Below are 72,089 nucleotides of genomic sequence, written 5' to 3'. Positions count from 1 at the left end.
TTTAAAATTAATCTTCAAGAAAAACGACGATGAAGATTTAGTCTTGGAATCGAGTGTTTGATTAATTCTCAGATTTATGTTTGGAAGTTGAAAATACCGAATTTAGTTTTTAGGATATGTTCTTCGACGAAGAAAGAGAGAGCTGCTAAGAAAAGGAAGTGAACAAATAGAAAATGAATTTTAAAAAAGTGATATCACGATTAGCTGGTGGGGTATTCTTATCATAAAAATAACGATTTTGGACTGAATCGTTTATAAAAGGACTAACCCGTTTTAAATTGGGTAGATTTGGATTAACCAGTACTAGACCTGAGAGGGGTGGATTAGAGTGTCCAAAGCCCGACAAAAAGGGGATTAAACGTCAATTTCTACTTTTTAAATATGCACAACTAATTATGGCTTAGTTGTACTTGTTGTTTCATGACTAACCAACTGCATCACGGGTTTGTGATTTACTGGATCAATTCGATTTCAAGTAATCTTAGTACATTTCTTTAATAACTTGTTTTTTTTTCTTGTGTAGAAAGAATGCACTCACGGATCAAGCTCGAATGTGTTGGCGAAGTCAAGCTAGCCCACGCATTTTCTCGAGTGCACGTAATTGGTCTTTCTATGTTACGTGCTTTATATGTTTTTTTTTACTGCCATGGTCTGTAAGAAGCATCAAAATATGCACCAATTCGTTGTGTGGAGAAAATATAAATACATCCAATTATTTTTGTTTTTTGACCTTTTGTGTAGAAAGTATTCACACATTCGATAATCAATTATTTGAATTAGACTTAATTTGTTGATGTTTTTTATGCACAAAATAAACTTGTGGATATTTTCTGCACATACCAAATCTTATGGATATTTTCTGCACAAAGTAAATTCTAGATATATCATGTGTCTAAACTTAAGGTTGTTTTTGTTTCCACTCCCTCTTGGTATTGTGTGATTTGTTTCATGTTTTAAATTTATGCATCAAATTGAATTCGTTGAGATTTTCGGCACAAAATTAATTTGTGGATTTTTTCTGCACATACCAAATCTTGTAGATATTTTCTACGCATAAGGAATTGGTGCATACTTTTTGCACAAATTAACAGTCTCGTTCTCCTTTGAAATGCTTTACTTAATTGTAGGTGGATGAATTTTTTTAAATTAGTTGATAGTGATAACTTTGAGAAAGTCAGCAAAGATGACTTTATCCTGCTTATAAAGGAATCCATTGTTTGTGGGGCTTTTCTCATTCTGGATTGCAGTTAGTACTGAAGTAGGTTGTAGAAGGCTTGTTAAGGTAGTCTAATACATGATGGAGTTGTATATTTTGGTGTTCGTTAAAACGAGATACAGTAGAGTTGTCTATAATCATTGCAGAAACATATAACCTTTGTAGAAAAAGATGTGAGTAATAAAAAGTTGTGAAATACTCTTTAGATTTTTGAGAAATTTTTTAATAATATGTATTTTCTTTCTATCTTGAATTGAAATTGCGTCTCAATACATCAAGTAGAATGTAAAAAATGAAAGTTATGGTATAACTTGAACGATAAAAAATAAAACAGATTAACAAAATTTGCATCAACTTAATGAAAAGCCAACAAAGTGGCATACTAAACTATATTCAGCCTGAGCATACTAAAATCCATTAATATCGACACCGACATGGTTCAACATACTTGACATTATTTTCATAATATCCAACTGTATTGCAAATCCATCCTTGTGTTCTCAAGATTTTTCTCGTCCTTAAATAACTGTACAAAATTAGTTCTCAAGATTTTTTTCACATCTTAAACTCGGTGTACAAAACTAAAGAACATAAGGTAGACAAATAAATTAGATCATCTTCCCATGCTTTGTACCAAAAATATCTGCAGAGAACATTAAAAAGATGGGGCTTTTAGTTGTAGAGAAAAATCATTAAAGGCAATGAAGAAAATTCCATGATCCATGAATTGCATATTGTTAATATGACCTGCATGCACATACAAAGATCATACTTTTATGTTTCAATTAAGTAATTGTACATCAGAAATTGGTCATAACTGCGCTTTTAGAAATTGGTCATAACTGATTTTACAGGCACAAACTCAACCACTGCAACTTCAATCATTCACTACGACCATTAAACCCATCTTTTCAGCTCCAACATTCATTACCATACGCACATTGATGTTGCTGCAAATCTATCAAATCCACCTGCAAAACCATCTCTTCTTTATAATTTCCAGCAAAACCGTTAAACCCTTCAATTCACCAATTGAAGCTGACGGAAGCATTCTTATACTTTTGGTAAGCATTGAAGCCTCATCGGACAAAAAATCGCCGAAGATGTTGTTTTTCACAATAGTGTCAAACTGTGTCATACAAATCAATAAAGCATAAAGTTAAAGAGCAACAAAATAGAGAGATATGAAGATCATGGGAGCATATAATTAACAAATTAACTTTCTCCAAAATATTTTCATATCTTCCGCCTTTAATTCTTTCTCATGCATCGCTGGTTCCCTTTTTTATAGTTGCTCCAAGCAATAACATAATTCCATAGTAGAACATAAGAAACAAAAATGATGTATCGTCGGATTTGTATCACCATCTCGCATATACAGTTCCTACTGACATTAGTAAAGCAACTTATCAAGAAATTATATGTCACATTTAACCAAAAAATAATATGATTTCAATAAATTTTTAATCCCAATTTCTATAAACTGACAACGGCTGAGATTAACAACTATATTATAATGCAAAATCACAAATTGTCAAGCAAATCGAGAAAGCATGTGAGAATAATTTATGATGACTAATAGATTTTTATAGAGGATTTTTTTCGAATCCAAACTAATGAACTTGAACTCACTTTGTGTATCCAACATAAGCAATCGCTTCCTGAACGGTGACATAGATCTAAAAATTCGAACAAATTGAATTAATAAGTTTTTTCCGGAATCGATTTAGAGATCGATAAATTAAAATGATAAGAATTGATTGAACTTACTTTTCAGATCGATGATAATGATGAAATCCACAAATTAATTTGATGATATTGAATCTCGTCAAAGTTTTCCCTCAATTTGAAATTAATCTTCAAGAAAAACGACGATGACGATTTAGTCTTGGAATCGAGTGTTTGATTAATTCTCAGATTTATGTTTGGAAGTTGAAAATACCGAATTTAGTTTTTAGGATATGTTCTTCGACGAAGAAAGAGAGAGCTGCTAAGAAAAGGAAGTGAACAAATAGAAAATGAATTTTAAAAAAGTGATATCACGATTAGCTGGTGGGGTATTCTTATCATAAAAATAACGATTTTGGACTGAATCGTTTATAAAAGGACTAACCCGTTTTAAATTGGGTAGATTTGGATTAACCAGTACTAGACCTGAGAGGGGTGGATTAGAGTGTCCAAAGCCCGACAAAAAGGGGATTAAACGTCAATTTCTACTTTTTAAATATGCACAACTAATTATGGCTTAGTTGTACTTGTTGTTTCATGACTAACCAACTGCATCACGGGTTTGTGATTTACTGGATCAATTCGATTTCAAGTAATCTTAGTACATTTCTTTAATAACTTGTTTTTTTTTCTTGTGTAGAAAGAATGCACTCACGGATCAAGCTCGAATGTGTTGGCGAAATCAAGCTAGCCCACGCATTTTCTCGAGTGCACGTAATTGGTCTTTCTATGTTACGTGCTTTATGTGTTTTTTTTTGCTGCCATGGTCTGTAAGAAGCATCAAAATATGCACCAATTCGTTGTGTGGAGAAAATATAAATACATCCAATTATTTTTGTTTTTTGACCTTTTGTGTAGAAAGTATTCACACATTCGATAATCAATTATTTGAATTAGACTTAATTTGTTGATGTTTTTTATGCACAAAATAAACTTGTGGATATTTTCTGCACATACCAAATCTTATGGATATTTTCTGCACAAAGTAAATTCTAGATATATCATGTGTCTAAACTTAAGGTTGTTTTTGTTTCCACTCCCTCTTGGTATTGTGTGATTTGTTTCATGTTTTAAATTTATGCATCAAATTGAATTCGTTGAGATTTTCGGCACAAAATTAATTTGTGGATTTTTTCTGCACATACCAAATCTTGTAGATATTTTCTACGCATAAGGAATTGGTGCATACTTTTTGCACAAATTAACAGTCTCGTTCTCCTTTGAAATGCTTTACTTAATTGTAGGTGGATGAATTTTTTTAAATTAGTTGATAGTGATAACTTTGAGAAAGTCAGCAAAGATGACTTTATCCTGCTTATAAAGGAATCCATTGTTTGTGGGGCTTTTCTCATTCTGGATTGCAGTTAGTACTGAAGTAGGTTGTAGAAGGCTTGTTAAGGTAGTCTAATACATGATGGAGTTGTATATTTTGGTGTTCGTTAAAACGAGATACAGTAGAGTTGTCTATAATCATTGCAGAAACATATAACCTTTGTAGAAAAAGATGTGAGTAATAAAAAGTTGTGAAATACTCTTTAGATTTTTGAGAAATTTTTTAATAATATGTATTTTCTTTCTATCTTGAATTGAAATTGCGTCTCAATACATCAAGTAGAATGTAAAAAATGAAAGTTATGGTATAACTTGAACGATAAAAAAGAAAACAGATTAACAAAATTTGCATCAACTTAATGAAAAGCCAACAAAGTGGCATACTAAACTATATGCAGCCTGAGCATACTAAAATCCATTAATATCGACACCGACATGGTTCAATATACTTGACATTATTTTCATAATATCCAACTGTATTGCAAATCCATCCTTGTGTTCTCAAGATTTTTCTCGTCCTTAAATAACTGTACAAAATTAGTTCTCAAGATTTTTTTCACATCTTAAACTCGGTGTACAAAACTAAAGAACATAAGGTAGACAAAGAAATTAGATCATCTTCACATGCTTTGTACCAAAAATATCTGCAGAGAACATTAAAAAGATGGGGCTTTTAGTTGTAGAGAAAAATCATTAAAGGCAATGAAGAAAATTCCATGACCCATGAATTGCATATTGTTAATATGACCTGCATACACATACAAAGATCATACTTTTATGTTTCAATTAAGTAATTGTACATCAGAAATTGGTCATAACTGCGCTTTTAGAAATTGGTCATAACTGATTTTACAGGCACAAACTCAACCACTGCAACTTCAATCACTCACTACGACCATGAAACCCATCTTTTCAGCTCCAACATTCATTACCATACGCACATTGATGTTGCTGCAAATCTATCAAATCCACCAGCAAAACCATCTCTTCTTTATAATTTCCAGCAAAACCGTTAAACCCTTCATTCTTCTTTATAATTTCCAGCATCAAACATCACCGCTCTTCTTTCTGTCGGAATCATGAATTTCAACAACAAAAATTAACCAAATTCATCAAAATCTTAGCTACATCGATATCTGTATACTTCAACAATTAATTCCACCACTAGTTTCATAAATAACCCATTTAATCTCCCTCATCGATAAATCGCCAGTCTCAATCTCAGATCCAATCTGAGCTCTCAGCTGCAACTAACTAATTATGGGAAAATCGAATGAAAACAGATGATTTCTCATTTTAGGTCTTAGGTGATGTTGCTGGTGGTGAAGGGGGAGGAGGAGGCGATGAAGGAGGTGGTGTTGATGTTAGATCTGAACATCGTAACCAGTTTGGTGGAAGCAGAGGGTGTTGTCGGTGGCGATGCACAATGGTAATAGGAGAAAAAAGAAGAAGGAGTTGGTGGATATAAAGGAGGAAGAATAGGATGGGTGTTGGTTTCGGATCTGGAAGTGGTAGTGGTTTGGTGGTGGTGCGGCGGTAGGAGGTGGTGGTAGTCTTAAGGGAATGAGGCAAAAAAAAAAAATCACGAGAGAAGAAGAAAGATTTATAAACATATATACGGTAAAGGGCAGGTTTGGAAATACATAAAGTAATAAAAACTAAATTTAGCAATTTTAAATGGAAATGGAGTTTTTGTTTCATTTTCTTGGATATGGTTTTCATTTAACCCAAGTAATATGAATGGTGTTTGTGTAACTCAAAGAGTATCACCTTGGTTTTTTATAGCTTAATATGATTGTTTTTTCATCCTAATATTATCCCATCTATGTTGAAACTAATGTGCATGCCTATATGTTTCATGAATTGCATTTCATGAAGAGATGGAAAGGGATTCCACTCCCATGTTACAACTTACAAAGAGTGCATATACTTCTTTGACTTCTGGGATTACTGCTGCAATTTCATACTATTTGGGATAAACATGAGATGCTTCCAAAATAAACCTTTTCACATTTGAAGTAACTTCCACAACTGCAGATTTTTTTCACAGATGATTTCATCACTATTAGAGTTCATCTCGGCATACTTTGGCTGACTGGACAAGCAGTCAACAGATAGTCCCATTACTATGATTTTAAAGGCACGGATAATGTATTTCTAGTACAATGTTAATTTGATAATAACAATTCTACTCGCTAATTCCTTATCATTTTTCACTTTAAGGAGTCAATCTGTTGTACAACAAATTCACCAGAGGATGTTTCTTACAGGAATGCCCGAGAAACAAACTAGATTTCAACAATGAAATGATGAGTATTGCATAAAACATACATTAATCAGATGATGAAATGTTACTATGCTACGAGTTACTACATTTGAAATCACAAGCAAAATTCATGACACTCACAAATTTGTACTGGAGGATATAGTTTTGCCATCCAAGTTACCAATACCAGCATAAGAATGTCATTCAATTCGTACAGACTGGTGGTCATTCAGAATGTCAGCTCAAAAAACCACGAATATCACTTCAGGATCTCTGTAAAGACAATGAGATATGTTAGTAGACCAGTGAGTCATCAGACCTTCAGCAATTTCTGCAGTCAGTAAACCTAGAAATAGCTAATTGAAAATTGTCAAACTATGCAACTTTTGATTCATACATTTTCATGCCAAAAATTGCTTATTGTCTTACTGAGTTATTTCCAATCTGTTCACATGTATGTGTACCGAATTAACAAGTCGTTATATTATTTGGGGATTGTTCGGATAAATGTACAAGATCCCTATTATGTGCAAGGAAATTCCTTAGGCGCATCTTTGCACCAATTCGCGGTTCGTTTGTTACTTTGCCTCCTCGCCCACAAAATAACATAAATAATATTTTCAGTCAATAACAAAGACATCTTAACTGCCAATACATACAGGTCCCTCCAATAGAGATTCATAATTATGACTTTATAAAGTGTTGCAATGATGGCGGGTAATGGTGTTAGTTATTGGCTCGATTTATGAAACACCTTACTTTAGGAAAAACCAAACTGATTTCCTAAATCATTTTGCAAGTTACTTTAGGAATCATATTTCTATTAGGAATTAGTTCTCTATTTAGGACTTCTATTTCTTGGTGGATTCTAGATTATTCCTAGCCTATAAATAGAGGTGATAACCCTTTGGTCATTGTATCCTAGCATGAATTGTTAGAGGTGTGTGAAGAAACAATTTGTCTATTCTCTAAGTTCTCAATAAGAAGTATATTTGTTGCAGTGGAGTAGGCACATTTTTGAACCACTATAATTCTTTGTGTTCTTGTTTGAATTCCGCAATAGTTTTTCTGTTTTCTGTGTGAAGATATTGGGTTGTTTAGGAAGTAGCTAATCTTAAGCACAAAAAACTGGTATCAGAGCCAGTTCTAGGGTTTTGTCTAGAATTAGCTTGTTTGAAATCAGAAACAGAGTTTGAAGGTGGAGATGTCGAAGTCGAAGTTGAAAGCAAAGTTTGAAGTAGAGAAGTTTGATGGTAAGAACAATTTTACCATGTGGCAATGTGAAGTTCGTGATGCTTAGAGTCAGCAAGACCTACATAATGCTCTATTAGAAGCAAAACCTGCTGCATCAGTGATTACGGACGTTGAATGTACAAAGATGAATCGTCATGCTTGCAACACAATCTGTTTGTGCCTTACGAAGGATATAAGGTATGATATGATGAATGAGAACGTAGCTTTCAAGCTGTGGAAGAATCTGGAAGACAAGTATGTAGTAAAAAGTGTTTCAAACCGAATCATGATGCAGAGAAGACTTTTCAGATTCAACAAAAAACCAGGTACCTCTATGGTTGAACACCTCACCGAGTACAATAGATTAATTGCTTATGCACTTAATATTGATGTGAAACTCGAAGATGAAACCAAAACTTGTTATTTTTAGGCATCTCTACCTGATTCGTATGAGACTTTCTTTATCGAATAAGATAGAGGATAAAATACTCAAGTTTGATGATGTGGCTGCTACTCTTATAAGTTATGATAGTAGGCAAAGGGATAGATATTTGAACAGGAAAACGACTAGTGAAGCCTTGACAGTCAGATGGAAGTCTGACAAGAAGAATTCAGGTAAATCAAGGTTCAAAGGAAAGGCCAAATCAAATATCCCAGCTTATGATGAATGTTCCTTTTGTCATCAGACTGGACATTGGAAGAAGGATTGTCCTAAAGCAAAGTACAAGGACAAGAAGAAGAGTTTAGATGCAAACATTGCTGAAATCAAGTCTGGTGCTATTGAAGATGATGAATATGACAAGCTCTCGATGACTGTCCATGATTCCATATTAGTTGCAGATACAACTGAGTGGATTATGGATTGTGTATCTTTCTATCATATATGTCCTAGGAAGGACTGGTTCGTTAAGTTTGAAAAGTTTGATGGACCAAGGGTGTTTATGGGTAACAATAATACCTATAAAGTTGAAGGGATTGGGAAGATCTGTTTGAAGATGAATGATGACGTCGTTTAAGAGATTGAAGATGTTCGTTATGTATCGGAATTGAAGAAAAATTTGATCTCAGTAGGTGAACTTGACTCCCGAGGGTTTGAGATGACATTGAAAGGTGGAGTTTTGAAAGTATATTCCAATTGGCTAGTCGTTATGAAAGTTTTGAAGCATGGAAACTTGTATTTTCTGCAAGGAAACACAAGTGTGAGTGAAGGAATTGCAGCAATATCGGATAGTGTTGAGTCAGACACTACCAAACTATGGCATATGCGTTTAAGCTATACCGAAGAAAGGTCTTTGCAAAAGCTGAATTCGCAAGGCTTGTTGAAAAGCACAAAATCATGCAGCAAGTTTGGATTTTGTGAACATTGTGTGAAGAGAAAGAGAACTAGAATGAATTTTATGACCGGTAAAAGCACCACCAAGGGAATTCTAGACTATGTTCACACAGATGTATGGGGACCTTCAAGGACTGCATCCTTGAGAGGTAGAAGATATTTTGTCTCCTTTATAGATGACTTCACCATAAGAGTGTGGGTGTACACCATAAATAGAAAGGATAAAGTTTTGGGAATATTTTTGAAGTGGAAGAAGAAGGTCCAAATGAAGACCGGCGGGAAAGTGAAGGCCTTAAGATCAGACAATGGTGGTGAGTACAAGTCTGATCCATTCTTGTGAATCTGTGAAGATGAAGGAATTGAATTTCATTTCACAGTAAGGGAGACTCCACAACATAATGGGGTGGCGGAGCGCATGAATTGTACATTACTGGAGAAAGTACGATGTATGTTGTCTAATGCTGGATTAGGCAAGCAGTTTTGGGTTGCAGTTGTAGAATATGCGTGTCACCTAGTGAATCGTTTTCCAACAGCGGCACTAGAAGGTAAAACTCCGATGGAAGTATGGTACGGTAAACCAGTTTCAGATTATGAAATGTTGCATGTATTTGGTTGTCCCGCTTATTACTATGTAAGGGAAGGAAAACTTGATCCTAGAGCCAAGAAAGCCATTTTCGTGGGTTTCCAATCAGGGGTGAAAGGATACAAGTTGTGGTGTCCCGAGTCGAACAAGGTAGTGATAAGTAGAGATGTTATCTTTAATGAGACTGCAATGTGGAAGAATGAATCATCTGAAATAGAAGTAGAAAGTCGGAAAATGGCGGAGTTTGAACCTAATGAGAAACCAGCAAATTATGTCCACATAAACGAGAATTTAGAAGGTGAAGGTTCTGACGAATACTTAGAATTGTGAACAATTGATGGTTCAACCCAAGAACCAGGTCCACAATTACAAGTAGAAGAAACACAACCTGAATTACTAGAAGAAGCTACATATTATGATAGTATTGCTCATAGGAAAGAACCAAGAAATACTCGCAAACCAGAATGGTTTGGAGATATAGTTTTATATGTATTACCGATTGTAGAAGAAGAAAGTCCTACAAGTTATAAACAAGTCGTCAAGACAGTTGAAAAGGTGGAGTGGGAGAAAGCCATGAGCGAAGAGATGGATTCTCTTGACAAGAATTGAACTTGGGAGATGGTGGAGCTACCTAAAGTAGAAAAGCAATTGGATGCAAGTAAGTATATACAAAGAAGGAAGGATCTCCAATAACAAGCAACGTAAGATACAAAGCAAGGTTGGTAGCTAATGGATACGCGCAAAGGGAAATGATCGACTATAATGAAGTATTTTCTCCAGTGGTAAAGCATACTTCCATTAGAATTTTACTTGCTTTGGTAGCGCAGTTTGATCTCGAGCTTGTACAACTCGATGTGAAAAATGTTTTCTTACACGGTGACTTGGAGGAGACGATTTATATGAAGAAACCTGAGGGGTTTGAAGTAGCGGGTAAAGAAGATTGGGTATGTAACTTGAAAAGATCGTTGTATGGATTGAAGCAGTCTCCAAGGCAGTGGTACAAGCGATTCAACAAGTTAATGAAGACACAAAAGTACACAAGCATCAACTATGACTCTTATGTGTACTTCAAACAGCTCCAAGACGGATCCTTTATCTACTTACTCTTATACGTAGATGACATGCTTATTGCGTCTAAGAGTGAGGTGGAGATTCAACGATTGAAAAATCAGTTGAGTGGTGAATTTGAGATGAAGATCTCGGTGAAGCAAGAAAAATTTTGGGGATGGAGATTGAGAGAGATATGAAATCTAGCACTATTTGTCTTTCTCAAAAGTCTTATTTGAAAAAGGTATTGAAGCGTTTTTGTTTAGATGACAAGACTAAACCGGTAACACAACCTCTAGCTCGACACTTTAAGTTGAATGTTGAACAGTCACCAAGAACAGTGGAGGAGCAGAGGTTAATGGCTGAAATACCATATGCAAGTGTTGTCGGAAGCCTTATGTATGCCATGGCATGCATTCGGCCTGATATTTCACAAGTTATTAGTGTGGTTAGTAAATATATGCATAATCCAGGGAAGGAACACTGGCAGGCTGTGAAGTTTTGAGGTATATTCAAGGTACCATAGATGTTGGATTGAAGTTCTCACGGAATGAGAGAACTGGTTACAAAGTAGTCAGATATTGTGATTCTGATTACGTTGGTGATTTCGACAAGTTTCGATCCACTACTGGGTATGTTTTTACAGTTGTGGACTGATAAATTGGAGGTCAACCTTACAACCTACAGTAGCGTTATCGACAACTGAAGCTGAATATATGGATGCTTTAGAAGGTATAAGGGAAGCTGTTTGGATGAAAGGTTTGTTTGAGGAGTTGGGGATTCAGCAATAGCAAGTAAGAGTGTATTATGACAGTCAAAGTGCGATACACCTAGATAAGAACTAAGTTTATCACGCTCGAACAAAACACATCAATGTACGATATCACAAAGTACGGAAAATTGTTGAAGAAGGTGAAATTCTGCTGGAAAAGATTGGAACCGCCAATAATCCAACAAATATGCTCACCAAAGTGGTGACAGGTGAAAAGTTTAGACATTGTCTAAACTTGATCAGCATTGTGCATATTTGAAGACACCTTAAGGGTATAGTAGTGTTGTCAAGCACATGTGAAGCCCAAAAAAGGGAGTGAAGTATCTTTATGGTGATTGAAGAAGTGAAGCATCTTCGGATGAGTGAAAGCAACAAAAGTTTGAAGGAAATGGAATGTCAGATTTCATGCCAAGGTGGAGAAATAAGAGAATAGTGAAGTTGTCCTAGAAATCTTGCCAAGGTGGAGAATTGTTAGTTGTTGGCTCGATTTAGGAAACACCTTACTTTAGGAAAGACCAAACTGATTTCCTAAATCAGTTTGCAAGTTACTTTAGGAATCTGATTTCTATTGGGAATTAGTTCTCTATTTAGGACTTCTATTTCTAGGTGGATTCTAGATTATTCCTAGCCCTATAAATAGAGATGATAACCCTTTGGTTATTGCATCCTAGCCTGAATTGTTAGAGGTGTGTGAAGAAACAGTTTGTCTATTCTCTAAGTTCTCAATAAGAAGTATATTTGCTACAGTGGAGTAGGAACATTGCTGAACCACTATAATTCTTTGTGTTCTTGTTTGAATTCCGTAATAGTTTTTCTGTTTTCTGTCTGAAGATCTTGGGGGTGTTTAGGAAGTATCTAATCTTAAGCACTACTAATGCAACAAAACATATTCTCAAAGAAACACACGAGAGAGGGATATTAAGGTGGTCGACAACAAAAACTGAAATGCACTGATAACATATCACGGTTAGGTAAGTCTTAAGGCTAAATAAGAAGCTAACCATTATGTTATAGTGGAACATGCATAATGCGAAACATAAGTTATACCTGCAATTGGGTACACGAGGTAGAAAGATTGTAATCATGATTTCAAATAAAGACGGAAAAATGAAATGGGATCTGAAAATTACCGGATAACGCTGGACAAGTATTACATGGGGAGCCTAAGTAGCAACAATGTTAATTTACAAACAAGGCAAAAAAAATATAAACCTGAAGGCTTGCAGGAGTCTTAATATAGGGAATCTTTCTTATACAGGTATGACAAAGGGAAATAAAACTTTGGCCCTTAAATTATCCTTCTTCTATCCTACCAATATTTTGAGAATATAGGACACGAGATGGCAACACTCAGCAAAATGATGCCACTGCAGACTAGTGAGCATTATCAACTGGCAATGATTCACATTGCCAAAGTCCAAAGATGCCAAAGAAACATCCAAACTGAAAAAAAAAGGTCAACTTAGCGTGGCTGTACTTAATGTATCGGTTCCCCAATGACTACATAAAAGTTGATACACAATGCATTGATTGAGTTGATGTTAGGACTACGAAACCCTGGCAATTCCATGCTAAAAGTTGCGTGGTGTTAATGAATGCAAACAAGAAACAACGGAAAGTAAACTAACACAAAAGTAAGACGAATAGATTAAACAGAAGTGACAATAAGACATCAAAACACAAAAAAGCAGTGAATGCAGAATCGAAGGATTACCTTATCAAGCCAATCTGAAGGTGCAGTGGTATTTACAATATAGCAGTCCAATTAAGGTCCAGTTGCTTGCATTTGTTTCCAATCATAATAATGATTCAACATTCGGTTATGGTAACTGCTGTGAGGCTGGTAAGAGCAGTTAGGATCAGCATCTTGGTCGGTCTCCACCATAAGCTCTTTAGAACCAACACCTTCTCTTCAACATTAGTGAGCTGTAAAGTTGATCTATTGTCATGAGTGTGTTTGAATCTTCTGCCCCTTGTAGAAGCTCCCGTAGCAGAAGATTGAGTTAGGAGTAATCATTCTAATAGAATTCTACAATGTAGCAGACAAGGATTCACATTGAGTAACTCATCCAAAGAGATACTAACTTGACCAAATTAAAAATAGCCTGGTGAGCAAGTTCTTGAACAAATTAGCCGGAGCTGGGCATTCTTCAGGCTCATGATCAATGATGAAGCATTCAGAGAAAAGTTTTCTTGGTTGTTTTAGCCAGCTACATTTTCAGCAAGAATACAATAGTACTAACTGCAATCTAATAAATAGAAATGGCTTCAGGCTCCAATTTATGAACTTCACCCAAAATTTTATCCATACCATACATTGTGTCTGAGTCAAAAGATTCAAGAGGCTAATGCTTATATGCCAAAATTTTGTTCTTGGTGGATGTCTAATATGCTTATATCCCAAGCTGACTGCGTTCTCGGTCTGGGATGGTGGATGCCTAATATGCTTATATCCCAAGTTGATGGCGTTCTCGGTCTGTTCGAACTCATAAATGCCTTCTCAAGGTAAATGCCTTCAAACTGAAAGGACCGACACATAATTAGACGACCCTATTGACTTTACATCTCAGAGATGTAGGTACATGAAGTGATGCAAAGAAAAAAAAAACATTTACAGAAGTTTTAGATGCACTAATCATCAAGATCGTTGCTAACTTCTCCTTGAGTAAATTGATGGCTTCCTGACAGTCGCAACGTATAAACTCCAGGACCCCTGATATCTTGGGTACTGTCTACCCTGAACTAGAAGATTTCTACCGGAATGATTTCTAGCACCATAAAACCAAACCAAGGAACCGAGGAAAATCCGAAGTTTATACCAAATTATTGCAACTCCATGAAAACCTAATCTCCTCCGCTCAAACCAAATAATATCTAGATCAACCATTTTCCCTCAATGGTAAAATAAGACACAAAACCCATATTTGTTATGGTGATGGCGGTGTGATGTTGATAGAGAAGAGAACGGTGGTTAATGGAGGATTCTATCTATGCGCCGCCTTAACTGGTCCGGCTGTTTGATGTAGTTTTAAAGTTGAGAGATATAATCTTACTGAACCTTAGAGGACTAAATGGCACATGAGACCCGAGGCACAGGATCGGCCCGCAGTTGGTCTGTGCCATTTTTTTCATCCTAGTTTCAAAAATATGACTAGTCCTTAACCCGTGCCGTAACGGCACGGACAATAATGATGGTTCATTTTTAATATATCGTATAATTTGTGTCTCGAATACTTATCAACGCCTTATGATTTAAGATGGGTTTGTCATAAAAATAGTCGAGATTTTCCTCTCTTTTTTCTTGTTTTTTTCCTTTAATATTTTACCGATGGAGATTTGCTCAAACGAAATAAATATAATCTTAACTTCGAGACACTTTCTTATTTAGGTTCATTGCTTATAATGAGATAATGCTCTACATGAACATGGAAGTTTAAATATTTTTTGGAAATATGTCGTCAGCAGCGCTCATCTTAGTGAAATCAACTAATCAATATCGTCCATAAAAGTCTCCCCATGCTCATATTTCGCTCCAGCTGACTCATCTATCATGGTCATGTTGTCAATCCTCCAAATAGGCAGAGAATAATATTTTTTTGCATCGAACGGATGATACAAACTCTCCAATGTGACATGATTTTCCTGTAATTTTTCAACACCCATCAGATGACAATGTTTAAAATGTGTACCAATTACCTTTTCGAAGGGATTGTATATATGCAAACCTCTTCCATTAAATCTTCAACAAAGTATTATGCCCAGCAGTTCGTCTTAACGAAGGCTTTGGTAACTTCAAAAGTCTTGGACATTTTGTCACTTTCATATGTTCCTACCTTCACTTGGAATACAATCTGGCGACACATTACCTCATAAAGAACCTTGAATACATATTGTACTCCCTGATCCTATTTCAAATTTATAGGTTGTCAATAGATCCTTTACCAAAAGTTGACATCTTCTACGTTGAATATTTATAAAAAGAATTATGTTATTGTGGATCGTTGCTTTCTAAGATTGTAGTTTTTTAAATTGGCCTCTTCAAGTCCCACGGCTTTCTAAGTTTATATATGTTGTTTATTTTTAAAATTTTAGTTAGTCATATTATGTTTGTTACTAACTTTAAACTTGATGTCGTCTTCTACTGTGAACTTTATGTGATTTCAGAATCGAAATAGTTATACCTCTTTCCTTCGTATCAAGTAATCCGTCGTATATCCCAACAATTTTTCTACAGCAATTCCTTTCTTTTGCCGTTTCCGGACCATCAATAGCTATTATTATTAAACGCAATCTATCTAATTTTTGTTGATGTTATGTATTTGCAATGTTCATTTTTCTTAAATAAATAGATTGTGGAAAATAAAAAAAAAAACATAAGTATTACATCGGGTCTAAGTTACTATATCCAAAATACTCCGGACACTGCTTCTGATGCATTGTTTCCTCAAATTCATCGTTGCTTTCTAGACAGTACATGCAACACCAATCATTTACGAAGTGAGCTATTTGCGCAAGTGTGGTCAATGTATCCCTTACCTGTAATAATAATAACAACACGTCAATTTTTTTCAAGGCGTCCAGTTGTAAATTGTATGAATCTAATATATTTGAATTGTACGTCAATCTTAGATATCACCTTCTTCTCACATAACATAGCAATTGAGATAGGACAAATCTTGACCACTCTTTACATAGGCAGAGTTAGCCAAACTATGTTTTGAAATTGTCTTACGTGGAAATTATTATTAATCTATATTTTGGTCTGCTCCTATCGAAGCCGATCTAATTAGTCCTATAGAAAGTTAATCTTAAATTTTTGACCTTATTTCTTGACCAAATTATTGAAGTATTCTCAGTCATGTTCTGCTTTGTGTGATCTACCCATTTGTATCTACTCTACCTTCTAACTCAGTGAATGAAACCTATACATATTGATCCGCAATTTGATATTGTTGATTTGTAATCAAGAGGTCGCATGATTTGAGAATGTAAAATATAAAAAATATTCTATAAACATCGGAGGCGAAATTTAGATTTATGATTTAGAGTTTTTTATGATGATTTTGATGAACAAACATAATTTTCAAACAAATATTTTAGAATGCAAATACATTTTCTCGGTCAATAATGTTTTATATCGGGAATTGAGTGAAAGTTGTTGTCTTTGTAGGTAGTTGTCGCGAAACAACTCGATATTGATGGTCTTTCAGGAAAAAAAATGTAATAGTACTTGAGAGAGCGATAATGTTCTCTTACGCGGGTACACCAATTGCCTTTATATAATACGGATACCGTTTCGGTGATCCAACAGTCATGATCATATTGCCTTATATGTTCCGGTATCATCCTCGAAATATTTGATTTTTGTCCTTATCAATGGTGCTAAAAACAACCAATTACATCTTTCACAATACAATGGTGCATGTTTTGTGAAGATTTTTTTTTTACTCGGTCAATAAAACTCACTAAAAAACAAAAACTATTATTATCCACTACTATTACCAACACCCACCACCATAAAAACCATCCACCGCCAGTATTTCTTCCACCAATAGTAATGTTACCGCCTCCACCATTCACAAACACCCGCCACCGTTTATATTAACCATATTTCCACTATCCCCATTAGAATTAATATAGCTTTTAGTACAATTATTTATTAATAAAATTATGTATTTATGTTAGATTATTAAAGGGATATTTATAATAGAAATTTAATTAATCATTATGAACAATCAATGAGACACTAATCTATATTTATATTATAAGGGACAGTGGTGTTTTCTTATATCGACGGCTCTCTACAGTTCGGACATATAAAGGACGGTTATGATCGATTTGCCGATGGTGATCAGTTTATAAATCTCATTTATCAAAGGCGTTACTCTTGAGCGATTAAAGATGGAAAAATGTTTTCACAGGTATCACTCATTCTTATTTTGGTTGATTCAGAGTAGGGTTAAAATTGATTCGTCTTCCTATGGATAAATTGTTCGATTCTTCTACCTTAAATTCTTCATTCAACTATAAACCGAGAACTAAGAAAAACCCTTAGAATCAACTGTTCAATATAAACTACAGGCTCTATTCGTTTTTGATTTGCTGATTGAAACATCAGCGATTGAAGAAATGAATTATAATTCTACCTCTTTTTTGTGAAGAACAAGGTAAGTCGATATGGATGTGTGATTTCTGAATATATTTTTTTTAAAATGTTTTAATCGACTTCTAATGATGGGTTTTGACTATCTGAACAAATTACAGAATTTGTTTGTTTTTTTTTTTTTCTTTCTAAATTAGCTGGGATTTTAAGGTTTAATTGTGATGGTGGACATTAAGAATTTAAAGAGTGAAGGAAGGAGGTTACATGAATCCTAATACAGTTGTTGTACTTCATTTAGCTCTTAACCTTGCCAGAACAGAAGAACCCAGATGAAGGTAACCAAGCTCACTTTGTCTATTACAAGATCTTCTACATTTTTGAGTTAAGATTGAATCTTATGTTTCGATCCAGTGAAATTCGCTACATGAATAAACTGCTCTTGCAAATGAAAATGGTAAGGTCACTACATGAATAAGCGGATACCAGTGATCTTAGACGTGAAAATGGTAAAGGTCGAATAAATTTTTTTGTCAATTAGAGAGGAATTCCTAAAGATTCGTATCTTGACAATGAAAAACTGAGATTGAGAGAATGACCATTTTCTTGTGTTTAATGAGTTTACATGGTGTTGAATCAATAAAGTGACTCTTTTTCCTTATAGTAATTTCCTTTTTACGATTCCTCCCTCATTTTAGCCAATTTGTTGCGTAACACAACCTCATGTCCTAATGATTAATGCTGGTACTTTAAGCATGTCTTAACCAACTTTTCCATGATTGTTAAGCAGCTTCACCTGAGGATATCTCACCCCATATTTGTTTTATATTCTTCTTGAATTTGGGTGAACATGGACTATGCTCCTTGATGTTTTAGACATCACCCACAAATCATAGTTTATGTTTCCTGTTTTGTTTTAACGAAGATGTATGCATATTTTTTTCTTGGTGTAATGAAATGAAAGCATGTTTAACCGGCATGATGACGTAGGTGACATGGTTGTCTTATTTGCCATTTAAACGGACTCGGCCAGTTCTCTGATATAGTTTGCTGTGATGTTGAAGGGCTATTGATATCTTTGTGGTTATCCTGGGGATTTGTGGATTTGCTGGAAAGGGCTACGGTGTCGTTGCATATGATCAGGTATTTGTCTCCAAATGAGGCTGACAAAATGTTAGATATAGGATTTGAGCCACAAATCAGAAAGATTGTTGAGAAAATGTACATGTCTCCACGAGATGCAAGGAAGACCATGTTATTTCGTGCCACCTTTCCAAGAGAGATACAGGTCAGCATATGTGGTTATTAAGTTCCCTTATTATTCTGCTTTTGGCGTCACTTTGAGCTAGAAACATTTTGAACCTTGAGGTTAGCCACCTATCAGATTGTATAAATGTTTCTAATATATATAGTGGAATTAAACAGTGGAAATAGTTGTATAGAATTTGACGTGTGATGCCTAACTACAGGTGAACAGCGCAGACGACCATGGAAAGTGGCAGGAAGTTCAGTTCGTAGTCTATCATATTATTAACAATGCTATAGGAGAACCCCCTCCATTGTGCACTGTATGCACTTCATTTCTTATTGCAAGTACATCTAACCCTAATTTGCGAATTTGGTATAAATAATGATGCAACTTCGATTTCTATTATATTGTAAATTTAGGCATTATGAGACATAGGATAACAAGTGTTTTTTTTTCCCCTGCATGTGTCCCTGCCACTTTGTTCATATTCTCCTCCTATCCGTTCTAGCAACCCTCTAAACCAAGCTGCTAACTCATTGATTTTTTTTATACAATGTTCGGAAGTTGATTGGCCATGAAGTATCGCAACGACGGCCTGAGACAATTTTCCAATATACCCACCACCATGCCTACATTATTACCTGTGTCGAGTGAGCTAATTTGATATTTGCAACTGCAAAACTTTATAATTTGATTATCATGAGTAGAAGCCTCACTTCTTTTGACATGGTTTGTGCTTGAAAACTTTAGGATTTGATTATCACAAGTAGAAGCCTCATTTCTTTGACATGATTTGTGCTTGAATTATTTTAGACATTGAGATTCTTCGCCTTTCAGATTATATAAATGCCTTTAATATATACTCCCTCCGTTCTTTTTTAATAGGCCAGTTTTGTTTTTAGCGAAATTTAAGGAAATTAAGAGAACTAATCATTGAAAGTGGTCCTCATGACACTTGTCAATAAAAGAAGTAAAGTGAAATGGTCCCCATGACACTTGTTAGCAAAAGAAGTAAAGTGAAGTGGTCCACATGACACTTGTCATCAAAAGAAGTTAAGAGAAAAGTGGTCCCAAAAAATTAAAATAACATTTGACTTTCCCAATTAGGAAACTTGCCTATTAAAAAAGAACGGAGGGAGTAAATGTTAGAGTGAAATTGAACCGTGGAAATTGTTACATAATACTTATGATAAATTTGGCGTGAGATACCTTTCACAGTTCAAAGTTCAAAAAAAAAAATTACTAGGAAGCCCATTGGCCCAATGTGGCATAAGCCCTTCTAGATTGCTGCAGTTGTAGTTGTTATCGTTTACAGTTTCATTTTAACATTGTAGTTAGGTTTCAGTTTCATTTTAACTGAGTGGTTAGTGCGTCATTTATTAGCCGACGCGGTCAAGATCAATAAAACATATTTTTCCTTCTCCTTTCTTTTGGTTTTGGCTCATTTGTTATACTTATTTATTGGGATGTGGTATTGAATCAGGATATGTGTGTTTGACGAAATATGTCAGTCTGTCTAATTGGTTGCAGTAGAAGGTGGAAATCATATACAATTAGCCAAGTGTAAGAAGAATATTTTGTAAAACAATAAACTCCACGTATAATTTAAAAATTCCGGTTCCCATTTGGCTTATAAATCTCCATAAGAATCGCTTAAGTATAAACTCTATATAAGAATCATTTTATATGGTCTCAATGCTTTCTAAAATAGAGGTTATACTCTAATACAGTTAAATAATTATGCCCATCATCATATGGTCATAAGTCTGCTTGCTCAAATTTATGTGATGCGAAAGAAAATGACATCACATTGTATATCACCTTGAGCAAATACCCGATACACACTGAATGAACTGTAACTAAAATGGCATATGGTGATCCTCATTATCATCACAAAGCCTCGCATATTATATTTGGATTCAACTGCAATTGCCAAACAGGACAAATGTATCATTTAGATAGTAAATATCCTTTTAGTTCCAGTGTAGAAGAAAAAAAATACAATTTCTATGACAAGTTCTTGGACAACGGGATACCGATTCATTTTCTTTGAAACATTGCATAAGTGGACGCTCTTTACTTAAACGTGTGGTAAAGTGATGCAGGAGAAAAAAAAAAAAAGAACCAAGGAAGCGTATTTTGTGCATCAAGTAGAGAAACAAAAAAATCGCACTAAGAAGTAGCAATATCCAAGCCCGTGCCTTTACGGCACGGGTTATATCCTAGTTAATAAAGTATTTAAAAATGGTTAAGTTAAACAAACTCCAGCGATAAATTTATCTTTGCCAAGGACAAATCCTGACCACTCTTTACATAGACAAATCGGTAATAAATAATTTCATATGTTCTGATCTTGATTCGTGTCGTTCATTTAGTTATTACATAACATGACAATTGATTGCACCAATTTTTTTAAAATGGACATGTGTTTTATCGAGTTTATTTTAACATTAAAATGATCAACCACGTTTTATACTTTATAATATAACGTTACATATTTTGTGGCGTTACGAAATTAGCATAATATGTTTTTGTTCACCAATACCCGCCACCACCATAAAACCATACGAATCCATTTTTTTTATCCACCACCACCTAGTGGCAGAGCCAAGGGTTGACTAACCTGACTCTAACCCCTTAAATTTTTAATTACATAAATTTTTTAGTTTATTTTATAAATAATAATTTGTCCATATATATTTATGGTTTAGTCCACCAAAGTTTACATGTTTCTTTTAAAAAAGAAAAAAAGTAAGTCTCCTCAATGTCAATTTTTGACTCCACCACTGCCATCATCACTACCGCCCACCCCATGTAAGTTATTTGACGCAATTCTAATTTTCAATCACAAATGCCATGTATGAGGTTTAGATTGAACAAAATATCGTCGATTAATTAGTTTCATTATTTTTATTTCGGTGTACAAGAATGTCGGCATGAAAAACCACATGAATATCACTTCACCATCTGTAAAGACAATTGAGATATGTTAGTAGACCAGTGAGTCATAAGACCTTTAGCAATTTCTGCAGTCGGTAAACCTCGAAATAGCTAATTAGAAATTGTCAAACTATTTAACTTTTGATTCATACTTTTTCATGACAAAAATTGTTTATTTCCAATCTGCTCACATGTATGTGCAGGGAATTAGCAAGTCATTATATTGTTTGGGGATTTTTCAGATAAATATGCAAGATCCCTATTTTGTGCAAGGCAACGCCTTAGGCACATGTGTCCACCAATTCACGGTGTGTTTGTCCTGTTTGCTTTGCCTCCTCGCCCACAAAATAACATAGATAATATTTTCAGGTAGTAACAGAGACAAAGCTTAACTGCCAATTCAACAGATCCCCCTCCAATAGAGATTCATAATTATGACTCTGAAGTGTTGCAATGATGGCGACGAATGCAACAAATCATATTCTCAAAGAAACACACGAGAGAGATTAAATTGGTTGACAACAAAAACTGAAAAGCACTGATAACATATCACGATTAAGTCTCAAGGCTAAATGAGAAGCTGACCATTATGTTATAGTGAAAGATGTATAATGCGAAACATAAGTTACACCTACAATTGGGTACACTAGGTATAAAGACTGTAATTATGATCTCAAATAAAGACCAAAAAAAGAAATGGGATCTGAAAATTACCGGATAACGCTGGGCAAGTATTACATGGGGAGCCTGAGCAGCCACAATGATAATTTACAAACAAGGCAAAAATATAAACCTGAAGGCTTGCAGGAGTCCTAATATAGGGAATCTGGATCACCTAGAACTGATTTACATAAATAATAAGAGAACAGCAAGCATGTTATACCCATAAATGAAAAACCAACTCAACAACACTCGAACCTATAAACCTTACCAACCTTCATGTGATATTCCTCAGGAGTGCAGAATCCAGCTCACTGGAATGCGTCAAGACCTAAAAATCTTTGCAAATTTCATTAATAGATGTCGTAATATAATTACTAATCAAAGTGAAATTCACAGGAAAATATACTAGGAAACATGAAAACAATGTTGCAAGCACCTGATCCTGAAAGTAATCTGCAGAAGATAAATATCATCAGAAGACCAAGTCCCTTTGATAGCTTTGAAATATCAATGTTAAACCAACTTCATTAACATAAAGGATAAGTAAGAATCCTTATAATCAACACTAACTTTGTTAAGAAATTAGTAAAAAAAGAAATGGCCCAAGCTATGTAAAGAAACTACCATTGGTAGGGTGTAGCATTCCCTATGAACATTGAAAAACTAATGATACAAATATGAACTTGATTGATACATAAGCCTACAACTAGAGCACAGCTCTCTCCACGAGAACTGTTTCTTCTGATTCTGCATTAATGCAGAATGATGGTGATAAATACATATGTACAATGGGGTAGATAGAAGCAATGGACTTCAGTGATGCATCCTCCTCCCCGTATCACACTCTCTTACAGAAAGCAAATGGTTTCCTCAGAAGAAGCCGCATATCCAGATCAAAAATAGTCCAAACCTAATGATAGTAGGAAAGTACGTCAGAAATTTATAGCAGACTCTACTTTTGACATTCAAACAATATAACAGATACATACCACTAATTCTATCTCTTGACAAAGCATTATCTTGGTCTCCAGAAGTTTGAAGCTGCAGAACAGAAACATACACTATGTTACTACTCGTCATCCAAAAGTAAGAGGGCATCATTTAAGAACCAACCCAACTACACCATTCTCTACAACGAGAAGTATTGTTACAAGATAAGTTAAAGATAGTAGTTCTGAAAAACAATAGCTTCTAGTTTGAAGAGCTGAAGTGCTAGGCTCCCACCAATGATTATGTAGTAAATGTGGTGACTGTCATGGCACCACAGTGCTCATAGTTATCTTGGTGTTTTGCGGGAGGGTGGTGATAACTAAATAAAATAAGTTCTGAGTACACCAAGGAAACAAGTTGCTTATTTTTGTAGCAAGTGATTTCCATACTTAACAAAGAAAAACCATATGGTACCCTAATGATCAGTTACCAAAAGTAATAAACCTACGGCTACTCCAATGGTTCACAACAAGACAGTAAAAACTTCTCCTTGGCACCTCATAACAACTCCACCAAAATACCAACATGCAAAATTGTCAAATAGAAATAGGATACCTCCATTTTCTCCTGAAATTTCAGGTCGTCTATGAGGTGTAGAGTGCCGATAATTTAACGATCTAGGAGGATAAGACCATTCGCGACCATAGTATGAAGGAGCATATGAAGAGTCAGTATTGTCAGAATGTACAGGTCCTGTAAAGAGAGAGAAAAGCAGATTAACCAGTGAACGCTGAGAAAACACATGAGAAAGTAAACATCATGTCATGTGGCACCGCAATATATGTCATACCTGGATGAATAGGTGGAGGAGGTAATCTACATCTCTCGTCAATCTCATGTTGCATTCTTTCTTGGCTGCTGTCATACATATTATCCCTATGCATATCATGCCCAAACTGGAATCTCTTGGTGAAGGAAGAAGATGAAGCTTCCATCCATGAATGCGCTCTCTGGTCTGCCTGAACATAAGAGAACTGATTTGAGAGCATCGGAGGTGGTGGCTGTAGGTGGTAATTCTTATTATGCAATGCTGCTGCCCCATCTATATGTTGAGCGTTATTCCCAGTTTGTAACGGAGTATGGGGAGGTCCAGGAAAACTGCAGCTGGGATCTGAGGAGCTAGACAAACCAGGTCTTTGCATCGGCGGCACAAACTCTTTGTACCCATAATAATGTGTATGCACTGTATCCGAAGGCAAGGAGTTGGCATTCCCTGTGCCTGGTTGGTGGGGGGTAGGTAGCTGCAAGCCGCTTTGCAAACTCTGCAAGTATGAAATCCAATTAATAACAAGTAAAATAGCTAAATGCTGCAGTCCAAAACAAATATGACCACAAAAAATATTTTTTGGTAAGACACAAAATTCTTTTGGTAACTAGCATGTAGTAATTTTAATAATACCCCTTTACAGATAGATGCCCACAATCAGTTGGTTAAAAGATTGGCAAACACAAACAAGCACAAAATACTCACGCATGTATTTGCATAGTAGTTTGGATCCGCATTGTCCGCGAAGGAATGAACTGAAGGTAATGGTGGTGGTAGTGGGAACAACTGCGAGGATGAAGGCAATGGTGGCGGAGAACTGGGCAGTGGAGGAGGAGATGGTGGCCTATCTTCTGGGAGCGGTGGGGCAAAAGGCAACTGAAGACGCTGCTCATATTGACCCTGAGAAATATGCACAGAATCTATATCACCTATGCATGAAGGAGCAACATCCTCCATTTCCAGCTCACCATCAACATCTTCTAAAATATGATGGTGCTTTATAGTGGGAATAGATGTAGGGGTTGCTTCCCTCTCTCCATGGATTTCAGGCTGCTCATGCTCAGGGGTAACAGCCTCAAAGCTCTTCTCATCGGTATCACTTCCTTCCTCTTCAACTTCAAGCATACGAGGCATAAGAATTCCTGCTAGCTGAAAATTTGCATTGCTGATGACAGAAAAAAAAAATCAGTAAGCAGCTTCTTATTGGCTCGAGAAAATTCTTCTGTTGGGCAAAACTAGATTGCCAAGAGTCATTTACCTTCCATATTCATCGACAAGCATGCCCTCCATTTTCCTAACAGGATCATCCAACGACCTTTCTGTCCTTGAGGGGCGCCGCGAAGATGAACCTATAAAGGGTGCATCAGCAGAATCAATCTCCTGCATGTGGTGGCGGATGACGGATTCTGGGAGGGTTTTCCTTTCAAGCCAGAGTTTTAAAACCTTATCAACCAAATGGGGAACCAATAAACCATCATCAGACTAAGCAATAAGCCCAAATGGACAATTAAGATCATAAATTATACAGCTTACTTACCTTTAGGCATTGCTTTCGATTTTCTCTTGCAACACTTCCAGGACCAGGAGGAGCTGCAAAAGCTAACAAACGCGGAAGCGCTGCTTGGACTGCCGAAAGGAATGCGTCCCCGGTGTCACCTGGCAATATTTTGGCGAACTAATTAGTCTACAACCCTCTCCAGCCACCAAGTTTAAATCAGACTAGAAGTTGAAGTAGGATCCTTGTGACGAACTCCATATAATTGGAAAAAAAAACGCTGATTATAACAATTAAAACCTTCAGTCTAGCACAGGTTACAATACCTTCCAAGCAGATGCCTTTTTGACCACGGGAACACTGAGTAATAGAATCCACCAGAAAGAAAAGATCAACTCTTCTGGGCAAATTTGATTCGTTTTCTAAACTTCGAGCAAGAATTTCCACAACCTAAATTGTATATAGGAGATGAAGGGAAAGAGTAAGTACAGATGTAGTAGGCATGTGGTCACACCTGGAAAAGTATTGCATAAAACATAATTAAAAATGTGGTTGTTATAGCTAATGACACCGTACTTGGCAAAAATACAGATTAACAAGCCCTGAAAGATTAAACATCATGGAACTTGTTGAGTAGTCTGCTTTTTTCATTGTTCGCATTACTTAACCTAATTCATGTTCCCCACTACTACTTCAGATAAATTAAGACCACAAAAAAATATGGCAGAATGACGATGAATACATCAGAGTCACCAGATGGTTGCAAAGAAGCTACCCCCAAATGCCTCATACAAACCAACTTGAGAGCATCTGGTTCCATCTAGCAACACGAATACATCAGTCAATGAGGAGGTTTAAAACCTAGAAAAAAAAGACCATCTCCTTGATTGCAAAGTATTTCCACAGACAATGACTAGTACACCTTAGTCCATCAAATGCTTCAAATTTTTGGTATAATTCCTATCCACTGCACAAAAGGGAAAAAGAAAAAAAAACTACCCCCGTATACTAGCAGCACTGTGCGTAATTGATTAGATTGGCAAACCTTTTTCTTCCTTGGTAAGCACAAACTATTTAACTAGAAAGATGTCCACTTAAACCTGCAAGGTGGTTCATGTACTACTACAGGCAGACATCATAGAAAACAAAAGAAATGGAAATACGCAGAGCGCAATAAAATTCCAAACTAGCATAATGTACAAGCAGAGAGCAATGGGAAGAAAGCCTACCTCACCAGCAATGCCACATTTTATGCAGTCAATTGCCAGACGTGTTGCTTTACCAATACTATCCTTCGTCCTTGATAATGTTCCAAGAAATCCCTCAAACAATTTCCGAGCTGAACTTGTTTCACATGCATTACCTTTACTCAAAAGCTGCCCATTAGATACCACAGGCTCCATCTTCCCTTCTTTGTCCATCTCCAATACATGGCAAGGTTTCTTACAGTGTGGAGGCACTTCTGGACTTCCGCTACCATTGTGTAGAAGATGATTATTATGATTATCCAAGGTAGGCAGATGGCAAATCGAGGAATTATGTGGAGTCACTTTCTCCAGAAAACTCAACCTATTGTTTGTGAACGGGCTAAAAGTAGTATCAGAGACAACTTTATCATCTACAGGATCGTCTGAAAGAGAAGTGGTACGAGGTAATTGCCTTTTAGCCTGTGCAGCGGCAATTAAACCCTTCATCGTTGTCTCAGATGAAGGAGCATCAACAGCTTCCACTACTAGTTCCTCCTGAACGTCTCTCACAACTTCACACCTAAAAATGCAGAAAATGTAATCAGCAGTAAATAAAAAAGTGGAGGTTTACTAATTCTGATATTTCCCAAAAGAAAAAGACAACAATGATGATCATTTTAATAACTATTAAGAATATTTAGTACTTTTTCGATGTAATTAAACTAGCAATACAGATAAAAGAAAGAACATACTACTACACCAGAAAACTTACATGTCCGCAACTTCAGTGTTTTCATCTGATGGAGATTCTGAAAACTTAGTATCTAGACAAGATCTGCCACCAGATAGAAGCAGATTACTATGGCTTGCAGGTGAAACCCTGGGATAATCTTTAGCTTCTGGAGCAGGTTTCGAACTCCAGACCTCCGTTCTTGAGGTACCATTTTCCCTGTCTGGATCCGTGAGAGGAGGTAGGTCGCGCACTTTTGGTCTGTCAACAGAGCACTGGTTGCTAGGTATGCTCAAATCATCCAGGTCCATCGGTGATAGTTTACAAGGATCTATCACACCAAGAGTCAATTCCAATTTGTTATGCTTCTCACTGAAGACATGGGAAGGTTGGGAAGGTTCTATGGGGAACTCAGTTTCCCTAGATCGAGTATCAAAAGATGCGTCATCAAGATCGATGACAATCTTAGAACTATGGGCCTCTGACGACATTTCCTTGCGCTCACAAGATTTCTCTTCTGAAGAAGCTCTGGTGGGCATCTCACAAGATGGTGAAGTCAAACTACCAATCATTTCAGACCTGCCGCTCATATTTCTACCTTCATCACAAGAATGTTCGGCATCCCCGGCCTCGAAGACACTCCCTATTTTGCTATTTTCTGCTTCTTTGTTCATGGCCGCCTGAGAAGAACCCTTCTCCTGATAACTAGAGCCTCCATTAGAAGATACTGTTACTGACACTCCCTGGTTTTCAGTATTTCCCTCTTGGACATTCTCAGCTACATTGGCAGACATAGCTTCAAGAGCTCGATGAAGTCGCTTTGATGGTGGTAAAGCAGCTTCACCATCCACTGAGCAGCCACGAAACTGAAATTTCTTGGGCTTCCAAGCCGGAGGCTCATTTGCAGTACATCGATTCGAACTAGTTGTTGATGATGAACCATTTCCAGCTCCTTTCATCTCCAAGGATGTTGTTCCATTAAGAGAACTACTTAAGCAACCAGAGAACACTGAAACAGAGTTATTCACCGAGGCCTCCTTTGAGGATTTATCATCAGTGCATATTGAACCATGAGTTTCTTTCTCCTCTGTGGGCATTTTACTCATACGGACCCTGGCTCGTTTTACCAGTGGCAAGTGCTCATCACCATCTGCCTTCCAATAACTTTCAGTTACTTTTTCAGTAGCATTATGCGAAATAGAAATGGTGTTTTCACCCTTAACATTCACAACGGACACTTTGCCAGGGCTGGCTGGAATTCTGGGTGCAGAATGAGGGATTCTTTTCCTATTAAGTTTCCTTCTCTTCTTAATGACAAGCGCCTTAGCCTGGACATGAAGTGTTGCACACACCTGAACATCTCCATTGATGTAATCTTCAGCAGGATCAGGGTTTTCAGATTTGCAAGTAGATTCTAATGTACTGCCCTCATTCAAACTGACTGTATCAGAGTTGGTAGCAACTATCTCAGAAGTATTATCTCCACTGCTATCATTAGATATACAAGTTGCCAAACAGACAGGTGACACTGTATCATGCCAAACAGCGTCATCAAGAAGAGTTTTCCTGATCCGTCTATTCCTTTTTACATTAGGAACTTCATAATCATCATCATCGTCATTCTTACTGACATCATCTACAGCCATGATCAGTGTTTCGAAATTGCTTGAATCAACCTTTACTGAACTTCTAGACTTTCTAACTGCTCTTTTCTGTACGACCTGATGATTCTGAAAAGGTTTTTCTCTAGATCTCTTTCTCGAAAAGTTTGAAGCAGACAGTTTTTTTTCTTTAGGATGATCAGGAACCATGGTATCCGCAGCAGGCTCTTCAGACTGAAGATCAGTTAATTCAATTGCAGAAACAGGGACTTCAACAGGATTATGGGACCCATTTCTATCAGCAGATGTACATAAGCTTCCATTGTATTTGTGCATCATTATACTCGGACTTTTTCTCTGATTCCTCTCTGATGATTTGTCAATTGAACCTCCACCAACCCCAGTATTTGACACGGTACCTTCATCACCAGAGTTCACTTCGTCACCTCCTTCCTGCTTTTTTGACTTTTCAAAGCAATCAATAATCTCTTCTACTGCACGGACAAAATCGGAACCTTTTCCCTGGCGCTTACCTAAAAGAGTTTTCTTTTTTTCTTCTGTAAACGCTTCAACATCTGCAGGGTTACAAAAGGCACTGCGCAACACAAAAGCAGCATAAGCATAAAAAAATGGATAAAATTAGACAATTAACACCAATTACTCTTTCCATAGGAGAGCTAAGATCATAAATAAAAGGAAGATTGAATGACCTACACAAAGTTAGACTCTGTTTAATCATATCATCGCCAAGGGAAATTACAGCGACTCATGTATATGAGGAGTCGCCTAGTATTCCACTTTCCAATCAGTTTAACAATTCTAATAATCAGGGCCCTTCAAAGTTACACTTCAATCATTTTGGCTAATCTCAGACAATTTGCCAAAATTCTATAAGATTGTAATATCTTGTGATTTTTCAAATGCGCTTGAAAGTCAAAATTAGCTATATCACAATTGTTTGGGTTGGTAACTGTTAACCTCCACACAGTATGTTCTTCAAGCATGAGCTAGTGACTGCATCGGATAATCGTTTTGGCACCTTTACATGCCGGCTCGATCTCTTGTACCATGTCTCTGAAAGGAAGTGTTTTATTTATTGTGATTCATTTCATTTTTCTGTCTCCAATACTGATTATGAGGTGACTGAGAATACAGGGTTTTTGTTGAAAGTCTTACAGACAATACTGCTTGGAAGCTTAGAACTCTCAGGTGGGGTCGGTTGGAAGTTTAGAACTCTCAGGTGGGGTCGGTTATCTAAACTCAGGTTTTGAAATGGTGATTTGAAAGCATGTAACGTGGCCTAGTTTTATATTGTCCTTTAAGAATTGTAATACATCAACAACAACAAAACAAATGTGTCTAAAACAGGTGCAGAAGTATGTGTGGTTGCTAAGTTGTTGAATATGCAGATCAAGAGGAAGAAATTCATCTAACAACCAAGAATGTTAAGTGGAAGAGCATGGACAAATATGAAATAAGAAAAAATCATGATATGATTAAATATGATGAACAGCAATGATGTAAAGCTGGTGACATATGCAAGAAACAAGTTGCAACACACATTTACACTAAAAGAACCATGATTGAAGTACCTAAGGTGTACGTTGTTTTTGGCAAGAAGACCGAATGACAAGGGTAAAGAGAAAAGGAACACGGTGATGCCAAATATAATGATAATCCAAAGATTTAACAAACTCAAGAATCACAATAGGAGATCCTAGTGAACTCGTAAAGAAAGATGGTCTAGTCAAAGCATGGTGTATAATGCAGACAAAACTTCAGTCAGATGGTTCCTGCCCACGTCTTTCACCAGGGCAAGTCAAAGGCAAGGGGGTTTCAAACTAACCTCAATAACCTCATCCTAGTGAACCAGACATAATTCATCTAAGCCTTGTTCCCAAAAAATGAAGTAGCTGAAGATGTCAACAAGTTAAGTTTGAAAATTAAGATATAATAAGTGTACTTAGCTGAAAGAAGGAAGAACTCAGATGAGATTACAATCTCATTCCAGCTCAACTTTAAGAACCTGGAAATTATCTACCGCGGTGCTTGCATAATTTTTCTGACAACCAGGCAACAGAAATTTTTAATGTGTATAGGGTTGCCGTTCTACAGTTGGTCCGTAAGTCATGAATTGAATATTGATAAGACATTATGGATCCTCCTTAAATGGTCAACTTTGAGTTAAGTTGCTTTTCAATGTACACGACTATGATTCATATATATCTATATCCAACTACGCTCATTGTAAAGCTCGTGTTCTTACTCGAGAACTGCTCTCTTGAGAAGAATACCCCGCGAAATACTTACCAGCTCTCAGCTAGAATTTACCAACCATTTGTAACACAATAAAGTAAACACATGTGTCATACTCTCACCAAATCAAGAGACCAGTTGCAGAACCACCTAATCACGTTGATATTCCATCTATATCGTTGTTAATTAGTAACTTGTTTCAACTTGGAGACCAAGAATTTATATTTACGATTACGACTGTAGATTACTAAGTGTGCCACTCATACTAGTTGTCATTTTGGATATAATAACGTACATAATATAAAGAAGAAAGAACATGTGCCTCTATTGCAGTGTCCCGCTACAGTAACACTGGATTCCACCTCTATTAAGGAAAATCAAGCCGTATAATGTGCTCTTAACCGAAGAACGAAAAGAAAAAACTACAACAACATCTTTTTGCAGGCCTACATAGAAATCAATCTTATACGTGTTTCAAAGAAAAGGCTTTTCAAAGAGCAAATTTCAGCACTTGTGATTGCATGGGAACTTGGACTGGTGTAGAGGTTAAGATAAAGATAGAAACAGACTCTTCTGGGTTACTGAAGAAAATTAAAGGAATCTGGGTTCTCTTATGATTTTTTTCCCTATAAGGCTATAACTATTCTTGCAATTCGCCATCACATCATCCACAAGAAATTTTCTTGTTATGAAAGTTAATAAAAGTAGGGATCGTTCAAATTGTAAATATAATTTGTACCTCTTTTACTTAGGTGGAGTGACTTCTCCTCCCTACATCTTTGTGAGGATTGTGCCCTTGCCTAAATGCTCGTGGGGTACGTACATATGATCATATGATAAAACTAAGATCAAGTCAAAACAAGTATTTATTACATGACCCTGAGAGGATTTATTTTCCTTCATCCATAGAAAATCTACTGGATAAATATATGCTGTACTAGATTTTTTTTTCCTTTCTAGGTAAACCACATATCTCCATTGATTGAAAGGCGTGTAGGCAGATCAAGAGTTAAGGTTAACAAATTAACCAAATCTAACAATTTTGCATATCACATCCAAATTACTCCTTACCACTCGACAACATTAAGCTTAAATCAAATCATAAGAGTTAAGAGTAGACTCACATTTGTTTCGTTCCAAAAAAGTATACCAGCACCTTCTTCCAATCGGTAGAGTATCCCCACTTTTCTGGTTCACTAACCTGTCATCACATAATTCAAACATGATCACACCATGTTAAACCAAATGCCATAATTACCACTACTTTTGTACACATCGTGGAAACTATTTATTTTACATAGAATAAAAGGAGAATAATTTTATGTGTTATCTATTTATTTTACGCATGCAGGTGAACCACCGACAAACAAGAATATGGTATCTAATCGATAGGAAATTGAAAATTAAGGCCCAGGTAGACAAAGTGTAATACTATAACTCGATCCCAATACCTCGATTAGAGAGGAGGGATTGCATACCTAGAGACCAGCCAATATTCATGAAGTTACATGTCATGCAAGGAATCAAAACATATTTTTTCATGGATTTACATCGGATCAAGGGGTGAGGGACCATCAAGTGATCCTAATGTAGGAAAAGCCACAAATTTGGAAACCTAAAATCAAGTTTCAGCATCCAGAACATATTGAAGCATACAAAAGTTGGGATCGAACTAGAAACTATCATAGATTTATGTTGGCCCAGTGCAAGAGTATAAAAAGTGAGAGAACCCCAAATATTGGAAACCAGAATAAGTTTTGAGCAACAAGAGCAAAAAAAAAGATTAAAAAAAAAATCAACCTTTTCAATCAGGGAATTACAAAGGATCAAGTAACATCAAGAAACCCTAATACATGAGTTCAAAGTAAAAAAACAGAAAATTGGGAACCTAAAGCAAATAAAAATCTAGGTTTTGAGCAAACAACCAAAAAGGCACAACCTTTTCAAAGTAGAATCAATCATGGAATTTTAATAGATCAAGCAACATCAAACAAACCAAATACACGACTCAAAATGTGAGAAAAACACAAAATTGGGATCCAAAATCTAGGGTTTGAGCTAGCAAAAACCAAAAAAGATAGAGAAAAACCAAACACTTACGGTTGCAGGCCAAGCAGGAAACCCCTTGACCTTAGCCAGAACGAGATCTCCAATTTTCCATTGTTTCTTAGCAGCAGCGGCGGCAGCAGCAGTAGAAGAAGCTTTACCGCCACCTCTTCTCCTACTTGGTGCCATTAAACCCAAACCAACAAACCAACACAAAACCAACAAAAATACATAAAAGAAAAAAAAGGTTAAGATTGTTTATCTGATTCTAGGTCATTCAAAATACCAATTTTGAGAATAAAAATTTGGGGGTTTTGATTGGGAAAAACAGTGAGACAGAAATTGGTCGATTCTCTGTTGAGAAATGGAGCTTTCTGCTGTGATTAGGGTTTCTAGAGATGGGAATTTCAGGCATTGGAGGAAGAACAAGGAGAGAGTTTTAGAGAGAGAGAGAAAGTAGTTTTTAGGGGGAGGGAGCGTTTGTGGAACAAGGGTAATCACATAACACAACTTACTTCCTTTTTTGATATGTAGTTGCTAACGTGCGCTTTGGGTGTACGGTACTGGCCTCTGAGGAGGAAATAACATGGTTTTATTGGGGAAGATTTTAATTTTGTTCAGAAACAACTATTAAATGACCTAGTGATTTAATGATCTAACAGATTTTTTGATTTCTCAGTCCATTCAATAGAGAAGGATAAGGGGTGTCTTAAAATGGACAAAAATACTGAGGCATCCTCGACATTAATACCTGATTCTAAACATAATTTTTATAACAGTGGTCAGTCGTATTCGACTAACGCCTTACTGAATTATTACTCTCTCGGTAAACAAACCTAAAATTTTTTATATCTATCAAGTGCATTCATTCTCTTATTTGATTTAAATTTTGTTTCTTAAATTAAAAATTGTTGATTGCAGTAAAATGGCGATGCGATTTCATTAACTAACATGTTCCTTTTAATTAGGCTTTTGATTGATTTAACCATTCAAAATATAGAAATCCAGATTCCTTGTATTTAACCAGAGACGGATGATGCTCATGTCTACATTGGCCGATTCCAGTTGTTTGAGGGTGAAAACGGTTTCTGCTGATTTCGGTAATTTCGCGTGAATGGGTGAGAAACGAGTCTAAACCCTAAACAATGTACTGCACGAGAGTACTTTAGATTCGAGAGATCAATCTGTACAAATTCGTCCTAAACCAAGAAATGGTTGTTCTAGACTTGCTTCGGTCACAAAGTGAAGGAGAAGGGTTGGTTTTGGGGAGGGAAGCGAAGAGAGTGTTAATACCAGAATAGTTGATTCTGGAAGAGTAGTTGTTCGACGACTTGTATCAGAAAGTGGAAAGCTAACAGATGTGAAAGCTAACAAATGATTTCTGAGTGTTGTATGCTCCTGACCAAAACTTGTTGTTTGGTGGAAATAGGCGAGACCTATTTATACAAGTCGCAACAAAACGTATCCTGGTCTCGTAAGAAGTGGAAATGGTTGAGTAAACGTAAGAAAGCGGTAACGGGTAACGCCTGGAATTGATGTTTCCATAATGAAGAAAACGTTTCACCATTACTTCTTGTATTTACTAACCGCCTCACTCTTATGACACTTTCTTGTAACGGGCGTAGTGTACGCCGCACGCTGTAAACCGCCAGACCAATACCTTGATGAGCATCTCCCAGTTTGTGACATGTTTTGATGTCTCGAGTGTTTTCGTGGAAAACGTGTAGCATGTTGCTACGTGTGGCGTGGCCAAAGGATTTGGCGTTTGTAGTCAAGTTGGTGTCGTGACCAAAGAATAGGCATCGTAGCCAGGTTGGTGCCATGACCATAGAGTTAGCATCGCAACCAAGTTGGTGCCATGACCAAAAGTTAGCATCGCAGCCAAGACACTGCCACAAGTCGTTTGGTGGCAGGTTTGTACGGATGAGATCTGCATCTCAGGAGGAAGGTTAGCCGTAGATTTGATTGGCAACCACCGGCATGGTTGCAGCGCTTGCATGCTCTTGGCACGGCTAAATTAAGGTTTTGGCTTCGTGGCCAAAAGATTGCCATAAATCGTTTGGTGGCAAGTTTGTATGGCTGAGATTCGTATCTCAGGAGGAAGGATGGCCGTTGATTGTTGCAACCCTTCGTTTGCATCCAGTGGCATGGTTTAGGCGCGGTCGAGCTAGGATTTTGGCGTTGTTTAGGCGCGGTCAAAACTAGGGTTTTGGCATAGTTTAGGTGCGGCCAAAATTAGTGCTTGGCATTAGGACAAAAGTGGCCATGCTTTTGATGGCAAGCTTGTACGACTGAGATCTGCATCTCAGATGGAAGGGTAGTCGTTGATTGTTGCAACCTTTCGTTTGGCAGCCAACGGCATGGTGGTAGGGCCGCATGGCTTTGGCATGTTTTAGGCGCGACCAAAATTAGGGTTTTGGCATAAACCGTGATGTTTGGTCGGAAGTTGCCATGCGTTAGGTCGCGAACTTGGACGGCTGAGATCGACATCTCAGATGGAAGGGTAGTCGTTGATTGTTGCAACCCTTCGTTTGGCAGCCAGCGGCATGGTGGTAGGGCCGCATGGCTTTGGCATGTTTTAAGCGCGGCAAAAATTAGGGTTTTGGCATAAACCGTGACGTTTGGCCTTGGGTCGGAAGTTTCCATGCGTTAGGTGGCGAAATTGGACGGTTGAGATCGGCATCTCAAATGGAAGGGTAACCGTTAATTGTTGCAACCCTTCGTTTGGCAGCCAGTGGCATGGTGGTAGGGCCGCATGGCTTTCGCATGTTTTAGGCGCGGCCAAAATTAGGGTTTTGGCATAAATCGTGATGTTTGGACTTGGGTCGTAAGTTGCCATGCGTTAGGTGGCGAACTTGGACGGCTGAGATCGGCATCTCAGATGGAAGGGTAACCGTTGATTGTTGCAACCCTTCGTTTGGCAGCCAGCGGCATGGTGGTAGGGCCGCATGGATTTGGCACATGTGGTGCGGCTGGCATGGTTGGCATTCCTTGACGCGGAGATGTGGCTGGCACGGCATGCCATTGGCACATGTGGTGCGGTTGGCATGGTTGGCATGCCTTGGCGAGGAGATGTGGCTGGCACGGCATGCCATTGGCACATGTAGCGCGGCTGGCATGGTTGGCATGCCTTGGCGCGGAGATGTTGCTGGCACGGCATGCCATTGGCACATGTGGTGCGGCTGGCATGGTTGGCATGCCTTGGCGCGGAGATGTGGCTGGCACGGCATGCCATTGGCACATGTGGTGCGGCTGGCATGGTTGGCATGCCTTGGCGCGGAGATGTGGCTGGCACGGCACGCCATTGGCACATGTGGTGCGGATGGCATGGTTTGCATGCCTTGGCGCGGAGATGTGGCTGGCACGGCATGCCATTTGCACATGTGGTGCGGCTGGCATGGTTGTCATGCCTTGGCGCGGAGATGTGAATGGCACGGCATGCCATTGGCACATGTGGTGCGGATGGCATGGTTGGCATGCCTTGGCGCGGAGATGTGGTTGGCACGGCATGCCATTGGCACATGTGGTGCGGATGGCATGGTTGGCATGCCTTGGCGCGGAGATGTGGTTGGCACGACATGCCATTGGCACATGTGGTGTGCTGGCATGGTTGGTATGCCTTAGCGCGGAGATGTGGCTGACACGGCACGCCATTGGCACATGTGGTGCGGCTGACATGGTTGGCATGCCTTGGCGCGGAGATGTGGCTGGCACGGCATGCCATTGGCACATGTGGTGCGGCTGGCATGGTTGGCATGCCTTGGCGCGGATATGTGGCTGGCACGGCATGTCATTGGCACATGTAGTGTGGAAATTAGGGTTTGGCCTATCGAAACCCTAATTAGCATTAAAAAAAGGTACCCTGGTAATTTTCTCGCAGACATATTAAAGTTTTCAATAAATGCACTTGGTGGAGACATTATTACTCAAGTTATGTGACGTCACTGTCTTACTAGGGTTTTACGATTTTAACCCTAAGACAAAAACCACCATCAACACCAGTATAATCTGTCGACGATCGTATACGCATCAACCGATTTGTATGTGTTTTTCGTGGTTGAAGAACACAATCCAGGATCGCCGATGTGGACACTCAATAAACCGATTCTAGGTTTGGGAAATCCCCAAACACTACACTTAAAAAGTCGATTTGGTAAGGATACAGGCGTTGCAATGAATTTAAGCAACACCAATATCTTTGTTAATATGGCGTAGCAAATTTTTGTGTAACATCAAAACACGTTGCACAAATTAATTTGAGCAACGGTGATTAACGTTGCTAGCTGCGTTTGTTGGAGCAACGGATTACATTAATTTAAGCAAGATGTATTACACTAATTTGAGCAACGTTTTTTTGGATTAGAAAAACGGTTGAGTGGGTCGCACTGAAAATATGCCAAAATTTATTTTATTTAGAAACCTTTATATCCGTTATTTATGGAAGCAAATAGCAGCAATGAATTTATCTCCTACGTTTATATCAGTTGCAAAATTGTTTACGGGTAAAGAAAATACCGTCGATAATTTCGGCAGATTTCTGCACCTGATTATATGTTCTACATACGTGTATACTTGAATATATATTGATACTTGTTGATGGGTAAAAACGACTTGCTGGTTTTAAGTAAAAGTAGAGAGTTGTGCGATAAGCGGATCCTCAATTAAACAAATTGTTTAAACCTTAGCAGATGCACTTCACGGGAGTGCTTTGAGTTCGAGAGATCAATCTGTAAGACTTCGGCCTAAACCAGGAAAATGGTTATTCCATAATCAATTCGGCACAAAGAGGGATGGGGGTCGATCTGTGGGAGGGAAGCTGAGAAGTGTGAGATTAATGGTAATTGATGGATTATATATGTGTTGAATTTTTCGTGTTTGAGGGTTCTGCGTATTTGATAATAACTGTCGAGTACGGTAAATATTCTGATCATATTAATTGAGTTTTGTGCAGTTAAGTTCGACTGAGTTGAGTTAAATTATCAAATCATAGAGTGATGGACCTATTTATTGCAGAAATAATTAACACATTGATCTCCGGTGAGTGTGACGCTTGAAGAGGAGTGGAAGAATGGAGAAGTGGGAAATCGTGGTTGAACCAATTCCACATTGTGTGGGAGAATTGGTTGATTTTCCATCCACTAATTCACTCCCTCCTTCACTTGGCAACACAACTTACTTACTTTCTCATCGTGGATGTATTGTTACGTCGCACGTGACGTAGACCGCAGCGATGCCCCGTAGAAAACCCCACAGTGTTGGATAACCGCAGTGGCTAAGTGGGGACAGTATCGGTGGAGGGACGGGTCATTACAACTAGTATCAGAGCCGACGACGGTTCACTTTCCAAGGGTGGGAAGGCACGTTGGATAGGGTTGTTCCAGGTGCTTATCTCATGAGGGGCAGGGAACGTCGGAGATCTAGGCTTGTACATATTTCGGAGCCGAGGACGGCTCCAATTTAAGGTGGTGGTATTGTAATACCCCGATTTCGGCCGTCGTTCGCCGATGGAATGGAATATAAGTAATGGTTTGTCCTTTCCTAACATCGAGGCCTTTTCAAAACAATTGGCTCCAGAGTTGACAGAAAACTCTGAAGTTAAGCGTGCTCGGGCAGGAGCAATCCAGGGATGGGTGACTCATAGACATATTTTTGTGACCGAATTGTCCTCAATTTCCAGTATTGTTGGTACTCGATGTTCTACTTATTATGGTATTTTATGTGTTTGTAGGTATTTTTGGAAAATAAATATTTTTGGAAAATTCGGCTCGAAAAGTTGGTATAGGCACCCGGAGGACACATGTTATTCGGACTCTCGGTTTTGGATAAGGGGCACCTAACTGATAAGGGGAACTCAGGGAGCCAACTGCTAATCGCACCCCATTACTGGTTAAGGGGGATCCATCTTCTTCCTTGATTTGAAAAGAAAAATTGGCGGGAAATTTGGTTTCAACGGTAAAGGATTTATTATCTTTAAGATAAGAATATCTTCTTGCCTTACAAACATGAAGTTTTGAAGAAAAAAGAAGTTATCTTGTATTAAACAAGAAAGATATCCTTAGAAGATTTTATCTTGGATTTTATTCTGCGAATTAAAGAAGATATGGGTTTAGTAAAGACTAGAATAAAGATAAGGAAAAATTCCAGAAGACATTTTTAATTAAAAAGAAGAAGATTTTGGAGTTATGGAAGAATATATTCGAGTGATGTGTATTTGTGTGCATAAATAGAGAGCTAGAGAGCACATTTGGGGATGGGAGATTGGGAGACGTTTAGACACTACAGAGCCGGAGAAATTGGAGTTACAGAGAGCTGCCATTGCTGCTCCTGTGAAGAACACGAAGAACATTAAATAGTAGGGGACGGTCGTAGTGCTACAGTACCAACGACGCTTCTCATGTATCATTTTCTGTAACAGTTAGTTTTGTAACAGATATAAGTGTTACAAAGCCGGTTTTATTATTTTTCTCCCATTTCATTATTGTGAACACCTTTTTGAGCAATGAAAAATTCCTTTGAGTGTGTTTTCACCATGCGGAGCTAGAACCCATTACTGGGACAACGGAGGAAGCAACTTTTAATGATTTTGGTAAATGAATTAATTCTTTATATGACTTTTTGCATAGATTTAATTGCGTTATGATTTCTACTAATTATTTGTTATTTTGTGTTGATGTCGCATGCTTGGTTTTAATTACTTTTGATGCGTTATGCTCACAACTTACAACTAATGTTTTATGAAATCTATTTATGGCAAAGAATTAGAGTCACAACTTCTTTTGTTTGAGCTATATTGTTTAGAATTGATGATTGAACCACGAGAATATGAAAAGTAGTGAAATCCTGCGTCCTAGTATCTCTTAATCCTGTGACCTTATTTTGTATATTTTCCTTTGTTTTTAGTATTTTGTATATTCAAGCCTAAATCAATCTCAACAAAGTCCGAGTGAACGACAACCTTTTTACCACTATCAAAATTTCGATCAATTTTTGGCGCCACCGACGCGGATTTGTTTATAGATTTGTTTTTAGGTTTTATTTTATTTGTTCTTTTTTACGCGTTTTGGTATTTTTGTTTGCTTTCAGATTTGGAGCTAAGCTAAAGGAAAAAGAGAAAGTGCTGAAAAGAAAGGAAAAGCCCAAAAAGGAAAGAAAAGAGAAATCCAAAAGGAGTGAAGAAGAAGATTTTGTAAATAATTTTATTTTTATTTTTTTTAGAAACTGTAATTAAGGTTTTTATTTTTATAATATTTTATTTTTGGACATTTTTTTTCTTCTTTTCTTTTGGACATTGAACATTGGACTTTATTTTTAAAACCCTTCGGAAGGTTATTTTTAAATAAAAAGTTTGCAAAGAAGGACGGCGATTACGATATCGCCTCGGCCCCTCAGGTTCGTACATGACATAGGAGTCGTGGCCCGAGTCGACTTCAACGGTTCATCCCCCGTCTGGAACGGGAGGTAAGAATTCTAAACACCCGTGAATCCCCTGTCAGCGGGTTTAATGGATGATTTCGTATGCATATATGTTAAGGACCTGAAATCGGATTTAATTTTGTAGTAAAGGGCAAGGCCTGGCCAAATCAAGATAAGGACTCGGATTTCATCACCGTTTTCTTCTTGCCCGCCTTAGGAACACGTAACCTACGCAAACCTAAGCCTTAAAATTTGGACTAGAACGAGACCGATAGGGTAACGAGCTTATTAGGAAAGTCGTTCGAAAATATTGGTTACTCTTTTGAGCATATTTTGAAGTTCATGATGGTTTCTGTGAGTTGAATACGCCGCCTTGTAACGCCGGTGAGGCCTTGGGTATCAAAGCTACACTGAGCTTCCCTCGTCTCTATTCAACTTACTTTAACTCGGATTGATTCCAGAGAGGTTTGCTTAGATTGTAACGAATTCCTTTTCGAAAGAATAAAAGCTGGTCTAGAAACAATCTAAGGGAGCCATCATGCTTTTTGTTTGCTATATAAAATAGGCTTGTTGTGGTCGAGTCAGCCTTCTTTGTGTTTGTTTAGAATTCCCTTGTAGTTAGGATGTCGAACTGGTATAACCAATACAATAATTATCCAACTGAACAACATGGACATTACTCTTTTTATGATCATAGTGTGAATAGTGGTTGGGCACGCCAACCTTTTCTAGGTTTTGGGTCATACCATGGTGAGCCCAATTACTATCCACATGCGCATCGGTCATACGGGCAAGAAGATTATAATACTAGTTCTTCGTCTTTAGAGGATACAATCAAACTATTGAAAAGTAGTCCTTTTTATGATCCTTCAGTTCCTATTCCTTCTCTAGAAGAGTCTCTCAGGAATTTAGCTGAGTCATCACGTAAGTTAGCTGAATCGACATACAAATTAGATGAGGTGAACAACGTAGTTATGGACGAAAGAACTGCAGCAACGACTGAATCTTCTTTGGAAGATATCCTCAATAGGTTAAGTGAAAACTTAGATCCAAAACTTAGGGAGCTTTCTTTAGAAGAGACCCTTGAGAGGATAGTTGAGTCGACACGTAGACTTGAGTTAGAGACGAACGAAAGTATTGCTCGAAATGACTTGAATTTCGAATATAGTGTATCCAATAATACTCTTGAAAACGAGGATAGTTATTTGCATAATCAAGATATCGAGGTTAGAATTGGTGACACTCCTTCCGGAGACGAGTTTCAGCCATTTCCATGTTATGATAATGATGAGTATGATGTGGAAAATGTTGATGAAGAATCTGAAGTATTTAGGCATGGTGATCAGGAATTTGTTACTCCTATTGAGCTTGATAATGATAATGATATTTCTGGTTCAAATCCCGATAATTTTAATTATTATCCACCTATTCAAAATGATGGGGATTTTACTAGAGATAATACCGTTTTAGACGAAGTTTTACTTCCTTTTGATTACGAAGCATATGATGGTTTAGAGGAACGAGTTTATTTTGAGTCTGGCGATTTAGAAACAACAGTCTTAGACAAAGAAAGTGAACTCGTTAAAATGAGTGAGGATGCACCTGATTACAACTTAGAAGAATCAATTGACCATTTTCAGGAATCTAATGATTTAGAAATTTGGGAAATTGTGACTAGTCTACCTAGAGACACTAAAAACTCTAAGTTTGAGGGTGATTATCACTTTCCTGGTGCCTTACCTTTAACTCTTAGAAAGTTCCCTCGTGTAGGACTTGACATTTGTGCCTCAACCATCTTACAAGATTATCTTCATACACTTTTTCCTGAACCTAGTTGTGTTCATAAGAGAGATCAGTTGTTAGAAACCCATCCTCTGGTTGATGTGGTTAACCCAGGCTATGATACCAAGATTGACTTTGTTTTCCCACCAAAAACTTTTCTTCCACTTGTGGGAACATATGATTTTTATATGTGTCGGTTATTAAGTTTTGAGACTAAACCTAATTACTTTAGGAAAATAGGATCGACACATTTTCTTAAGGAAGACCACCTCTTTCATTGTGGTCAGCTGTGTGAGTCAAATCTGATTGACTTAGAGGATCCCCAATTATTCAGGATTTTGTTATGCGCTTCTAAGTTCTTAGTTGAGTATTTCAAGACTCTTCATCCTGATCTTCAGAATGCATTTGAGGAAATCCAATCGATGAAATCTTTTTATTTAGACCCTTTTATAGAGCCTGAACCTGAACCACAACTAGATGTAGTTGTCTTAAACAAGGGTATGTTCGATGTCTTCTTGGTTTGTTGCAGTTTCCTCTTCTTGTGGTTAGCACTTTTTGATCCAGATGACCCACATTTATTCCTGCTACTGCTTTATGATTCTATGAGGTGATTAATTCCTTCCGATGTCTGGCTGAAGACTTTAAACTTAGGACTTCTTGGGAGGTAACCCAATCTCATACAACACGGTAATATCTTTCCTTAACTCTTTTGCTTCGAGTGGTAACAGTTTCTCCTTGTTCATGCTTTTAATTTTATCTTTAGAACATTGAGGAAAATGTTAGATTTAAGTTTGGGGGTATGGGAGAAATTTTTTAGTTGCAATAAATAAACTCCAGAGCCTAGAAATTTATGTTTATTAAAGATGGCACTAACCAATCTAAGTGGATGAAAGCATCTTGGTTATAGGAGTTGAGGAACCAATCTGATTATATGGAAACATCTAAAGAGTCTATTCATAAAAGCACAGAGCTCAGGTGTTAGAATTGAAAAAAACAACATGGTAGTTTCGCCATATCTCGTTGAATCCTAATCCTTCTGTTTTTATTTTTTAAGTGATTTGGTGGGGCACACGATTCAAGTTGTTACCTTTGCTAGGGTGAAATAGAGTGATTGAGATACCACAAAAAAAGACCAGACCATCAGACCAACCGGAATAAATTCAATAAAGTCGACCACTGGTGCCCTTGTATATGCAAGTTGTGTTGACCTAGAGTTAGGTTTATCGACCACTGGTTCCCTTGTATTTGCCAGTTGTGTTGATATTAGTCAGACCGGTATCTCAGTCCATTAGGATAGGTTCATCTTGGCAGAGGCCTTCAGATAGATATGGGAAACACCGTTCACTTTAAACCATCTATTTTTCTGTTTATTCATCTTCTTAATCTTTCCATGTGATTGGTTGACTCGGGTTATGATGTGTAAAAACTATCTGAGTAGAGCTTTGTCACTTATATATGAATTATAGTATGCTGAGTGCAAACTCGTGTACAACAATTAGAATTTCGCATCAGGGTACTTCCTCCTGTAGTCAATGAGAGTATGCCAACCAAGGAGATTCTTTAGTGCCTTCCAAGGTTTTGCGTAGATAACTAGGATCCAGAGTAAAGGTTTTGTGGGTACACCTCTAGTAAACCCTCCGGAGACAACACTCCGCCGCTAGGGCCACCTAGCGGTTTAACGGCTTGTTGCACGTGCTAAGTGTAGTCATTTTTATTTTTCTAGATTAGATTTGCTCGAGGACTAGCAAATAATAAGTCTAGGGGTATTTGATAGACACATTTTTGTGCCCGAATTGTCCTCAATTTTCAGTATTGTTGGTACTCGATTTTCTACTTGTTATGGTGTTTTATGTGTTTGTAGGTATTTTTGGAAAATTCGGCTCGAAAAGTTGGTATAGGCACCCGGAGGACACATGTTATTCGGACTCTCAGTTTTGTATAAGGGGCACCTAACTGATAAGGGGCACCCAGGGAGCCAACTGCTAATCGCACCCCATTACTGGTTAAGGGGGATCCATCTTCTTCCTTTATTTGAAAAGAAAAATTGGCGGGAAATTTGGTTTCAACGGTAAAGGATTTATTATCTTTAAGATAAGAATATCTTCTTGCCTTACAAACATGAAGTTTTGAAGAAAAAGGAAGTTATCTTGTATTAAACAAGAAAGATATCCTTAGAAGATTTTATCTTGGATTTTATTCTGCGAATTAAAGAAGATATGGGTTTAGTAAAGATATACATAGAATAAAGATAAGGAAAACTTCCCGAAGATATTTTTAATTAAAAAGAAGAAGATTTTGGAGTTATGGAAGAATATATTCGAGTGATGCGTATTTGTGTGGATAAATAGAGAGCTAGAGAGCACATTTGGGGATGGGAGATTGGGAGACGTTTAGACACTACAGAGCCGGATAAATTGGAGTTACAGAGAGCTGCCATTGCTGCTCCTGTGAAGAACACGAAGAACATTAAATAGTACGGGACAGTCGTAGTCTACAGTACCAACGATGCTTCTCATGTATCGTTTTCTGTAACAGTTAGTTTTGTAACAGATATAAGTGTTACAAAGCCGGTTTTATTATTTTTCTCCCATTTCATTATTGTGAACACCTTTTTGAGCAATGAAAAATTCCTTTGAGTGTGTTTTCACCATGCGGAGCTAGAGCCCATTACTGGGACAACGGAGGAAGAAACATTTAATGATTTTGGTAAATGAATTAATTCTTTATATGACTTTTTGCATAGATTTAATTGTGTTATGATTTCTACTAATTATTTTTTATTTTGTTTGATGTCGCATTCTTGGTTTTAATTACTTTTGATGCGTCATGCTCACAACTTACAACTAATGTTTTATGAAATCTATTTTTGGCAAAGAATTAGAGTCACAACTTCTTTTGTTTGAGCTATATTGTTTAGAATTAATGATTGAACCACAAGAATATGAAAACTAGTGAAATCCTGCGTCCTAGTATCTCTTCATCCTGTGACCTTATTTTGTATACTTTCCTTTGTTTTTAGTATTTTGTATATTCAAGCCTAAGTCAATCTCAACAAAGTCCGAGTGAACGACAACCTTTTTACCACTATCAAAATTTCGATCAGTGACCTCCTGGGAAGTTGCTGCTGGATGACCGCAGCGAGGCCCGTTGAAAACCTCACACTGCCGGATAACCGCAGTGGCTAAGTGAGGACAATATTGGTGAAGGGACGGGTCATTACAGTAAAAATCGCTCAAATCCAGGATTTATTCTCATCATCCTGAAGAAAACGAAAATACTAAGCCAATGGCGAAAGAATGGTCTCATTCTGACATCTTATGAAGAAGTTATGAGCGAAACCATGAGTTAAGCTTGTTGGTTCACCGGAATTGCAACAGCCTTTATAAAGGCACCGTTGTTTTGGTAGGGGATGCCACTGCTTGTTTTAAAGGTACTAAGAGCACCCAACAGTTCAACTTAGGAGCTTCCATCATCTTCTTCACCCTAACCTAAACAGAAATTGGTCTAGTTTTTAACAAAAGTAGTCATGGCATATATATTCTGGAATTAGGGTTGTATTATTGAAATCAAAGAAGTTACAATACAATTTATTATTATACACACGAACAGAAAAATAAAAGGAAACGGGATATTACAAAGGATGTTACATCATAATTTAATATACATGCCTAAGTAAATAGTATATATACAAGATTGGATATTATCCCAAAAGAATAGGACAATATATATTAAACACCCTCCCTCAAACTCAAGATGGTGCAGAGCACATGTTGAGTTTGGAAATAAAAAAATTAAGTATAGGAGAAGGTAGTGACTTGGTGAAAATGTTTGCTAATTGTAATTTTGTGGGAACATAAGACAGTGTAATAGTCTATTGTTTGAAGTGATGTCGTACAAAATGGCAATCAATCTCGATATGTTTTGTGCGTTCATGAAAGACATTATTGAGCAATATGAACAACAACTTTGTTGTCACAAGAGAGAGAAGTAGGTTCTGATAATTGAACTCCCATATCATGGAGATTCCATCGTAACCAAATAATTTCATATGTAATATGAGCAAGAGCTCGATACTCAGCCTCAACACTCGAGCGGGAAACAACTATTTGTTTCTTACTATGCCAAAAGATTAAAGAATTAACTATAATTAGGCAATATCCAGTGGTTGAACGTTGATCAGTGTCCTCACCAGCCCCGTCAGAAATGGAATATGCACGAAGACGGAGATCAGATGTAGATGAGAGATGTAGTCCCTAATATAATGTACCTTTGATATAACGTAAAATCTGAAGAACAACAACAAAGTATGTTGATCATGGAGATGACATGAACTGGCTGACAGTATGAACTGCATGACTGATATCTGGTCGTGTGATAGAGAGATAATTAAGACTTCCTACCAGTTGACGATATAAAGTATGATTGGATAAAGTTTGTCCATCAATACAGTTGAGCTTTACATTAAATTCAAGAGGTATGTCTGCAGTTTTGCTGTCAGTTAATCTGGCACGCTAAAGAATGTCAGTGGCATATTTCACTTGAGAGATAAAATATCCACCAGAAGATTTATCAACTTCAATACCTCCGAAATATCTTAAGGAGCCAAGGTCTTTCATTTCAAAACAAAAACTGAGATAAAGCTTTAAAGAACTAATATCATTCAAGTCAATACCTGTAATGACCATGTCATCAATGTACAAAAGAAAAGTAATTATTCCCTTTTCAGTCTACCGGATAAACATGGTTGAGTCATATGTATTAGAGCACTGCTCGGTCGAACTCGCAAGCGTTGCTATCTCAAGCTTGTTTGTCAAGTTTAGGTGATCAAAACTATAAGTCTTGATTTCTAGTCTACTTATAGCTATGTCTCGGATTAGGATAGAATGTGTAGTTGAGCTTTAGACTTCACGACGTTCATCGATTGAAGACGAAGATCTACTGAGGAGAGCTTGGAGGAACTTCATCAACAAAAGGTATGTGGAGACTAAAACTTATTTGTCACTCAGAAGTCTATTTTATTCTATCTCCTATTGAGACTAAGTCGTATAGCTATATAGACGTTACATTATACACATTTGATATTTCGAGCTGAGTTTAACTCGCTTATATCTTTCTCGAAATATGCGTTGGAAAGCTTTTGCTTTAGCTACGTTCATCATTATTCTTGACGAGTTTAGTTGGAAACAATTTATTTGTTTGAAACTAAATAATGAGTGAAAAGACGATCATGTGAAAATTACCTTGAGACATCTTACATGATTTGTGTGAGACATTCATTTGATGTAGACTCGGAATGTTTCATATTGATCATTCAATCACTTGAAAATTACTTATAAGCTAATAGTTTGTGTGAGACAGCTATTGTCATCTTCTAAGGATGTATCAATGATTGAAATGGGACAGTTAACCATTGTCTGTATGTAGCACCGTATGCATACCAGTATGCAAACTATTGTAGTGTGATTCAGGTCCGGAAACCAAGTATGGATACCGGTATGCTAACGATTTTTACTGTCAAAGTCCGAGAACCAAGTTTGCATACCCGTTTGCAAACGTTTTCACCTAAGTTGCGGTCTGGTACGACAGTTGCATACCCGTTTGCGAACTGTCGGACAAGACCAATGTCCGGAACTTAAGTTTGCATACCCTTTTGCAAACTGAGTTGGTTTATGTTCTAAAATCGGTTAAATATGATTTCATACTCATGAACAAATACATATATAAATTAAGGAATGCAATCTTTGCAAACCGTGGCTTAATGTTCATGAATTGATTCACTTGAATCAATCCGATTTTGTTTCAATTGTGTCTTGTATACTTCTATGTGAATATAAATAATTGAACAACTCTACGAGTAACACAATTATATTCACTTGATTATCATTTGATATAGAAGTGTTAGATGAATGTGGTTGATAGAAAAGTGTTCATATGACAAACTTCGGTTAACTATTATTGAGCCAACTTAATATACACGTTTAGGTACGGTTACTCATATTTAAATGAAGGTATATTTCATTTGTGTATAACAATCTAAGACCATATATAACGCTGGGGAGATATTTCTTCGGTTTTCATCTAACGATGAATATTGATTGCTTTGTTTCAAAGCTATCAAATCCTGATTTGAAGACTATATAAGGGAGAACTCTAGCAACTGGAAAACCTAATCCCCACACCTTTTGTGTGATACTAGTTGCGTACTAGAGTCGATACTCCTTTAACCTAGGTTTTTCCTAAAACCATTATACGTTAACGACTTAAAGACTTAACTGGGATTCTGAAGCCAGACCCAACTATTTTCTTTATAGTTGTGTGTTTTTATCTTACTTTTTCTATCATATTCAATACTATCTTCTCTAAGATTGGCTCGAGATTTATCTCCGATAGGTAAGATATAAAAAGTAATCACAAAGCTCTTCGTCACATTCTTTGTGATTCCACAATAACTTGTTCTACCACCATATAGTTAAGTTATTATGAGGTGATTGATATTTCTAGGCTGTTCTTCGGGAATATAAGACCGGATTATCAATTGGTTCATGTTCACCTTGATCTATCAAAAGACGGAACAAAAACTTCGTAGGTATTTCTGTGGGAGACAAATTTATCTATCAGAATAGACTTTTCAGTGGGTGATAGATTTGTTTATCAAGTCTTCGACTTTGGGTCGTAACAACTCTTAGTTGTGGGTGAGATCAGCTAAGGGAATCAAGTGCGTAGAGTTCTACTGGGATTCAGAGGCGTAAGGAATGCGACTGTACCTTAATCGGTGTGAGACTTGGTTAAGGCTCAACTACATTCCAGTCTGAAGTTAACTTGTAGTAGGCTAGTGTATGTAGCGGCTTAATACAGTGTGGTGTTCGAATCTGGACTAGGTACCGGGGTTTTTCTGCATTTACGGTTTCCTCGTTAACAAAACTTCTGCTGCCTGTGTTATTTCTTTTTCGCATTATATTTTTTTATATAATTGAAATATCACAGGTTGTGTGTATTTCAATCAGTTGGTAAATCCAACCTTGGTTGTTGATTGAAATTGATTGACACTTGAACATTGGTTTTTGATACCCTTCAAGTTATTTCTCATATCAATCGGGCTCACATATTCCTATCTGTTCAATTGCAGATTGTGTTGAAAAATTGAGATATAACTCTTGGATGTCTTTCCTTGATTGAGTCTGACTGTCTTGGTTGATTCTCTTGGAATTATATTGGAGTTAGTCCACACAGATTACCGAATAAAATATTGGGTGTGGTTGTTAGACCCCCGCCTTTTCAATACGCACTTTGAGTAAAAGAATAGTATTAGAGAATTTTCCAAACCAAGCACGAGGTGCTTGTTTCATTCCATATAAAGCTTTATGAAGCTTACATACTTGATTACGAGAATGTGGTAATCCAGGTGGTGGCTGCATGTAAACCTCTTCTTAAAGATACCCATGGAAAAAGGCATTTTTGACATCCATTTGATAAATATCCCAATTACGGGAAGAAGCAACAACAAGAAGAGTACGTATTGTGGTCATACGAGCGATATGAGCAAAAGTTTGTATTAAGAGTATTAGTTGTAAGAGCAATAATTAATGATTGAGTATTTGATGGAGATACATCTTCAAAAGGATTTAGATATGAAAATGTATGGTAGATGATTTACTACTGAAAATATACCAAAATAGGATTTTCTCTCAAAAGGTGACATGACGAGACACAAACAATTTTCGACTCTATGGATCATAATGACGGTACCTATTTTGTTATATACTATAACCTAGAAATACATAAATAACATTCTTTTTACCAAGCTTATTACGTTCTCTTTTTGCAAGAAGAACAAAACATGTAGAACCAAAGACACGAAGTTCAGAGTAGTCAGGTGGTTTTCCATAAAGACTTCCATATGGAAATATTCCACTTATAACAGCAGGTGAGATACGATTTATTGTGTAAGCTACGGTGAGAACTGATTCTCCCCAAAATTTAGAGGGAACAAATGCAGAAAGAAGTTAGTTCTAGCTGTTTTGACAATATGACGATGTTTACGTTCCACAATACCATTTTGTTCTGGGGATTTGCACATGATCACCGAAGAAGTGTACCTTCGAATTTGATGAAGTCTTTGAATGGGTTTGATATATATTCACCTCCTTGATCAGCACATAAGACTTTTTTGGATTTTCCAAATTGATTTTTAATAATTTTTTAATATTCAGTATATAGGTTTAAGAAATATGATCTTGAACTGAACAAGTATACCTATGTAAAACGAGTATAATCATCAACGGGAGCATTTCCCCAGACATCAGAGCATATAAGATCAAAAGCTGCAGTAGAGAAAGTAGTGTTATATTAAAAGGACGTGCTGGTTGTTTACCCAATTTACATGCAATGCAATAAGATTCTTTCTCAATCTGAGTAGCCCCTAATAATCCTTTAATAATAATGTATATAACATGAGAATACGAGACATGTCCTAACTTAGAATGCCAAGACATAAATGGAGAGATGGTTGAAGGTAAAATCTAATCCTTCCGTCCCTAATTAGTTGAGCTATTTGGTTTTAAATTTTGTCCCACAAATAGATGAGCCATTTCACTTATCAAGGGGGTATTTCTAAAACTACCCTTTTAATTGATTATTGTTACTATAAGAAATATGTATAATTTGATAGTCATGTTTATATTCGTTATATAGGTGTTTTAAAATGCTTTTCAACGATATAAAGTTTACAAAAAACTGTGGTATAGTTTAAGAGATAAATCATTTCAAAGTTTTACAAGTTATTATCCATAAAGGCATACTTGTAAAAAATACTTAAACATACTCCCCTTCTTTCCTTGCCTTAATAATTGTGCAAACTACAAATGACTCAACTAATTAGGGACCGAGGGAGTATAATATAACAGAAAATGATTTGTTTGGTGTAACCAAACTTTTCGTTCAACGATGAAAGACAAAGATGTCCTCCCGTGTTTTTAAGTACCAAAGAAACAGGCGTAAATAATTGTAAACCCCTCCGCGGTTTCACTCTCAGAGAAGAAAACCATTTCCCATTATGTATTTTCTCCCTCGATTTCGAATAATCTTTACTCAAACGAAATCGATACTCAAAATCAAATCAATATGTAAAAACCAAAATCAAATCATCATCACTTACAACGGTTTCCATAGAAATAAAAATTTGAGGTCAAATTTATGGATTCATCTTCGTAGAACAGGTTTGCAAATATTCGAACTTGGTTTTCTTCTTCATTGGTTCGTTTATCTATGCGAATTCAGTCAGTTTTTTTCCCAAGTTTGATTTTTTAAGGTTCCATTAATGGTGATAGTGAAGGTACATATAGGGTTTCAATTGTGCTTTGATTTTTTTGGATTCAATTGAACTTGAGTTATGGACTTTGAAGTTTGACTTTTGAGGTTTTATTATTATATGAGTTGATCGATTTAGTTTTTGTGGAGTCAGGTGATAGACACATTTTTGTGTCTAAGTTGTCCTCAATCTTCTGTATTGTTGGTACTCAATTTTGTACTTATTATGGTGTTTTATGTGTTTGTAGGTATTTTTGGGAAATAAACATTTTTGGAAAAATCGGCTCGAAAAATTATGCGGAGCACCCCGGAGGACAATTGCTATACGGAACCCCACTTTTGCTAAGGGGCACCCATGTCTATGTGTAGCCCATTTGTCTATAGCACCTACTGGTTATTTGGCACCCAATATGTTGGATAAGGGCTAACCTCCTTCTTCATTTGAATTTTGAAAAATGGCGGGAAAACCAAGTTTCAACTGCCGAAATTAGGGTTTGGGATTTGAACTTGTTACAATGAGACTAAAGGGTTGGAATTAATTGGGTATACTCCAATGGGCTAGACATGGATTATGTATATGTTGGTTTCGATCCAGTTGGGCTGAATACCAAGATTCGAAGAAATCAGAGAGATACTCACCGGAGGAGATATCCACAAGATTGCGCGAGCAGCAGAGGAGTTTGCACGTGCTTGGAAGACCCTAACAACTATTTGGAGTGTGAAGGAGTTAAATATGGCAATTTGGAAGCTTCAGAACGCGTGTAGAGATCAAAAATCTGAATTGTTTCCTAAACTGGCCGTGAAGAATAATGCCGAGTAATGGAGAATTATATGAAGTTATTACGTAAGAATTTGCTGTTGGTGGGTTATAAATAGGTGCTGGGATATCATAAAAGGTTGACGGAGAGTTTGGGAGATTATAGAGCATCACAGAGTCGAGAAAATCAAGTTGCAGAAATCACCATTTCTGCTGCTGTGAAGAAAACGAAGAACAAAAGACCCACAGAGACAGTCGTTTATCAATAGTGCCTGCGACAGAGGGGTGAGGGTCGTATGTTACAGCATCAGTGACAGTTTACATATATCGTTCTCTGTAACAGTTCGGTTATAACTGTTACAAACCCGGTTTTTAATAGTTTTTCTCCATTTCATCTTTGTAAACACCCTTTGAGCAATAAAAATGAATTTTGAGTGTGTTTCCAACATGATGATGAGCTAATTCTCCCACAACCAAGGCAATGAGGAAGCTATTCACGCATGAATAATGGGTAACTATTCCATTTTCTCTAATTTTTAATTATAATTCACTCAATCACTGCTTTTGCAGAGTTTTTAAATGTTTACATAATTTTCTTAATTACTTGTGATTCAATTTGATAGATTATACTTTGTTTAATCAATTGATAGTCTATGCTTGGGGAATACAATTAATATTTGAGAATATGTTTGATTATTTGTGAATTAAGAAATAAGGGACTTAAAAGATAATTAGAGTTTTGGATTATTTGCCATAATTTATTCATGTGTGATAGTGGAATCAGTGTCTTGGTTATTCCTAATAATCTTGAATTAAGTTTTGTTTGTTTTTAAATTTCATTAAATCTAAAATCTTTTGGTTTCACAAGTCTCAATGAACTTTTTACTGCAACTCAATTAGAAAAAAAAGACCCTCTACACAGCTGGTTATAACCTTAACAATCAATTTGTTTTCAGTTTATATTTTTCAAATTTTTTTTTGACCCGCTACACAACTGGTCATAATATGCAAGAAAAAGGAGCAGACCCGCTGCACAGCTGGTCATTATTTGCAAGGAATTTCCTGAAAAAATAAAGTAAAAAGTTAACCTCTCCCCCACACTTAAACATTACATTGTCCTCAATGTAATTGAGTCATCCAACGCAAATATTAAGATGGGAAATGCAAAAAGTAAATAAAAATAAAAATAAAAATAAAAATAAAATAAAATAAATATACCTATTAGAATGTACAGAAATGGATCCCCAAAATTTAACAGCCTGAAAATTTGGGGATCAACCCAAAATACAGTATTTACAAACGACAGCTTCACGATTATGCTATGAAATATGGTGACATTGAAACTGTCTGAAATAGAGGATTACCCCCAAACCTAGTTTTTACTTCACATGGAAGCGAGTATAGAACAAAATATGGGGATACTATTGGGACAGGGAAATTGTCAATTGGCTCATGCACGGTATCAGAAACAGGGACGTCCTCTGGGTATTTGGATACAAAGTAATCCAACAAATTTTTTGAAGCACATAATTCTAACCCTAAATTAGGTAACTTTTGGAAGTCTTGGGGGACTAGAAACAACCTCTAAGTCGGGTGAAAGATCTTGCGAGATAGATTCTTCTAATAAATTAGAAAAATCATCTACACAAATTGGTCATCATCATCATATAATTTAGAAAAATCATTCACAGGGTCGTCTAAAAATTCTGTCTCGACCAGAGAGTCACTACAATACTGATCATCATCATCATATAATTTTTTACATTCCAGAATTCTCGATCTTAAGTTCAAACTAAGTGGTGTGTGTTTATAATACTTCTCATATATCTCTAGAGGAGATTCTTCACTTACCACATGTGGATCAAAAACTCCATACCGTTGCCTACGCTTATATTCAGCAAGCGTCTTCTCAGACGAGGTTTCCTGATAATTTGACTTTCTACGCTTATATTCCGCCAGCGTCATCTTAGATGACGTATCCCCAGAAGAAGTCATTATCCTCAAAATGTCCCTGAAAATAAATACAAAAAGAAACGCATAAAAAATAATTTTTTTTTTGAAAATACTGTACAAAATGAAAAAAATAAACCTAAAAATTAATCTAAAAACAAATCCCCGTCGGCGGCGCCAAAATGCTTGAGAGATTAGATGGAAGTAGCCATTATTGCTTTTTAGATGGATACTGCGGTTATAATCAGGTTGTTATTGCCCCAGAAGACCAAGAGAAAACCACTTTTACCTGTCCCTTTGGTACCTTTGCTTATAGACGCATGCCTTTCGGGCTATGTAATGCCCCTGCGACCTTTCATCGTTGTATGTTGAGCATATTTTCTGATATGGTAGAACGGTTCTTAGAGGTCTTTATGGATGATTTTTCAGTCTTTGGTTCGTCTTTCGATGAGTGCTTGCATCATTTGTCATTAGTTTTGACTAGGTGTAAGGAAAAGAATTTAGTGCTTAATTGGGAGAAATGTCAGTTCATGGTTCGTTCAGGAATTGTTCTAGGGCATATCGTATCTTCGAAGGGTATAGAGTTATATAGAGCCAAAGTTGACCTTATTAAAACTTTACAGGTCCCAAAACCGTAAGAGATATTAGGTCATTCTTAGGGCATGCAGGTTTTTATCATCGATTCATTAAGGATTTTAGCTTGATTTCCAGACCTCTTTGCAATTTGCTTGCAAAAGACGTTAAGTTTGTCTTTGATGATGCTTGCTTAGAGGCTTTTGAGAAGCTCAAGACTTTACTCACTACCTCCCCCATAGTCCAGGCACCCAACTGGAACCTACCCTTTGAGATCATGTGTGATGCTTCAGATTATGCTATTGGTGTTGTGCTAGGTCAGCGAGAAAATAAGTTACTTCATGTGATTTACTATGCTAGCAAAATTCTGAATGATGCCTAGTTGAACTATACCACTACGGAGAATGAACTATTAGCCATTGTGTTTGCCTTAAACAAGTTTAGACCCAATCTCTTAGGTTCTAAGATCGTAATATATACTGATCCCGTTGCTTTGAAATATCTTTTATTTAAGAAGATACAAAACCTAGATTGATTAGGTGGATCCTTTTGTTGCAAGAGTTTTCTCCAGACATTAGAGACAAAAAGGGTGCCGAAAATGTAGTAGCAAACCACTTGTCTATGCTAGTTGTTGATTCCCCTGATGATCCCCTTTCTATAAGGGATAGCTTTCCTGATAAACAACTGTTCTTTGTTACCCAATTACCTTGGTATGCGAATATAGTGAATTATCTTGTTACTGGTCGAATGCCCCATCATTGGGGTAAACAAGATCGTTCTAGGTTTTTAGCCGAGGTTAAGCACTTCTTTTGGGATGATCCTAATTTATTTAAGTATTGTCCCGACCAGATTATTAGGAGATGTATACCTGAGAGTGACCAGTCCAGTATTATTTCCTTTTGTCATGATCATGCTTGTGGGGGTCACTTTAGTGCTAAGAAGACTGCTGCTAAGATATTGCAGTGTGGATTCTATTGGCTTCGTTGTTTAAAGACTCCCACAATTACTATGTTACTTTTGAACGTTGCCAGAAATTAGGAACATGATGCCCTTGAACCCTATTTAGTTGTTGAGGTCTTTGATGTGTGGGGTATTGACTTTATGGGTCCGTTTCCTAATTCTTTTGGTAACTTATACATCCTTGTCGCTGTAGACTATGTCTCTAAGTGGATTGAGGCGGTTGCGTGTAAGACTAATGAACATAGGGTTGTGATTGAGTTCTTGAAAGATAATATACTTACACGTTTTGGTACACCGCGTGCTATAATTAGTGATGGAGGGTCGCACTTTTGTAATGGACCTTTTAGGCTTTTGATGAAGAAATATGGTATTACACATAAGGTAGCTACCCAGTATCATCCACAGACTAGTGGTCAAGTAGAGGTTTCCAATAGGGAGATAAAGCGTATATTAGAGAAAACAGTTAATCCTAATCGGAAAGACTGGTCGTTTAGGCTTAATGATGCCTTATGGGATTACCGTACTGCGTTTAAGACCCCCATTGGAATGTCACCTTATCGACTTGTGTATGTCAAGGCATGTCACTTGCCTGTTGAATTATAACATAGAGCATATTGGGCTGTTAAGCAGCTAAATTTTTCACTAGACAAGGCAGGAGCCCATATTAAACTCCAGCTCAATGAGTTGGAAGAGATTCGTAGAGATGCATACGATAGTGCTAAGGAGTATAAGAACAAAATGAAACTTGTGCATGATAAGAATATTTTAAGAAAGTCATTTTCTCCAGGTCAAAAAGTTCTTTTGTATGATACCCGCTTGCATTTTTTCCCTGGGAAGTTACGTTCTCGGTGGACGGGTCCTTTTTATTGTTCGCACTGTCTTTCCTCATGGAGCTATTGAGATCGAGACACCGGATGGTAGTAGTTCTTCGAAGGTTAATGATCAGAGATTGAAACCCTTTTTAGATCCCTTTCCTACAGGTGATATTGAGGAGGTCCCTCTGGAGGACCCTGTTTACCTTTGATTGACCATCGAGGCGATTGTATGTTGTATATTAGTTTTTGATTTCTTTCTTCACCCAGGTACTATCTTTCCGACTTCTCTCTTTACTGACTCCTCATGTTACCTTACTTTTTGGTATTGCTCTTTCAATAGAAACATTGATGACAATGTTAGATTTAAGTTTGGGGGTGGGGAAGAAACTTTTTGTTAGCTTTTAGTTGCAATAAATAAACTCCAGAGCCTAGAAATTTATGCTTATTAAGGTTGGCACTAACCAATCTAAGTGGATGGGAACATCTTGGTTATAAGAGTTGAGGAACCAATCTGATTAGATGGAAACATCTAAAGAGTCTATTCATAAAAACACAGAGCTCAGGTGTTAGAATTAAAAAAAACATGGTAGTTTCGCCATATCTCGTTGAATTTTAATCCTTCTGTTTTTATTTTTTAAGTGATTTCGTGGGGCACACGATTCAAGTTGTTACCTTTGCTAGGGTGAATTAGGGTGATTGAGATACCAACAAAAAAAATAATAATAAAATAATAATAATTGATACCAGACCATCGGACCAACCAGAATAAATTCAATAAATTCGACCACTGGTGCCCTTATATATGCCATTTGTGTTGACCTAGAGTTAGGTTTATCGACCACTGGTTCCCCTGTATTTTCCAGTTGTGTTGATATTAGTCATACCGGTATCTCAGTCCATTAGGATAGGTTCATCTTGGCAGAGGCCTTCAGACAGATATGGGAAACACCGTTCACTTTAAACCATCTATTTATCTCTTTATCCATCTTCTTAATATTTCCATGTGATTGGTTGACTCCGGTTATGATGTCTAGAAACTATCTGAGTAGAGCTTTGTCACTTATATATGAATTATAGTATGCTGAGTGAAAACTCGTGTACAACAATTGGAATTTCGCATCAAGGTACTTCCTCCTATAGTCAATGATTGTATGCCAACCAAGGAGATTCTTTAGTGCCTTCCAAGGTTCTGCATAGATAGCTAGGATATGGAATAAAGGTTTTGTGGGTACACCTCTGGTAAACCCTCCGCCGCTAGGGCCACCTAGCGGTTTAACGGCTTGCTGCACATGCTAAGTGTAGTCATTTTATTTTCTAGATTAGATTTGCTCGAGGACTAGCAAATAATAAGTTTGAGGGTATTTGATAGACACATTTTTGTGTCTAAGTTGTCCTCAATTTTCTGTATTGTTGGTACTCAATTTTGTACTTATTATGGTGTTTTGTGTGTTTGTAGGTATTTTTGGGAAATAAACATTTTTGGAAAAATCGGCTCGACAAATTATGCGGAGCACCCCGGAGGACAATTGCTATACGGACCCCCATTTTTGCTAAGGGTCACCCAAGTCTATGTGTAGCCCATTTGTCTATAGCACCCACTGGTTATTTGGCACCCAAGACGTTGGATAAGGGCTAACCTCCTTCTTCATTTGAATTCTGAAAAATGGCGGGAAAACCAAGTTTCAACTGCCGAAATTAGGGTTTGGGATTTGAACTTGTTACAGTGAGACTAAAGGGATGGAATTAATTTGGTATACTCCAATGGGCTAGACATGGATTATGTATGTGTTGGTTTCGATCCAGTTGGGCTGAATACCAAGATTCGAAGAAATCAGGGAGATACTCACCGGAGGAGATATCCACAAGATTGCGCGAGCAGCAGAGGAGTTTGCACGTGCTTGGAAGACCCTAACACCTATTTGGAGTGTGAAGGAGTTAAATATGGCAATTTGGAAGCTTCAGAACGCGTGTAGAGATCAAAAATCTGAATTATTTCCTAAACTGGACGTGAAGAATAATGCCGAGTAATGGAGAATTATATGAAGTTATTACGTAAGAATTTGCTGTTGCTGGGTTATAAATAGGTACTGGGATATCATAGAAGGTTGACGGAGAGTTTGGGAGATTATAGAGCATCACATAGTCGAGAAAATCAAGTTGCAGAAATCACCATTTCTGCTGCTGTGAAGAACACGAAGAACAAAAGACCCACAGAGACAATCGTTTATCAACAATGCCTACGACAGAGGGTGATGGTCGTATGTTACAACATCAATGACAGTTTACATATATCGTTCTCTGTAACAGTTCGGTTTGTAACACTTACAAACCCGGTTTTTAATAGTTTTTCTCCATTTCATCTTTGTAAACATCCTTTGAGCAATAAAAATGAATTTTGAGTGTGTTTCCAACATGATGATGATCTGATTCTCCCACAACCAAGGCAATGAGGAAGCTATTCACGCATGAATAATGGGTAACTATTTCATTTTCTCTAATTTTTAATTATAATTCACTCAATCACTACTTTTGCAGAGTTTTTAAATGTTTACATAATTTTGTTTATTACTTATGATTCAATTTGATAGATTATACTTTGTTTAATCAATTGATAGTCTATGCTTGGGGAATACAATTAATATTTGAGAATATGTTTCTAGCAAACAAAAAGCATGATGGCTCCACTTAGATTGTTTCTAGACCATCTTATAATCCTTCGAACGGGAATTCGTTACAATTTAAGAAAACCCCTATGGAATCAATCCGAGTTAAAGTAAGTTGAATAGAGGCGAGGGAAGCTCGTTGGAGCTTTGATACCCAAGGCCTCACCGGTATTACAAGGCGGCGCAGTCACGCATTCAACTTACAGAAACCGTCAAGAACTTAGAAGTATGCTTAAAAGAGTAACCAATATTTTTCGAATGACTTTCCTGTTAAGCTCGTTACCCTATCGGTCTCGTTCTAGTCAAAATTTTAGGCTTAGGTTCGCGTTTGGTGTCGTTTTCCTAAAGCGGGCAAGAAGAGAACAGTGATGAAATCCGAAACCTTATCTTGTATGGCCAGTCCTTTCCCTTTACTAGGAAATTAAAGCAGTCGTTTTCAAGTCCTCAACATATATGCATATGAAGGAAGACAGTAACTCGCTGACAGGGGATTCACGGTGTTTCGACAAACTTACCTCCCGTACCAGACGGGGGATGAACCTTTGTAGTCGAATCGGTCCATCACTCCTATGTCATGTACGAACCCGAGGGGCCGAGGTTATATCGTAATCACCGTCCTTCTCTGCAAACATTTTATATTTAAACTACCCTTCCGTAGGTTTTAAAAATAATGTCCCAAAATTTAAAGTCCAAAGTCCAAAAATATAAAGTGCAAAAGAAAAAGAAAGTCTAAAAAAAAATATCTACAAAAATAAAAATGTCTCTCTTTTTTTTTAAAATAAAAAAATATCTTCTTCTTTTGCTCCTTTCGCTTTGCCTTTTACTCCAAGTATTTAAGTATTCACCAAAAGCTTTGGCAAAATTTTCTTTCGCTCCAAATTCTGAAATCTGAAAGGAAAAAACAAAAACCCAAAAACGTAAAGAAGAACAAATAAAATAAAAACCTAAAAAAAAATCTAAAAACTCTAACCTAAAGAGAAGTCCGCGTCGGCGGCGCCAAAAATTGATGTGATTTTCAATGATGTTGTAGTAAGATGATTCGTTCAGGACTTGTGAAAGCAATATATTTTAGACTTATAAAACTTAAAAACAAAGAAAACTTAATTCAAAATTGATTTCAAGATATTAAAAATAACCAAGACTATGATTCCACTATTACACATGAATGAATATGGTAAATAACCAATACTCTAGTTATCTTTTAAGTCCCTTATTTCTTAACTCACAAATAATCAGGAATATTCTCAAATATCAATTGTATTCCTTAAGCATAGATTATCAATTGACTAAATAAAGTATAACCTATCAGATTGAATCACAACTAATTAAGAAAATTAGGCAAACAATTTAAAGCTCTGCAAAAGCAGTGATTGAGTGAATTATAAATTATAAATTAGAGAAAATAAAATAGTTACCAATTATTCATGCATAAATAGCTTCCTCATTGCCTTGGTTATGGGAGAATTAGCCTCTCATAATGTTGGAAACACGCTCAAAAGTTGATTTCATTGCTCAAAGTGTTTACAAATGATGAAATGGAGAAAATGATAAAAATCGGGTGTTTGCAACGTTTATAATTATTGCAAAACACTGTTACAAAGAACGATAAATATGAAGTGCAATAGTATTTGAAACACTACGACCCACAGAAAACTGTTGTTGTCATTGTAGCATGAACGACTGCCTCTGGTGGTATTTTGTTCTTCGTGTTCTTCAGCAGCAGCAGAAATGGACTTTCCTGCAACTCGATTTTTCTCTTCTGTTGTTGCTTTTCGCCTCTCCCAAACTCTATGTTCCTCTTCAGTGATACCCTAATAGGATATTTATATTCAACAGGGAAAAGAATATTCGCTCATTACTCCGGAAAATCCTTCCAATACTCGGCAGTAAAAGAAAATATTCTCGGGAATAATTTCTTCCCTTTTTCTTCTCCTGCACGCGTTAAATCTCTGCAAACACGTTCCAACACGTCTTTGCATGACTCAGAACATGGTGTAGTCTCATGAAACTCTCCAAATCCCGTGAATATCTCCATCCAGGTCGTGTTCGCATGTATTTTCGCTGCTTCACTTCAACACGGGTTCTAGCCAAATTTAATCGAACCGATGACCCATACCAATCCTGTTAGGCTTAGTCAAGTCTTCTCATGCAATTCCAGCTATTGAGTCTGGCTAAATCATAACCAAAAACTCGAACCAGAAATGTGTTCTTGTTGCCATTGTTTCCAGCCAAAACCAGAGTTTTGAAACGATGAAGATGGGTAGTACTTATCCAACGTCTTGGGTGCCAAATAACCAGTGGGTGCTATAGACAAATGGGCTACACATAGCTGTGGGTGCTCCTTAGCAAAAGTGGAGGTCCGTATAGCAAATGTCCTCCAGGGGTACTCCAAGCAACTTTTCGAGCCGAATTTTCCAACAATATTTATTTCCAAAAAAAATACCTACAACACACACAAAACATCATAATAAGTACGAAATCGAGTACTAACAATACCGAACATTGATGACAAATTAGACACAAAAATGCGTCTATCACCAATCACTCTATCATTTTTGACGTTAATTGTTACTACAATGGAACCATGACTAGGCTTGGGCCCTGCCGTTCACTTGAAAAAGATCAATGGGTTGTGGGTTTCGGCTTCAAGTCTGTCAGGGTCGCATTCACATTTTCTACTAGTTGTACGATGCAGGCGCAGCAACCGTGCCTATCCTTAGCCGCGCTCGGTTCTTATTTTTCATCCTTCAGCACAAGAATAATTTGGAGGAGTGGGTATTTGTCATGTACCTGGGCTAGGATATATGTGGTGGTTTATTGTTATCTGGAGGGTAGTTTAGGTACTCATATAGTCGAGAGTAGTAAGCCGGATATATTATCCAAACCAGCTGTATTTTGTGAGATGGCTAATGAAAATGTAAAACTTCATCTTCTTCACTAAATCCTTCTGCAACTTCTTGTCTATCAATGTCTTCTTATTATTCCCCTAATTCTTCTAATTCTTCTCCTAGTCCTCTATATCCCTCTATCTATCACAAATCATCTTTATCCTTAGAGATCCCAACTATCACTGATGATCCAATTGTAGTGAAGACCACTACAAAGTCTAAGCTCAACTACACAATCTATGTCATAGTCCGGGACATCTATAAATAGGCTAGAAATCAAGACTTATAGTTTTGGTCACTAACACTGACAAACATGCTTGAGATAGCAACGCATGTGAGTTCGACCGAGAAGTGCTCTAACAAGTTGATCCTTTGCAAGCATGTTTGGAAAATTTTAACTTGGATCTGTATGATGCTAAATACATTAGTGAAGTCCACTCTTTGCTCGAATCTGTGCCTCATATGGACGTCACTAAATGGCAGACTAAAGTGGAACCACTCCCATTTTCTGATTCCAAGTATGTTCTGTCCCTTGTTGAGCCACCTAAGCTTGAATTGAAAACATTGTCTGATACTTTGAAATATGCATTCTTAGGCTCGTCTGATACTTTTCCTGTTATCATTTCAACTTGTTTAAACATAGAACAGGAAAGTAAGCTTCTAGAAGTACTTAAGGAGCATAAAGAGGCCTTAGGATGGACCATCTCATATCTTAAAGGCATAAGTCCCACTGTTTGCATGCATCATATAAATCTTGAAGAAAATGCTAAACCATCTAGGGAAATGCGAAGGCCACTTGAGCCTAACATGAGAGATGTTGTTAAGGGTGAGATCTTAAAACTACTTGATGCGGGTATCATATACCCGATTTCAGATAGCAAATGGGTTAGTCCCATTCAAGTTGTACCAAAAAAATCGGGCATTACTGTAGTTCCAAGTGAAAACAATGAATTAGTCCCTACTCATGAAACCACAGGGTGGTGAGTTTTCATTGACTATAGGAAGTTGAACACAGTAACAAGGAAAGACCACTTCTCTCTTCCATTCATAGACCAAATGCTAGAACGGTTGTCTAGGCATAGTCATTATTGTTTCTTAGATGGCTTTTTTGGTTACAATGAGATTCATATTGCACCTGAAGATCAGGAAAAGACTACATTCGCATGTCCTTTTGGAATGTTTGCGATCGTCGTATGCCCTTCGGGTTGTGTAATGCACCCGCCACATTTCAACGTTGTATGATGAGCACTTTCCTGACATGATAGATAATTTCCTTAAGATCTTTATAGATGATTTCTCTGTGTTTGGATACTTTTTTGATGAATGTTTGAACCATCTCACTCTTGTGCTGATTATATGTAAAGAAAAAAAAAATGATTCTGAACTGGGAAAAGTGTCATTTTATGATGAAGTCAGGCATAGTTCTAGGACATATCATCTCTGAAAAAGGCATTGAAGTAGATAAAGCTTGTAGCGCCCCCTAAGCTAGCAGCTGACTATTTCAAGAGATTAACTATAATATGAGGCACTAACGATCTAAAACATCTATTTAAAACACTAAGAAAGAAGTTCTAAACAAAGATTAACCCGAATCTAAATCCTCTCTGAAATAAATACAAGAACTCCTCTCAAGTGATACATATTTAATAATGAGTTGGTTTACAAATAAAATATAAAACAAAATAAACATAGCGGAAGCTAACCAACTAACGGAACCAACTCCTCGAAGCTTACATCGCCACGTGCACAACTTGATCTTAATCTGTCTCTGAAACTGAAAGTGGGAATGACTGAGCACATCATCCCGAAGGGTGCCCAGTAGAAATAAAACAATTAACTTTCGAGTAATCACTAGAATGATTTAAAGACAATGCAGGTTTTGCTAAAAACGATAAAACGCGGAAAAACAAATAAAAGCATATTAAAATAATAAGTTGTACTGAAATATAAAGTTCTACCAACCAATAAACCGACACACATTCACAACATAAATAATAGTTGATCGACGTCTTCCTTCGGAGTAGCAAGGCATGATTGTTGCGGATTCTTCAATGATCATTAAAGCACCCTGAGGTTTCTGTCCTCAAGTCATAAACGATAAGTGCCTTACCGGTACCTTATTCTACACGCAGTCTACATATCAAGTATATAAAGAGATCTAATGGTAACAACATTATATCCGATCGAAGTGCTTACACAGTGGAGAGCCCACAATCCGCCCACGCGTAAATCCAACAATCATATATAATATTCTCAACATCATTCTCTCTAAACACCAAAACATAATATAATAGCTTTTGAAAGTAATTTAAAAGAACAGTAAACATTCATGTATGAGACATGCGTTGCCCGTACAATAGGGAAAATAATATTCAGTGACACGAGTACATACCTATTAGCTTATTAGTGGCATCAATTTTCACTCCTTTACCGCATAGATATAGATATAACTTTTGGGCAACCACATCACACACCAATCAAAAGGAAAACTTCTCCCTTTCGTGCTAACAATAAATAAAGATTGTAACCACTTTTCAGTCAATGGAAATAATCACTTTTTGAAAATAAATAAGTACTCCCAAAACACAGATATCAGTTGTTTCTAAAGATCCAAACCCATCCCAAAACGTAAAAGAAAACTAGTTTGTATTACACACGGATAATACATGCACACACTATCATATAGTAACAAAGATATGCATGGTTTTCACAAAAGATAGATTTGTAAAACAATAATGAATACAAGAGAATTCGTTAACGATTCCCACTTCTTTCGATGACAAGCATCGCCTACCTCGAGATGTTCAATCCACTGGATCATCCTTTAAATCGATCGTTGTTAATAACGACTAACTGTTAATCACAGAAGCACTCTAAAGAATTAGCCAGAAGGCTCACACAAGGCTCATAAGATAATCTCATAAAATTCTCTAGTTACAGACTAAGTGAACTATGGTTCTAAGCCCATTTATGATTCTACACATTCACATTATATAACTCTAGCACATCTAAAGGTTACTAGTTCAATTAGGTTGATTTTATAGTCTATTAGATAAGTCTAATGAATATCTGCAACTTTGTAGAAGGAACCAAAGGTCGATTCGGACCTTAAGGGTCCAATTCATCAAAATAGGAATGGCTGATCCAAAGCCCAAGTCTATCGAACCAGCCCATTAGTCTAAGGCCCGGTACAAATGAGTCAAGTAACAGTCAAAAATAGTCAAAAGGTCAATTAACAGCAAACGACAGTCAAGGTCTAGCCAAGTCAACTGGTCCAAGAAGTCAAAGTATGGTCAATAGTCCAGTCTAGGTCAAAATAGTTAAACCAGTTAAAACACTGAGTCAAGAAAGCCGACTCGGTCAGAAAGGAAACAAAACAGTTATCTGACTGATAAGAAAGGAAACTCAAAGCTAAATACAAAACCATTACAGACACCAATCTAACTATACACAGTTCTATAAGCTATAACCGTCTTCCATCTTCATTTCTAACAAACTTTCAACAGCATTAATCCAACATTACCATTACAGCTTCCATATAATTAGCTCCCACACTAATACACAATCTTCTTGAAATTGACTAACTCATTTTAACTACAGTTTCTCTACCAATCCTCAAGCCACATCTACCACTCGAAAACACCTGTAACTGCATACTCAGATCAACCTAATTGCACCTGCAACTACTCTTTCAAACTGAATTCTATTACTTGAACCATTACACTAACAGCATCAGTTCCACAAATAATCACCTGCAACATCATTCCAATATCCACCATATCTTGAATTCACTACAAGTTCAGTTTCAATACCATCATCTTCACTAAATCAAACCGCTCCACCTGAAATGGATATTGGACCTAGCTATCATCCATACAGAAAATCATTCCTCTACTTCCCAAAACTCAAACCTTCTCTTCAATCATGTTCATTCAGTATCACCACCTGTACCTCAGCTCACCTCAACTCCTAATTCAACAGACCATACATCTTCTTCACAATTTCATAAATGCTCTTCCTTGTTACAATTTAGCTTTATAAAACTCGAAGCATTCTTGTTACAGCCACTCCCTGCTACAGCAACCAACACTCACAACAATCTTAACCAACTTCCTCTTTTAATATGCATACATTTCAGTTCAACAACACAATTATTCTAACATGATCCCAAGCACAACTCAATCTCCATATAACTCAATTCATAACAAAACCCTTGTGTTAGAATCAATTCCAAACCATATATACTACATATCCACCAGACCCTCATACACAATCCTAACCCATTCACCTAACCAATTCACAACACCTGTCCCATAGTACCATAACTTCAAACCACTCTTGATCTGCACCTAACAAACCATATGCACCTCAAGTCATATAACTTCTATCTCAACTCAGAAACCTTGTTCACCACCTGCACTTCATACACAGCAAGATCAATCCTCCATAATCCAACCTAAAATCTCAACTTCTCAAATCTTCACAAAAATCCACATCTCATCTGTTAATTTCCTTCTCATGATTCTCGCAACAGAAAACTCATCACCAAACTAACAACCCAATCAATCTTCGTCTTCTAATTCTTCTTTGAAATTCTTATGAAACTCCAGTTCATTTATTTCCCAAAGCCTAACTTTCTGTTTCTCAAGTGTTCTTCTTTGAGTCAAATCTTCAAATTGATACCATAACTTTCATGTTCACATCATAACCTCCAATACCCATCCTTCAGTTTCTCCTTAATCATCACTAATCATAACCTCAAAAAATCTCAGAAACCCTAATTTCTGATTTGGTTACTAAGAAACTAAAATTAAACCCTAACTAACCATCTTCATCTAAATTAAGACAAACCCATCCAAAGACTATCGAATTACATAACAAATTCATAAAGAAGAATCAATCAAAACAGAAACTCTGAATTCGAACACTGATTTACCTTTTCTGAGAACTCTGAATTCGAGAATCGAATCAACACCAACACTCTCCTTCAATCCTTGATATTTCCCTTCTTTTCAAGAACTCAAAAGACTCGAATGTGTTTCACAAAATTCTCATCAGCGGCAAAAACAGGAGAGAAGGAGAGAAGAAGAAGAAGAAAGAACAGATAAGAAGAAATCTTCTCGACTTGGTCTTGATATGGCCGACCAAAAAAAGCTAAAGGCACCCGAGAAACGGATAAGGGTAGCCCAGGCAGTTTGTACGTGAGGCGACAACTTTAGCCTTCATACTAAGCCAGTGATATCTACATCTCTGATATCCGATTGACACGTTCGAGTACTATATTTCGCGTAACTTTGCGAGATCTAATCATTGGTACTAGTTTCGTATCTTGATCGTTGTTAGATTAATTTCTATTAATTAAAATCTATATTAGTTAATTGAGTCATTAACGGTTAAGTCGTCTCTTGATCATCGCTAGACCAGTCAAATAGCATTAAATATCTTGAGGGTCCTTATAAAGCTAAATTTGACCTCATTCAACACTTGCCACAGCCTAGCTCTGTGAAGGAGGTTAGATCATTTTTAGGTCATACTAGTTTTTACCGGTGATTCATCAAGGACTTTAACAAAATTTCTAGACCTCTGTGTAATCTACCTGGGAAAGATGTAGCTTTTGTATTTGATGATGCTTGTATCCGAGCATGGGAAGAACTTAAAACTCTTCTTATTTCATCCCTTATAGTCAGATCGCCTGACTGGAAATTGCCATTTGAACTTATGTGTGATGTTTCCGATTTTGCTGTTGGTGTTGTTTTAGGACAACGTGTCGATAGACTTCCATATGTTATATACTACGCTAGAAAAACTCTTAATGATGCTCAACTTAACTATTCAACTACTGAAAAGAATTGCTTGTTGTTGTTTTTGCATTGGACAACTTTAGGTAATACTTGATAGGGTCTAGGGTCATCATATACACTGATCATGCTGTTATGAAATTCCTTCTTTCTAAGAAGGATACTAAAGCTCGTCTTATCCAATGGATATTGTTATTGCAGGAATTTAATCTCGAAATTCGTCATAAGAAAGGTTCTGAAAATGTGGTTGCTGATCACTTTTCTAGGTTGAATGTCGAGTCTATTGATGAGTCTGTGCTTATTAGAGAGTCATTTACTGATGAACAATTGATGCTTGTGTCTGAGTTTCCTTGGTTTGCAGACATTGTTAACTACCTTTCTACAGATAGAATGTCGTTGCATTGGTCTAGACAAGACCGTTCTAAGTTCTTGGCTGAAGTTAAACACTTCTTTTGGGATGACCCATACCTGTTTAAGTACTTCCCGAACCAAATCATTAGGAGATATGTCCCTAACAGTGAACAGAAAGATGCGATATCTTTCTGTCATGACCAAGCATGTTGAGGCCATTTCAGTGCCAAGAAAACTGCTGCAAAAGTCTTGCAGTGTGGGTTTTACTGGCCATCATTGTTTATAGACTGTCATGATTATTGTATTGCTTGTGAACGCTATCAGAAACTAGGAAGTATTACGAAGAGAAACATGATGCGATTACACCCTATCTTGATTGTTGAACTGTTTGATGTGTGGGGAATTGACTTCATGGGACCATTTCCTAATTCTGAAGGTAAATTGTACATCCTTGTCGCTGTTGATTATGTTTCTAAGTGGATAGAAGCAATTGGAACCAAAACAAATGACCACAAGGTGGTACTTTCGTTCTTAAAAGAAAACATATTTTCTCGTTTTGGCACCCCTAGAGCTATAATCAGTGTCGGTGGTTCACATTTATGCGATAAGTCTTTTGATTCTTTAGTATGAAAGTATGGCATAACTCATAAGGTCGCAACCCCGTACCATCCACAGACCAATGGCCAAGTAGAGGTTTCTAATAGGGAGATTAAGCATATTCTTGAAAAGACAGTTAACTCGTCTAGAAAAGATTGGTCGTTACGGTTGAATGATGCTTTATGGGCCTATAGAACAACGTTTAAAATCGCTATTGGCATGTCTTCGTACAGACTTGTGTATGGAAAACCTTGTCATTTACCCGTTGAGTTAGAACATCGAGCTTATTGGGCTATCAAGAAACTTAATTTTTCTCTTGATAAAGCAGATACTCAACGGAAAATTCAACTCAATGAGTTGGAAGAGCTGAGAAATGATGCATATGATAGTGGTAAATTCTACAAGCAAAAAATGAAAGTGTTTCATGGCAAGCGTATTTTGCGCAAGTCATTCACAACTGGTCAGAAAGTTTTATTGTACGACTCTCATTTGCATCTTTTTCCAGGTAAATTGCGTTCTGATGGACATGCCCGTTCTTGGTGCGCACAATATTCCCTCATGGAGCTGTAGAACTGGAAGATGCAGCGAATAAGAACATCTTCAAAGTTAATGGGTAGAGACCAAAGATGTTCCTTGAACCAATCCCACCTGAAATTGCAACAACCGATCTGGAAGATCCCATTTATGTGTACTGAACTGGTTCATCCTTGTACATAAATCAACTTAAGGATTCCATTTTATTTCTCTCTTTGTTTCTTTCTTTCAATTTATCTTGTTTTCTGCATTGTACAGCTCCGTTGCATGCTAACTAGATATCTATCTTATCATTTCTACCTTGATGTTTTCTTTCCGAACACTCATCCAGTTCTGTTTGGGCAACACTCTTCACATCCAGGGCCGGCCTTGTAGTATAAGCAGACCAAGCGCTGCTTGAGACCACAAGCCAGAGGAGGCCACAAAAAAAAATTACACTTAATAAAAAAATTCTTCTATTAATAGAAGATATTATATCAGGATTTGTCTCCCTAGAAGGAAACTAGCAATACGTTCTAAAAATAAAATCAAAGGGAGGTGAAAAATACACCAAAACAGTTTCTTCTAGGGTTCATAAATCTCAATCAGAGTTACTAATTGGTATGAGAGATTACTTTGTTTTCTTGTTTCACCTTGAAAAATTGAACCGATTGACATTAATTTTATTGAAATATGTTTGGAAAATGTCAAAGTGATCTCGATTTGTTTTGTTTTGATTGATGTGTGAGATTTCTTTTAGTTTCTTCTGTTGATTGATGTTAATTTAGTGAGAGTCTGAGCTTGATTCGACTGGTATTGGTGATTGATGGGATTGTTTCTTATCATGAATTGCAAGTGGTGTTAGATAAACTAGGTTCAAGTTTTCAACAGATGATCATTTCTGTTGATCAAAACCAAGATGGGCGTGTAGATTTCTCCGAATTTAAGAACATGATTCAAAATGTCACTATTCGATCAACTGCAACTAAAAATTTTGTTTTCGTATTTCTGTTTTTGTTACTTTTATGTAAATCAGGAATTCTTAGATTGGAGTAATTGTACACAAATTTGGGGTTAGTGCTGATGCATTTGTGATTTTTCTAGGGGTATCAAAATTTTCTTAGTTTTGTTCATAATCTTCAATTATAAGGCTTAAAAGGGTGCTAAAGACTCCGGGCTATCTTTCTTTCTGGGTGGGAATTGGGACAGTATTTTTTGCAGGATCTCTAGTTGGATTGTTTAGATTGTATTTACTAAATTTGGTTGCAGGGTGCTTATGGTTTGTGATATCTAGTGAGTTGTGAGATTCTTGACTCTCCTTTTTTTTTTTTTGCTACAACTAACAAGTTAAGAGATGAAAGAAATTACATTATGCCTCCAGTCCCAACTAGCTAGGAAGCATGGACCTGGTAACAAAAGGCTGCAAAAGAAGCGAAGGCTGGATGATTTACATAAGTTCCAATCAGGAGATATAGTAAACTATTTCAAACCCCCTTCTACAACAGATACTGAGAATACCGCCGAGAATAATAATTCTACTATTAACAGCGGCAAAGATGACAACCACCACAGCAGTGCAGATGATAACGGTGCGAAAGGAGCTGATGATAACGGTACCACAAGAGATGATGACGATTTTGCTGACAACGTGCCAAATATAATCGAGAATGATGAAGCTAAATAAAGCCATGGTGTATATCTACAAAGTGGAGTTTCACACCATTACAGCACATCCCACCACTGATTCCCATAAAACTAGGTATCGTGAATCATGACCGATGAAAATTGTGTTTTGTATAGTTCACTTTGATTAATAGGAGGCCACAATTTTTTTATTCTTTAGGCCACAAAAAATACAAGACCGGCCCTGTTCACATATGGTAAACTCTCTCCTTATCTCTACTCTATATGGTCTTCCTGGTATGATTGTAACTTTTTGGCTCCTTTTGAACATTGAGGACACTGTTTAGTTTAGGTTGGGGGTGTAGGTAGACCACATGAACTTTATAGTAATCATGTTATAACTTGTAAATATCTGAAGAAGAAAAAAAATAGAAAAATGGAGCTCATTTACCTTGATTTGTGATACTTGTGCATGTACGATATCTTAGGGTTCTTAGTCTAGATGATAAGGCACCCCTGATTGTAGCATAATTCACATGTGATATAGAAAATTTGCACATGCAAGAT

At 37.0% G+C, this 72,089-nt stretch overlaps 1 protein-coding gene and 1 long non-coding RNA gene across 4 annotated transcripts; one reads left to right on the top strand and one right to left on the bottom strand.

The window, feature by feature from the left end:
* Window positions 1-17,372: 17,372 nt before the first annotated feature.
* Window positions 17,373-19,322, top strand: LOC113345164. Of its 3 annotated transcripts, none has more exons than XR_003358031.1 (4): window positions 17,373-17,431; window positions 17,811-17,948; window positions 18,675-18,978; window positions 19,080-19,322. It is a non-coding gene; the product is annotated as an uncharacterized LOC113345164 (long non-coding RNA). The 3 variants fall into 3 exon arrangements; XR_003358029.1 differs by having other exon boundaries at window positions 17,377-17,677; XR_003358030.1 differs by having other exon boundaries at window positions 17,378-17,677; window positions 18,675-18,898.
* A 3,614-nt stretch (window positions 19,323-22,936) lies between these two features.
* On the bottom strand, window positions 22,937-34,019 carry LOC113345162 (ENHANCER OF AG-4 protein 2-like). Its single transcript, XM_026588981.1, has 12 exons — window positions 33,588-34,019; window positions 32,612-32,688; window positions 27,673-29,826; window positions 26,943-27,480; window positions 26,040-26,163; window positions 25,756-25,874; window positions 25,477-25,661; window positions 24,924-25,383; window positions 24,243-24,714; window positions 24,008-24,145; window positions 23,452-23,503; window positions 22,937-23,372 (listed from the first exon to the last, which is right to left on the bottom strand). The coding sequence occupies exons 1-11, from the start codon at window positions 33,720-33,722 to the stop codon at window positions 23,478-23,480; spliced, it is 4,428 nt and encodes a 1,475-aa protein (XP_026444766.1). The 5' UTR covers window positions 33,723-34,019; the 3' UTR covers window positions 22,937-23,372; window positions 23,452-23,477.
* Between the last annotated feature and the right edge of the window lie 38,070 nt (window positions 34,020-72,089).

The sequence above is a fragment of the Papaver somniferum genome, unplaced genomic scaffold (assembly GCF_003573695.1).
Source record: "Papaver somniferum cultivar HN1 unplaced genomic scaffold, ASM357369v1 unplaced-scaffold_81, whole genome shotgun sequence".
In the NCBI taxonomy this organism is placed as follows: Eukaryota; Viridiplantae; Streptophyta; class Magnoliopsida; order Ranunculales; family Papaveraceae; genus Papaver; species Papaver somniferum.
Note: the sequence above shows the minus strand (reverse complement) of the source record. Positions and strands in the feature narration are given on the sequence as shown.

Bases quoted from the DNA above. Each gene is read 5' to 3' on its own strand.
- LOC113345162 (XM_026588981.1), bottom strand. From the start codon at position 33,722: ATGGCACCAAGTAGGAGAAGAGGTGGCGGTAAAGCTTCTTCTACTGCT. The intron at 26,164-26,942 runs GTAGGCTTTCTT...TATACAATTTAG, and splicing joins AATGTGGCATTGCTGGTGAG to GTTGTGGAAATTCTTGCTCG. The intron at 24,715-24,923 runs GTGAGTATTTTG...TCATACTTGCAG, and splicing joins ACTACTATGCAAATACATGC to AGTTTGCAAAGCGGCTTGCA.